A 63,292-nucleotide genomic window follows, 5' to 3' on the forward strand; every position below is an offset into this window, starting at 1 on the left:
TCTTGAATTGAGAAAAGTGCCACTTTATGGTTAATGAAGGTATTGTCTTGGGGCATAAAATTTCTGAAAGAGGTATTGAAGTTGATAAAGCTAAAGTTGATGCTATTGAAAAGATGCCATGTCCCACGGACATCAAAGTTATAAGAAGTTTCCTTGGTCATGCCAGTTTTTATAGGAGGTTCATAAAGGACTTCTCAAAAATTTCTAGGCCTCTGACTAACCTCTTACAAAAAGATGTTCCTTTTGTCTTTGATGATGATTGTGTAGAAGCATTTGAAATACTTAAGAAAGCCTTGATTTCTGCACCTATTGTTCAGCCACCTGATTGGAATCTACGCTTTGAAATTATGTGTGATGCTAGTGATTAAGCTGTAGGTGCTGTTCTAGGACAAAGAATTGATAAGAAATTAAATGTTATCCAATATGCTAGTAAAACTCTAGAAAGTGCCCAGAGAAATTATGCTACTACTAAAAATAATTTTTGGCAGTCGTATTTGCTTGTGATAAGTTCAGACCTTATATTGTTGATTCTAAAGTAACTGTTCACACTGATCATGCTGCTATTAAATACCTTATGGAAAAGAAAGATGCTAAACCTTGACTTATTAGGTGGGTTCTCTTGCTACAAGAATTTGATTTACATATTATTGATAGAAAGGGAGCTGAGAACCCCGTTGCAGACAACTTGTCTAGGTTAGAGAATATTCTTGATGACCCACTACCTATTGATGATAGCTTCCCTGATGAACAATTAACTTTCATAAATGCTTCTCGTACTGCTCCATGGTATGCTGATTATGCCAATTACATTGTTGCTAAATTTTTACCACCTAGTTTCACATACCAGCAAAAGAAAAAGTTTTTCTATGATTTAAGACATTACTTCTGGGATGACCCACACCTCTATAAAGAAGGAGTAGATGGGGTTATTAGACGTTGTGTACCTGAGCATGAACAGGAACAGATCCTACGCAAGTGTCACTCTGAGGTTTATGGAGGACACCACGCTGGAGATAGAACTGCACATAAGGTATTGCAATCCGGTTTTTATTGGCCTACTCTTTTCAAAGATGCCCGTAAGTTTGTCTCGTCTTGTGATGAATGTCAAAGAATTGGTAATATTAGTAGACGTCAAGAAATTCCGATGAACTATTCACTTGTTATTGAACCATTTGATGTTTGGGGTTTTGATTATATGGGACCGTTTCCTTCCTCTAATGGGTATACACATATTTTAGTTGTTGTTGATTACGTTACTAAGTGGGTAGAAGCTATTCCAACTAGTAGTGCTGATCATAACACCTCTATTAAGATGCTTAAGGAAGTTATTTTTCTGAGGTTTGGAGTCCCTAGATACTTAATGACTGATGGTGGTTCACATTTTATTCATGGTGCTTTTAAAATGCTTGCTAAGTACGATGTTAATCATAGAATTGCATCTCCATATCACCCACAGTCTAGTGGTCAAGTAGAACTTAGTAATAGAGAGCTCAAATTAATTTTGCAAAAGACTGTTAATAGATCTAGAAAGAATTGGTCCAAGAAACTTGATGATGCATTATGGGCCTATAGAACTGCATATAAAAATCCTATGGGTATGTCTCCTTATAAAATGGTTTATGGAAAAGCATGCCACTTACCTCTCGAACTCGAACATAAGGCATATTGGGCCATTAAAGAGCTCAATTATGATTTCAAACTTGCCGGTGAGAAGAGACTATTTGACATTAGCTCACTTGATGAATGGAGAACCCATGCCTATGAGAATGCCAAACTGTTTAAAGAAAAAGTTAAAATATTGCATGACAAAAGGATACAAAAGTGTGAGTTTAATGTAGGTGATTATGTGTTGCTATTCAACTCCCGTGTAAGATTTTTTTGCAGGAAAACTTCTCTCTAAATGGAAGGTCCTTACGTTATCGAGGAGGTCTATCGTTTCGGTGCCATAAAAACCAACAACTTCGAAGGCACAAATCTGAAGGTGGTGAATGGTCAAAGAATCAAACATTATATCTCAGGTAATCCTATAAATGTTGAAACTAATGTTATTGAAACCGTAACCCCGGAGGAATACATAAGGGACACCTTCCAGAACATTTCAGACTCCGAAAAGGAATAGGTACGTGGTACGGTAAGTAAACCGACTCCAAAACAGTTCTAATGGCAATTTTTCTCCATTTTGGAATATTTAAGAAAATAGGAAAATAAGAAGTAGTCCGAAAGGGACACGAGGCATCCACGAGGGTGGAGGGCGCGCCCTACCCCCCTGGGCGCGCCCCCTGCCTCGTGGGCACCTCGTGTGCTCTCCGGACTCCGTTTTCTTGCATGATACTTCTTTTGGTCGGTAAAAATTCATTATATAGTCTCCCGAAGGTTTTGACCCTCGTATCATGCGTATATCCTCTATTTTTGTTTCGAGCTGTTTCTGCCGCATATTAGAGCAAGATGTCTTCTCAAGAGTCAGTCGGGGAGAGCCGGGTGTCTAATCCGACACCGGGACCAAGAGCAAACAGTGATGCTGACCACTTTGGGCCATCAACGGAGGAGGAGATGGAGGCCGACTTGAAAAGGATAGATGCTATGGAGGAGGATCAAGAAGTTACTTCCCATTTCCAAGCTGGATTCATGATGGGGGAACTACAAAGCTCAACTATTCCAAACTCGGTCATCCCCTCCAATGTTAAATTTCTCTCTTATGAAAATATGAAAAAGAGTGTTACTTGTTCTCTCGCAGCTATGCAACATCCATGGGTGAAAGGAGCTTTAACCGTCACGGGTAAGCTCCATAAGGAAATAATGGACCTCAAGCAACAAGTCAATAAGCTCGAGGAAGAAAATCGTATCCTGAGGGGCATCATCGACAAGAATATCACATCACCACCTCCGAAGAAAGAGACATAATCACATGGGTATGGGCACTCCCCTTGGCAACCGCCAAGCTTGGAGGAGGTGCCCCGGTATCGTATCACCATCACACTCCTATCTTTACCGCTTTTCTTAGTTCGATCCTTTTGGTAATATCTTGATCTAGTAGAATAAAGTTTTAGTATGATTTAGTTTTGAGTTTTGCTTCATGATCCTTCTATGTAATCGAATCAATGAGCTATATATAATAAAGATTAGTGTTGAGTCAAGGGCTTGACTATCTTGCTATGATCTTGAGGGAATAAAAGAAAGAATAAAAAGAAATAAAGAGATCATATTGATTTTATGGAGAGTAATGACTTCACATATAAAGAGTGTGATGAATAAAAGTTGTTGAGAGTTGACAAACATAGTTTTGGTCATCGTTGCAATTAATAGGAAGTAATAAAGAAAGAGAGGTTTTCACATATAAATACACTATCTTAGACATCTTTTATGATTGTGAGCACTCATTAAAATATGACATGCTAAAGAGTTGATGTTGGACAAGGAAGACAACGTAATGGGTTATGTTTTCTTATATCCGACATAAAGTATATTGTCATGGATCATCCAACATGTTGAGCTTGCCTTTCCCCCTCATGCTAGCCAAATTCTTTGCACCAAGAAAAGATACTACTTGTGCTTCCAAATATCCTTAAACCTGGTTTTTCCATGAGAGTCCACCATACCTACCTATGGATTGGGTAAGATCCTTCAAGTAAGTTGTCATGTTGCATGCAATAAAAATTGCTCTCTAAATATGTATGATTTATTAGTGTGGAGAAAATAAGCTTTATACGATCTTGTGATGTGGAAGAAATAAAAGCGACGGACTGCATAATAAAGGTCCATATCACAAGTGGCAATATAAAGTGACGTTCTTTTGCACTAAAATTTCGTACATCCAACCATAAAAGCACATGATAACCTCTGCTTCCCTCTGCGAAGGGCCTATCTTTTACTTTTGTCTTATACCTTATACAAGAGTCATGGTGATCTTCACCTTTCCTTTTTGCATTTCATCCTTTGGCAAGCACACTGTGTTGGAAAGATCCTGATATATATATCCAATTGGATGTAAGTTAGCATGAATTATTATTGTTGACATTACCCTTGAGGTAAAAGGTTGGGAGGCAACACTATAAGCCCCTATCTTTCTCTGTGTCCGATTAAAACTCCATACCCATAAGTATTGCGTGACTGTTAGCAATTATGAAAGACTAAATGATAATTGAGTATGTGGACTTGCTGAAAAGCTCTTATATTGACTCTTTCCGATGTTATGATAAATTGCAATTGCTTCAATGACTGAGGTTATAGTTTGTTGGTTCTCAATGAAGTTTCTGATTCATACTTTACATTGTGAATAGATTGTTACTTGAGCATAAGAAATCATATGACAATTTATATATATGTTGCTGTTATAAAAATGATCATGATGCCCTCATGTCCGTATTTTATTTTATCGACACCTCTATCTCTAAACATGTGGACATATTTTTCGTTATCGGCTTCCGCTTTAGGACAAGCGAGGTCTAAGCTTGGGGGAGTTGATACGTCCATTTTGCAACATGCTTTTATATCGATATTTATTGCATTATAGGCTGTTATTACACGTTATGTCACAGTACTCATGCCTTTTCTCTCTTATTTTACAAGGTTTACATGAAGAGGGAGAATGCCGGCAGCTGGAATTCTGGGCTGGAGAAGGAGCAAATATTAGAGACCTATTCTGCACAGCTCCAAAAGTCCCAAACTTCACAGAGGCAGTTTTTGGAATTAATAAAAAATACTGTCATTGCCTGCTGAAGAAAAGGCCACTTGACTTTATCATACGCCTTTTCAAAATCCACTTTGAAGATAACCCCATCCAGTTTCTTTGAGTGGATCTCATGAAGCGTTTCATGCAAGACGACCACCCCTTCTAGTATGTGTCGCCCTGGCATGAACGCTGTCTGACTTGGTTGGACCACGTACTGAGCAATTTGTGTCAATCTATTGGTTCCAACCTTTGTGAAAATTTTGAAACTCACATTCAGCAGACAAATGGGCCGGAATTGCTCTATCCGAATTGCCTCATCTTTCTTTGGTAGTAGCGTTATCGTACCGAAGTTGAGATGAAACAACTCTAAATGACCGTTGAAAAAATCGTGAGACATAGGCATAAGATCATCTTTTATAATATGCCAACATTTCTTATAGAATTCAGCAGGAAACCCATATGGTCCCGGTGCTTTATTCGGTTTCATTTGTGAAATTGCCTAAAGAACCTCTTTTTCAGTAAACGGGGCAAAGAGAAAATCATTCTCCGCTGCCTGTAATTGAGGTATATCCTCAATCAAAGATTCATCTAGTGTCACCATGCTTGTATTTGGGGGTCCAAAAAGTTGCTTATAGTAATTAGAGATATATGCTTTCAAATTTTCATGCCCCACTATTCTCCCCTTGTCCTGTTCAAGCTGGATGATTTTCTTCTTCCTATGTTTGCCATTTGCAACCATATGAAAGAATTGTGTATTATCGTCCCCTTGGGAAACCTTAAGCGTTTTAGCACGCAGTGCCCACTTGAGCTCCTCCTCTCTCAAGAGAGCTCGTAGACCTTGCTCAGCCTCAGACTTGGATTTTTGCTCATTAACCGAAAGAAGAGTGGCTTCAGCCTTTAAATCCAGTGCCTCAATTAATTGAGTAAGACGCTCTTTTTCGTGTTTGTAAATCCCACTCTCATTTCTGGCCCAACCTCTCAAGAACTGTCAGAGATGTCTAATCTTGTTTTGCCATCTCTCAACATGCATCCTTCCACTAACCGGCTTAGCCCATTCGCGTGCAATGAGCTCCAAAAATCCTTCTCTCTCAAACGAACTTTGTTCGAAGGAGAAAGAGTTTTTATTTGCCACATGGGTAGCCTCACCCGAGTCTAAAAGCAGTGGTGCGTGATCTGAGATCGCTCTCTGCATCGCATGGACCGACACCAAAGGATATTTTTGTTCCCACTCCACACTAGCAAGCACCCTATCCAACTTTTCATAAGTCGGAATGGGTAACGAGTTGGCCCATGTAAATTGTCTACCAGTGAGTTCAATTTCTCTCAAATTAAGACTCTCGATAATCATGTTAAACATCATAGACCAACGTCCATCAAAATTGTCATTATTATTTTCATCTCTCCTCCTGATTATATTAAAATCCCCCCCCCCCCCCCCCAACGAGTATCAGCAGATTTTCATCTCCACAAAGCCACACTAAATCAGCTAAAAAATCTGGTTTGAATTCAGGTTGTGCTGCCCCATAAACGGCAACAAGAGACCACCGGAACCCGTCCAGTTTTGATCTCACCCTAAACTTAACCGAAAAGTCACCCTGAACCACATTAAGCACCTCAAGCGTCTCACACCGCACTCCTAGTAAAATCCCACCGGATCTTCCTCTAGGGGGTAAAATGTGCCAGTCAAAGTCGATACCATTGGAGAGACTTTGAAGAAACTGTGGTGTGAAATTATCTCGTCCTGTTTCCAACAGTGCAATAAAGTCCAAGTGATGTTCTATCGTTGTCTCTGCTAAGAACCTTTGTTTAGCCAAGTCAGCTAGACCTCTACTATTCCAAAAGAGTCCTTTCATAAGCAGATAAATGCAGTGCAGTGAGCTACCAAAGGGCCATCACATTAGCAATTCCTAACAGATAAATGTAGTTGCATTCCAAGTCTCTCAGGTCTAGTTCCTCTCGTAATGATGGTGAAAACATCTATATATTCATTAAGGAGTGATCACATCTTATTTATAAATGAGTTGCATAGGTTTGAGAGGCATTAGGGATTATTCTATGGCAGGGTAGTAGATGAAAGTGAGACCTTTGGAGCAATAAGGTCCTTTTTAATTCTCTCGTACGAGCCAGTTGGGCATATATGCCTACGTAATGCTATCAGTGCCCTACGGTACATTATCCTGTAGCGCTTAGGATAGAGCAGTCCCACGGATTACAAGGTTTCATATCTGAATGTATCTTCTTACATGCTCAAATTAGATGTACCCTCATGGAGACGAAAATGTAACTTAATTAGTTTCCTTGGCTCCAAAGATTTCTAAATTGTTACCTATCCACTTCCTCCGCCTTGTTTGTTGCCCTCCTTGTATTCTGGATCAAATTTTAACGGTATATTTGACTAGCAGAATATAAGTTACATGCCACAAAATTACATTGTTGAATTTGTATCCGAAGGAAGTTCTCAATGACACTATTTTTGCGCCATATAATTTATATTTTGCTAGTTAAATCTATGATAAAGTTTAGCTAAAAATATGAAAGGGGCTAATAAACCCGGACGGAGGAAGTACTGTAATTCCCACTGAATTGATTACTAATTACTACACTGCGATATTTGATTGGCAAAAGGCTAGATCAAGCGTTGGTACATTAACAGTTCAGCTGAGATACCATTTTTGTGAGCAACCAAAATGCTTCGCCCGCACAAGACACCACAACAAAGCCTCCTCTTTGTGCCTATATATGCTCACCGAGGGGGTGGTCCTGGAGCAGATCGTTGGGGCACTCGACTGCAAAATCGGCGTGCTCCCCCAATCCTACCTCGGCCTCCCCCTGTCTTGGGACAAGCTGCGGTTTGCCTACTTCCTCCCGATGATCGCGAAAGTGGACAAATATCTCGCGGAGTGGGCGGCTCGCCTCCTCACGCTGTCCTTGACGCCCCTCCCCACGTGTGCTATGGCTGCGCTCCTCCTCCCACACGCCGTCATCAAGGCACTGGATGCGCTTCGCCAGTCCTTCCTCTAGAACGTGGCTGAGCGAGCCACTGGTGCCCAGTGCCCGGTCGCATGGGAATGCGTGTGCTGGGCAAAAAAGGAAGCAGCCTTGGCGTGCGCGACGTCGCCACCCAGAACCAATGCCTCAGGCTGAAGATGCTTCACCACCTGCACACGTCGCCTAGGTCGATCGTGTTGGGCTACGTGGGTCTGGGACGACGCGGAAGGGCGCTCTCTCATGACCATGGTTTTGGTAACCGCTCCAGATATTCGGTTACCGCGTTTACCGCTCCCCCACGATAAACACTCATACCGAGCAAAAAATCCCGATTTTTTTGAAAATTTTGAATTCAAACGCTCACCTAATAGTTAAATAAGCTGCATCTGTGTTCTAAACAGAGAACTTATCATGGCCCAGTGGCAAAGCTGTTGTATCCCCAGACCCTAGTCGCGGGTGCGAGTGTGTCTACGCTCTGCTCTTTTTAACTTTTTGAGATGCAAAAGTTTTTATCTATCAAAAATTCCGGAGCACACGGGGGTCGAACTCGGGGCGCCTGAGCAAGGGATAGCTGCGGGTTGAGAGCCACTAAGGTAGAGCAACTTAAATGATTATTAATAGTTAAACACTATCTATATCCACTCAAAAAATTTGAATTCAAAATTTGGTTTTAAATTTCGTCCGAATGTTTTTCGATAATTCGTGGTTACCGAGAATCTCGGTGCCCCTCGAGAAAAAAACTTCACTTGGGATCCAAAACCTTGCTCATGACGCACATAGGGCTGGAATTGGAGGAGCACCGGCGTTCCCTTGGTAGAATGCTGCCTCTCTACCGTGCCCTTTCTACGGTCGTGTCGGTGATGGGCGCTCCTGCTCGTTCTGGTGGGATTGTTGGCTGCCCAGTGGCGTTGCTGCCACGGCATTTCAGGCCCTGTTCACACACGCAAGGGACGAGGAGGCTAGGGTCTGGCAGGTGCGCGCCTATGGCATCGCTCGTTTCCTTGTCCCACGGCTCACGAGCGCGGGGCACGAGGGAACTCGCGCCGCTCTCCGTGCTCATGGAGGCTGCCCACTTCAGGGGTGGCTGTGGCACCGATGAGCGGCTGCTTCACCATGACTCCATAAAAGCCGGCGGTCTGTCGTCTGGGCCTATTTACAAGATGGCGCGGTTCGGCGGTGTCATCGCGCCCTACGCCGACCTCATCTAGGGGGGCGCGGGTCCCGTCCCGCATGAAATTCTTCTGTTGGCTTCTTATTCAGCAGCACATCCATGCGCGAGATGTCCTTGTGCGCAAGTGCATCATTGATGCGGTGGATGTCGGGTGTCCCATCTGTCCTAAAGTGGCTGAGACAGCGGATCACATGCTCTTCAGCTGTCCCTTCGCCGAGAACTTCTGGCGGAGGGTGGGAGTGCCAATCGCCGGCGTCACTGTCGCCGAACTTCATCGACTTGTGGCATCCGCCGTTGACTCTCCCATGGAGTTCGTCCTCCTCTGCTGCTGGCAGCTGTGGAAACACTGAAACGCGGTGGTCTTCAAACGGCAACGATCCTCTTCCATCGTGTGCGCAGCTGCTGCAGGGAGGATGTGATGCTCTCGCGCGGGCATCTCTAGGTTCTGGACCGTCACCATGCCAACTCCTGGTTGCGTGCTCTTGCTAGTTCTCCCTGATGTCGGGGCTTGGCCGTCCCTCTCTCACTCTCTCTAGGTCTGTGGTGTTTCGGAGTTGTAACGTGTAACTATCTAGGATTTGAGCCTCCCCCCCCCCCCCCCCCCCCCCCGCCCGCCCGCCCCCACGTCGTCTCCTCCGAGGCGACTCGGGGGAAACCCTAACTGCCGCCGCCGCACCCCTCCTCCCCCTCCCCTTCCCCTCCGCCGCCGCCAGAGGTGTGCGCCGGCGTGCGCTCGACACCAATGAAGGTGGCGGCGGGGGATCTGGCGGCTCCACATAGCGTGGAGGGCCTCGGCATCCGGGGCGGCGGCCCCGGGCGGAGAGCGCCGGGTGGCCCGGGCGGCGGGCCATTCCGGCCGGAGCTGGTGAGGCGCCTCCCTCGGTCTCGCGGGGGACGAGGAGGCGTCGGTCCACGGTCGCCGGTGTGCGGCCTCCCCTGCGCGGTTGCGGCCGCCAGATGCATCTCATCCTCTCCGCCCCGATCTGCTCCTTCCATCGCCGGATCTGGGTCCTAGTGGCTTAGGCCGTTCTTCCCGGGCACCGGCAGCGCCGATCTCGTCGAGTAGGGTTGGATCCGGGGGAAACCCCTGGCCGGCGCAGCCACATCGCAGGCGACGCCATGGGCGTCGTACCCCTCCCTGGAGGCTGTGGTGAGGATCCTTCTTCCCCTCCTTCCGTTCCCTGCTAGGTGAAAGCCTAGGTCCCCTGATTCGGGCGGCGACGACACATCCGTGTCGTGTTCCTTCTTGGAGGCGCAGTCCGGGGATCGCAGGGGCGGCGAGAGAGTCGGGTTGTGGGTGTGATGGTGGCGGGTGGCAGCTTGGCTCGGCGCTTCACTGCCTTTTCTTCGGTGGCTCATCGCTGTTACCCTTGTTGCTGCGACTGTGGCCGACAGCTCTAGCCCTTCGGTGTGGCTTAACCGCGGACGACGACGGTGCTCGGAATGGTGTGTTCTGTGCTAGCAGGTCTGCTCCTAGTTCCTTCCTCATGCGCAGCTTGGACGTCTTCCTCTGGGTTCTAGGGTGAACCGAGCTGCCGCCTGCCGGTGCGGCATCCTTCAAGCCAGGATGAGAGGGCAGGGGCCCTTTGCAGTGGCAATTCCAGAGGAGTGTCTGTTCTGTCTTCGAGTTTGGCTACGATCACGAAGCTTGCGCGGTGGTGCATCCTCTCAAGTCTGTAGCTTGTCCGGTTGGTGTAGGTCGTCCTGTAGGGTGATGGCGGCAGCATGGCGTGCTTGCTATCGCTGCTGCCTTAGAGTCTGTTTCGCTTTGCTCCTTGTATCAGCCACTTGTTTCTCTTCTTGCTTTCTCTTGTAAGTTGGTGATCTTGTAATCCTGGCCGGTTGATAGCTTTGTTAATTCAAAGCCGGGCTCTTCTTGAGCCTTCGTTCTAAAAAAAACTATCTAGGATTTTTGCCCACTTCGATCAATATATTCAGGTGGGTTGAAAATTTAAAAAAAGTCTCCTCTTTGATTCTAGCAACCATACTCCAACCGGCACCGTGGTGTTGTGGAAGACAGGTGCATTCTGCTCTTCCCAGATTCCCCACGAGATAAGCAACATTAAGGAAACAAGCTCTCTTCGCAATTGCATCTTCTTGGACGCGTTGAGGGTCCACCACTCCTTCAGGGCATCCACGTCACCCAATCCGGAGGATGCACATCATGAAGACCAAGTCGAGTTTTAATCATGGCCCCAACTCTGACGGTGCAGCGACATTGGTAAAGAAGACTTGTCGCCGATTCTTGAACCTGCTTGTGAAAGGGGCTTAAGTTGTAGTTAGACCATCCTGATAGACTCTTGGATCGGTGTAGGCTAGTGATTTTGGTGAACCTACCTTCTCCTTGTCCAGATGAGGAACTCCCGGTGCCGGCCATGGTGACGGTGGCCGGTGATGGCAGAGACCAGAGAGTGGATGGCGGCGGTGGTGGAGCTTCCCATGAGCACCGCGCTAACCCTAGATCGGTAGGGATTGTAGGTGGGGATTGTGGCAGCGATTAACCTCGTAAGTCGTGCCCGGCCCCCACCTCTGTTTATATAGCGCGGGTCACAGGGGCCCACCAACCATGGTTTGGTTGGGCGCCCCCGATCAGGGCGCGAGTCAGGGGCCCGTTCGACCCGTTGGGTTCGAACGGGAGAGAGATCAACCTAACATTCTCCCCCTTGATCTCAACTTTACTTTTAACTTTATACTTTCTAGTTTATCTGTTTCATCACATATTGGTACATAGAGCATGTTTCATCGTCACGACTTAATTGCCGTTAGAATCATACAACTACAACATACGTTATGTTCATAAACAAATTCTGTTCCTTTTGGGCCTATCCAGGAATCATAAGGCTTTCCCTTAAACCCATGCCGGCTAAGTGTTCCTTGAACACATTGGGTGGTAAGCCTTTCGTTAGCGGATCCGCAAGCATATCTTTTGTCCTTATATGCTCGAGACTTATAGTTTGATCCTGGATTTTATCTTTCACAACATAATACCTTATCTCTATTGTTTTGGCAGCATTACTCGACTTGTTGTTGTGAGCGTAAAATACCACGGGCTGGTTGTCGCAGTACATCTTTAGTGATTTGTGAATACAATCTACCATTTTCAAGTCGGGTACAAATTTGTTTAGTCATATCGCCTGCCCCGTGGCTTCGAAGCATGCTACGAATTCTGCATACATCGTGGATGATACAACTATCGACTGTTTGGGCCCTGATCGTGGATGATACAACTATCGCCTGCCCCGCAAAATCTGCGTCTGAATACCCTTTTATCTCTAGGGAATCACTTCTCCTGTATATTAGCATGTAGTCCTTCGTGCCTTGCGCATAACGCAATGCTTTCTTTACCATCTTCCAGTGCTCTAGGCCTGGATTCTCTTGATATCTACCGAGTACCCCGGTGATAAAAGCTAAGTCAGGGCGAGTGCACACTTGTGCATACTGTAAGCTGCCAACTGCCGAAGCATATGGTACTGCTTTCATTTGATCGATCTCATACTGGTTCTTGGGACATTGGAATTTCCCAAAACTATCGCCCTTGACTATTGGAGCAGGTGTGGCTTTACTCGCATGCATATTATACCTTTTAAGAATCTTTTCTAAATATGCTTTCTGAGATAGTCCTAAGACTCCATTGTTCCTATCTCGGTGAATTTCTATGCCCAAAACATATGATGCTTCACCAAGCTCTGTTATGTCAAAATTTGAGGATAAGTATTTCTTTGTTTCTTGTAGTAGACTAACATCACTACTAGCAAGCAGGATATCATCCACATACAAGATTAGGAAAATATATTTCCCATTTTTAAACATTGCATAAATGCAATTATCCTCAATATTTTCTTTAAATCCAAAACTTTTAATCGTTTGATTAAACTTTAGATACCACTGCCGAGAGGCTTGTCTTAATCCATAAATGGATTTCTTCAGGCGGCATCCCATATTTTCCTTGCCTTCCATGATAAAACCCTTGGGTTGTTTCATGTAGACCTTTTCTTTTAAATCACCATTCAGAAATGCCGTCTTAACATCCATTTGATGTAACTCTAAATCAAAATGAGCAACTAATGCCATTATGATTCTGAAGGAATCCTTACATGAGACTGGAGAAAATGTCTCATTGTAATCTATCCCTTCTCTTTGTGTAAATCCTTTTGCCATGAGTCGTGCTTTATACTTTTCTATATTCCCTTTAGAGTCATACTTAATTTTGTAGACCCATTTACAGCCTACTGTTTTGGCTCCTTTGGGAATTTCCTCTAAGTCCCAAACATCTTTGGAACTCATCGATTTCATCTCGTCTTCCATTGCCTTCGTCCACTTTGATGAATGAGGGCTTCTCATGGCTTCTTCATATGAGGTGGGATCTTTTTCCATATGAACCATTTATGTGTTATAAACTTTAAAGTCAGTAGAAATAGCTGACTTTCTTGGTCTTGTAGACCTTCTAAGGGCCTCAGTTTCTGGCACATTTTGTGCCTCAACTTCTGGCACTTCTTCTAAAATTTGTTGTTGCACCTCCCTTTCATGCTCAACAACGGGTTCAGTCGGCTCCTGACGGACAGGTTCCGGGTCTTCCCCCATAGCTGTCATGGGTGGAGTTGCAACTGGTAGTGAGAAAAATGGCTCCTGAATCATCGGATTAGGTGCATGCACCCTCTTCTCCTCAATATCAATTTTCCGAGCTACCAAGCTCCCCCTCATCATTTTGTCCTCTAAGAAGACTGCATGTCTCGTTTCTACAAACTTTGTATATCTGTCAGGGCAGTAGAAACGAAAACCTTTTGATCTGTCTGGATAGCCAATGAAGTGGCAACTTACTGTTTTGGGATCTAACTTTGCAATGTTTGGATTAAACATTTTGGCCTCAGCTGGGCACCCCCACACCCTGAAGTGTTGCAGGGAGGGCATCCTTCCTGTCCATAGCTCGTACGGTGTTTTGGGCACCGACTTGCTTGGTACTCTATTGAGAATGTGAATGGCGGTTTTGAGCGCCTCCATCCATAATCCCAATGGCAAGTTGGAATAACTCATCATGCTGCGCACCATATCCATAAGTGTACAGTTGCGCCTTTCAGCTACTCCATTCTTTTCTCTCAGAGTGGGATACATTAAAAGCACATGAGTTATCATATCTTTCTCTTGCTAGAATTTCTCCCGCCATACGGGATTTTTGACATAATATTATGTCAGCTTTACCCCGTTACGCAGGTATTTTCCCAAACTTTTCCCGCCATGCAGGTTTTATCATAATCATCTTTTCCCGCCATGCGGTTAATTCCCTGTAAGGGAATATGAATGCCAGAATTGGCTCTTTTGACTGCATATTCAATCATCAAATTTAGGAATAAATCCGAATGCTCTTGTACACACATGCTTAATCCGACATTGGTCAAATTAAACACGCATGTTGCTTGTTTCCTATAAAATCATGTTAACTGAAAAATCTTTTCATAGAGAGTACATGAAAGACATTCATCAACCAAGACTCTCAATGATCTATCTCTTTTCTTTTGATGCCATTCTTTAGAGAGAACATACTCCCTCACGTTATGACCTTTCTTGGTCAACTTTCGTGTCACAAGTACCTAGTCATTTGCTTTCACGAATGAAAGCATGAAAAACTTTTAGTCTGAGAAAACTTAGCCAATAATCAACAATAATGGGCATAAAAATAACCCTACGTTGGTCTGGTTAAAAGAAATGCACATTAAACTTTTGAAACTTTCTTTTGTATTCTAAATCACTGTTGTGGCAGAATTAGAATAAACATCATCCTTCTACATTAATTCCATATCACCGTTGGGCGGAAATGGAAATAATGCATATAACTCATAAACAATGTGATGATAGTATTTGTATTAAACAACTTTGCTAAGAATTAATCATCATCATCAACTTTATTGTAGCGGGAACAAGAAATATAAATTTCTCTAGTTCAAGAGCATTTCTTGATCTTTATTCATTCTCTGAAAATTGGTCACCTTGATACAAAATTTATCAGAGATTTAAACTTTGAACATAAGACTCATAGAATTATAGCACTCTTATCATCAACATTGCTCAGAAAATAATAATACCATATTTTCTTTTGTCATAGCGGAAACTATATGCATCTTATTTCACCCATATGGGAAAAACATTGCTAAGAACATTTCTTCCAATTAAATTTTCCCGTTTGTTCCAATTTAATTGGAGGATAAAACTTTTATTTTGCAACGGAAGCTTTACAATATTCTATTCAAAAACAATTCTCTACTCTTTTACTCTCTAAGAAATTTTAACCGCTTGGTTCAAAAATGCATTAGAGAAGCAACAATTTAATCTTTTACTTTAGTTCTATTCACTTTTAAAAGAGCACTTTTATTTTAAATAATAAAACATGATCATGTTATTAACAACGTTGGTCATAAAAATAACATAATCATATTCATTTTAATAATTACTTTAACATGCTCTTAAAAACATAATTCTATCTAAACTTTTATTTTCTTTGTAAAAGAGCACTATTAATTATTTACGCAGCGGAAAAAAACATGAATAAAAATTCATGAACTTTTTACTCTTTACAGAAACTTTTTCTTTTACTAAAGAAAAATTCATGAACTTTATTATTTTCTTTGTACAAAATTCATGAACATTTCTTTTTCTGAAAATTTTCTATTCTTTAAAAAACAGAAAATAGCAGCAGCAAAGTCTAGCGCGCGCGGCCTCGTCCTTTCGGCCCGATGGCCCGGTAAAGCGCAGCGCAGCTGCTGTGGCCTGGACCACTCTCGGCCCAAAAGCCCACTCCGCGTGCCTCAGCCCGTGGCCAGCTCCCGCTGAGCATCCTGGCCGCCCGATGTAATCCGACGGCCACGCGCGCTTTGTGGTCGAACAAAAACGGTGGCTGGCGTGCTCGGGGGGAACCCTAATCCATTTCCCCCCACCCCCGCGCCCCTCTCTGCTCTCTCGCTCCATGATGGCGGAGCCAAGGAGCTTCGCTCCGGCCGCCGGCGTCGGCGTCGACTGCCATCGCGCCGCGCGCGCCTACTCTCCCTTCCCTTTCCCTTCTTCTTTCTTTTCCTCTGTCCTGTCGGGGAAAAAGGGCAGCGCCCTTGTCGGCCGCTCTGGCCGCCGGCGACGGCGGCGAGAGCCACCGCGCCCCGCTGTGCTCTCCTTTTCCCTTCCCCCTTCTCTCACCCATCCACCACCTCCTCCTTCGTGCAGAAAGAGAGAGAGACTCGAGAGGTCCTGCACCATCAGACGCATCGCCCCCGCTGACCCCTTTGCCGGCGTGCGCGAGCACCACGAGGGTGAACGCGCCGCCGTCAAACGGCTTGGTGGTGGTGCTCTTTGCCCCATGTGGGGTTGGTTCTTCTTCCGGACGGCTCGGCTTGCCGATGCCCGTCCGGATCGAGAGGAACGGCGCGGCCTTGCGGCGGCACTCTTTGCCGGCGTGGTCCGAGGCCCTGCTCCGGTGAACTTTTGGGTTTTTCTTTTGTTTGCTTTTCTCTGCCCTGCTAGGGTTCTTTGGGGAGAGATCTTTTTTTTCTCTGTTTATACTTTGCACCGAAAATCATAGCCTAGCATGGCCTGATACCATTGATAGACTCTTGGATCGGTGGAGGCTAGTGATTTTGGTGAACCTACCTTCTCCTTGTCCAGATGAGGAACTCCCGGTGCCGGCCATGGTGACGGTGGCCGGTGATGGCAGAGACCAGAGAGTGGATGGCGGCGGTGGTGGAGCTTCCCGTGAGCACCGCGCTAACCCTAGATCGGTAGGGATTGTAGGTGGGGATTGTGGCAGCGATTAACCTCGTAAGTCGTGCCCGCCCCCACCTCTGTTTATATAGCGCGGGTCACAGGGGCCCACCAAGCATGGTTTGGTTGGGCGCCCCCGATCAGGGCGCGAGTCAGGGGCCCGTTCTACCCGTTGGGTTCGAACGGGAGAGAGATCAATCTAACACATCCCTGGCGTTGGAGCCTGTCAGCCATCCATATCCTGTTGTTGAATAACTAGCCATGCAAAGAATTTGCATTTCGGGGGGAGGGGGGCAATTCATCCACACGTTCTGGAGCATGCCCATGTCAACCAAACCAAGGAATCATGCGCTATAGGCCGCCGCCGAGTAATGTCAACCAAACCAAGGAATTCGTGGATTGTGCGCTCTAGTTGATGTACTCCCTCCGTAAACTAATATAAGAGTATTTAGATCACTACTTTAGTAATCCAAACACTTTTATATTAGTTTACAAAGGGAGTATTATGTTGACTGTTTGCACAAAGAAAACCAGCGTGCAGTTTGCTGGATGGTATTGCTACTGGTTGGGATGGCAGGTTAATGTGCTCAACCAACATATCTCAGCCACAACAGGTGCACACGCTCATTTAATTTGCAGAAAGAAAAGTTCATTTCAGTCTTGAGATAATTTCAGGGAGGCAATCGAAATGTTAAAGGAAAAGCGCAGTCGGCAGGTGAGGCGCAGACCAGAATCTGATGCTAAATTAAATTAAGATGCAACAGAAACAATGACCAATGATGATGATTACAGTGATGATCTTGTCTGATGCAGATAATATTATAGCAATACCTGATACAGTTCTCGTCAAGCTAGGACAATAGATGAGTTAATTGCGAGGCACTACCACACTTCGGCACGTCGTAACGAATCACTACCATTAGTCACTTTTTTTTTGCCATGCAGTGCCAACTCTAAGCCTAAGTGTTGCAAAACGGTCTGACAGCCGTATAAGCGCGTATTGACCATGTATCTGACCTACCGGCCCTACGTGTCAGCTGCCACGGTGGCTTACCCGCGCGCACCCGCTCGGTAACTCTCGCACCCGTCTCGGTCGCTCCATGTAGCCGGGTCCGGTCGAACCCAACCGGAGCCAGCCGCACTCTGTCCCTCTCCTCGCCTCATCGCCGTCGTCTCTCCAGCCGCCGCCGCCGCCGCTCGCCGCGCAGACCGCCGCGTCCGCCACTGCTGCCGCGCCATGGTCTTCGAGGATGAGAGCAGCGACGACTTGTCCGGCCTGCAGATCTCCTCCTCCTCCGACGGGATGCATTATCAGGTCAGTGGTAGAGCTAGGGTTAGGGTTAGGTGATTTGGGGATTTGGGGATTTGATGATCTGGTTTTCTGATTTGAGGATTTGCTCCCTGTAGATTCCTGCTAGCATTGAAGACCAAGACTACAATGGCTTGGAGAAGGCACCAGAGGGGCTCTGTGTGGAGCATCGGCTGCCAACTGAGCTCCGTGTAGCTTTTGAATCATTTGAGACAGGCAGGAGGTTTCTAGTTTGTGCTCAGCCTGTAAGATTGATGCTCTCTCTCTATGTTCACTGTAATATAGTTACTAGTACTGATGATGAAGCACATTATTTACCACTTAGTAGTTTTGATGCTTCTAGTACTAATGCTCACTGCAATAGCTTAGTTGGCTATGTTCACTATAATATATTTATGGTTTAGTTATTTATTAGTAGTTCTGATGATTATTGTTTTGATGCTTATGTTCACTGTAATATGTATATGGGCAGCAGCTTAGTTGGCTATGTTCACTAGTACTGATGATGAAGCAAATTGTTAGTTGATTGAGGCAGTGTAGTTGCTAATTTTTAATTGAGGCAGTATAGGTTGCAGTTGAAGTAGCATTGTTTAGTTGGCCACATGTATAGGTTGTAGTTCTGCAGTTGTTAGTTCATTTTTTAAAAGTGCCCTTTCATAATGGTAATTCTTGAGAGAGTAACAATATAAGTGTTTGATATATTGCAGGAAGCTGTAAATTGTGGTTTCCTTGCTTGGGCTGACCCAGAGTGGCCTCCCACAATGCAAAATGCATTGTTGAAGCTTTGGGAAATGTTTGAAGACAGCAGGACTGCTAGGAGGAAGGATAACCTGGAAAGTTCACTTACTATCCACCACCTTAAAGAAGAGAAAAGGAATCTAGATGCCAACTATGACAAACTAGTTGAAGATGTCCATCAACTTCTCAGTGCCCAGGAGGACAGGGTGTTGGATTTCAGCTCTCTGCAAGCTAAGGAGAAGAGAGATGAGAGAGCTAGTGCATCAGTTGTGGCTGTCATGAAGAATGAGATGGAGAAGAAAGAGGCAGAGAACTTCAAGATGAAAGAGAAGTACAAAGTGTTGATGAACCTGGTAGAAGCTCAAGGCACTGTCATTAGGAACATGAAGATGAATCATTTGAAAGAGAAGGAAAAGCTAGCTGAAGGCAACAACAATTTAAAGATTCAGGTTGATGAGCTCACCAAGTCTTTGGAAAAAGTCACAGAAGAGAATGTGCAGCTGAACCTTCACATGTCTGATCTCAAGAAGGGACATAAGAATCTGATAAAACGCAGGGATGAGGTAAAGCTCCAGCTTGTTGTTCAGTTGAAGTCACTGGAGAAGAGCAAAGAGAAGTTGAAGTTGATCCATGACATCTTGAAGGAATGAGGTAGATGAAGATGATCTGGGTAGATGAAGCAGAGCATACCTATCATGATATAAGTTGCTTTGATAGAAGGCTTTGCTAATCTTTTGTGAAGGTGGTTTAGTTAAGTGTAATGTATGGATGTAGTAGTTGTGAACAATGTTGAACTCCACTATGCTATGGTCTTTAGGTAATGTTGTAAGAATCTAGTAATTATGGCTGTAAGAATCTATGGTTATGTTGAACTCCAGTATGCTATGTTATTTAGCTAATGCTCAAGTTATATCTCCTCTTGAACCTCGGATGAAGCCAAATGAACAAATATCTTGACACAAGTGCCAAATGAGCATTGAGCTGTTTCACAAATGCCAAATGAACAACACAAAAAGCCTTGAGTTGTTCACAAGTGCCAAATGGCCAAATATTTCAGATATTGCAGGCCTAATATGTTCACAGGAGCATCATAGGTCCACAAATGACCAGAAAATACATGGTTTGTAGCACAAATAACTTAGTTCACATCAGACTCAACTTAGTACTCCATTAGGACATACATCAGTTTTGTAGCACAAATAACTTAGTTCACATCTTCTCTCACTCAAGTAGCAACATTCTCTCACTCAAGTGTTACCACTGGCAGTAAAGAATGACATCAAGCGAGTATAATTCCCTGGGACACTTGAAGGAGCACCAGAAGTAGAAGGACCAGAAGATGAAGCTCCTGCAGCAAATCTTGGGGCAGTGAAACGCCTTGCAAATCTTGCACTTGCACTAGCTGACACTCTAGCAGATCTTGAAGTCGATCTTGCAGTAGCAGATCTTGCAGTAGCAGATCTTGCACTAGCAGATCTTGCAGAAGCAGTTCTTGCAGAAGCAGACCTTGCTGGTGGTTGCTGTGATCCTGATGGAGTATCTTCATTCCTTGATCTTACAGGTGCCTTGCAAACATTTACAAGGAAACATGCTAGTTAGTCACAAAGGTTTAGCACAAAAAACATAGAAGGAAAGAAGACCAATTAGCAAGTAAAATTCACAAGGGTTTACCACATGCTTGTTTTTCCTCAAAGCCAACTTTGGTCTCAACTGTTACTTGCAATTGGTGTACCTATGGCCTTGGAGCCCACAGTTGCTGCATGTTATAGTGGCCATTCTTGAACTGTCCTTTGGTTTTGGAACCTCAAATCTGCCCTTTATTCTCTTCTCTTTCCTTCTCCTCTTCTTCACATGAAATTTGGGTGGCTCTATGTCTGGTCCACTTGTCCTTGTCCAATCATGTTCACCAGGAACTGGATATATCATTGGTTCATATGCAGCAAGGTAAAAAGGTTTTTTGAAGAAATTGCAGACATAGTCATCTGGAAATCTTTTTGCCTTGTTAATTGCTGATATTGCATGGTTGCATGGTATGCCACCCAGGTCCCACTTTCTGCAGCCACATGTATAAGCTTCCAAGTTTACATCATGTGTTTGCTGCCCACTGGTCACTTGCCAAGATTTACACCAGCTTGAATAGGTTTGCAGAATCTGGCCCTTTCCTTTTCCTCCTCAAGCTTCTCAGCATAATGTGGTGTGATCTCCCACAGAGATGCCTTTCCTCTCTCTCTGTTTATATGCCACCTCACCATCTGCTTGTCCTTAATACCATCAATCATGGTCCTAATAGGTTTTTTCCTAAAATCTAGAATGTACTTGTTGAACACCTCATACAGGTTGTTAACAACCAAGTCTGTCTTGCAGTTAGTGGCAAAAGCATGCCTAGCCCATGTGTGCTTAGGTATTCCACTTAGCCACTTCCAAGCTTCCTCACTCTCATTTTTCAAGTCATTCATGGCAATGTTAAATTTGTGCTGGTTATAAGCATAGCTGGCATTATCCATGCATTTCTTAAGATCTTCCCCCCTAAACCCAGCATTCTGGAAATTTGCATAGAGGTGTCTAAGGCAAAATCTTTGATGACAGTTTGAAAAAACTTGGTTTATTGCATTTAGTAGCCCCTGTTCACATAGCATGCTAGACTTAGCTGCTGTACTACTACATCTAGAACATAACATGCTAATGCAGAAGAACATAAAAGCAAGAACATAACAGAAAGATGCATGGATACCTTCTGTCTATCAGACATGATAGTATAAGGCCCAAATTTGCCAACTTCTCCACCTAGACATATGTACAGTTGGTGTAGAAACCAACACCAGTTAGCTGTGTCCTCTTGTCCAACAACAACAAATGCAAGTGGGAAAATATTATTATTCTCATCTCTTCTAGTGGCAGCTAGGATTTGAGCACCAGTGGTGAGCTTAATAAAGCATCCATCAACACCTGTTGTTGCAACCAGAGAACAATTTAAACTTCTACAAAGCATTACTAAACTATATATTTAAGTATAAATAACTATAAAGAACCACTATATCAATTGAGAAAGAACTATAAAGCATTACTAACCAATGAATGGTCTGCATGCATTGAGAAATCCCTCCCTTGCTCCATTTATGCAGAAGAACATAACATGAAACCTTGGATGTGGTATTTTTGTAGTTGGTCTTGGAGTAACTGTTGCAACTAAAACTCTACTACCAGGGTTTGTATCCATGATGGTCTGAGCATAATCCCTTAGCCTGGGATAATGCTTCTTGTGCTCTCCTAGCACAACTTCCACGGCTAGGTTTTTGGCCCTATAGGCCATGTGCCTTGGCACATCAACACCATACTTCTCATTACAGTTGTCAATCAGAGTGTGTATGCTGGTGGTTGGATCAGACCTGAACAATGACTCATAGGTCTTTGCAAGCCCCTTGGCACTAATCCTAGATGTCTCAGTGCTGCTAGGGCAAGTGTGCTCCAGCCTTATTTTCTTAATAGCAAAAGTTTTCTCCCCTTTGATAACTGCAGCAACTATGCAAAACTGGCAGTGCTCTTGCTTACAACAGGCAATGATCCTTTGGTCTGAATTTCTGTGATACCTGAAGTCTCTGGCCTGTGTGATGTGCAAGCTCAACAAAGCATCTCTGAATTGCTGTTGATTCTTGAAGCACATGTACAGACATAACTGCTGATGTGGTTGCTCAAGTTTGTCATTGTACCAGATCCTTGGTTTCCTTTTCTTGGCCCTACTCTTCCTCCCTTTAGGTAGAACAAATGACAGTGGCTCATGTCCATCATCTTCATCCTCAAACAGCAACACATCATCTTCTTCATCTGATGAAGGAATGAAATCAGGTTGCACCTCCTCCAACACACTTCAATGTGTCCTAGTAGTAGGGCCTCTCCTAACTACCAGCTTCTTCCTCTTCTTTGCGGGTTTTTGCATTGGTGCCTCTTCTGTTGCAACAACACTGACCTCATCCTCCTTCTCCTGCTCCTCCTCCTCCTCCTCCATCTCAAACAAGTCCTCAACCTCAGTGTCATCCTCATAATGTAATTGTTTCTCATCTGAATCTTCATCTTCAACTTCTTGCTCTGCTAGTTTATTCCCCTCAATTATCTACGTGTCTTCAATTATCCTGTACTTTTCCATGCAGAAAGGATTGTTATCACTGTCATATGCAGCAGCCTCAGAGTCATCACTGTTATTATGTCCCTCCTCTAGCACTGTCTCTTCCTCCATTACAGCTTTGAGCTCTCCTTACTGAAATTTCCGCTCTCTTGTGTGCACTGACTATGAAAAACAACACCTTGTTGATCAACAGCAAGAACTGCAGGCTCACTGAGATCATACACAACAGGTGGTCTATACAATATAGTTGCTAAATTTTCTTCTCTCCTCTGACAGACATTGCTGTAGTTTGGTCTCACTAATCTTCTTCTATCTGACATACAAAAGGTGCTGTTGCCCTCACTAGCAAATTCAGAACTAAACTATGCTCATATTCCTTCTTAAGTTGCTGCAGTTTGATGTTTGTGTCAATTAACTCTAACCCTTGCTCTCTTTCCTCTCCTCTGCCTAAATTCTTCATGTGGTACAGTTCATCAGAGAAGGAATAACCTTGTGTGTGCATCAGTGCATATAAGTTCAGAAATGTCACATCTGAGCTGCATATCTTCCTATCCAGATTGTGTTGTGCATCGAAATGAATCCGAACATCCCAAACAACATCATCCAAACTACAATTGACAGCACAAATTTAGACTGTCATGAGCAACACTAACCCTAGCCCCCTGTTTTGCAATATACAGAAAGAAGCAGAGAAGAGAATGACTTACAGCACGCCGCCAGCAACTCCACTGGTCCACTAATGGCTACTGCTAGGATGGGCCACCCATATCTCTGCCATCTTCAGCCTATCCTCCATGGACAGTGCGGCCTCCTCCTCCCAATCCTCGTCTGCGCTGGAGTAGTATGAACTGGAGCCGTCGACGTCGTCCAGACCTAAGTGGTCATCGGGGCCGAGGCCAGGAAGGTCACCGTACCCGCCCGCGCCGTCGGCGCCGCCGGGAGTCGCCGCCGCCATCGCCTGAGAGGGGAGAGGGAGACGAGGGAGGGGGGGAGAGGAAACTGGGGTTCGTCCGGTCCGATTCGACCCGACCTAGCCACTTGGTGCGACCGACCCGGGCTGGATCAAGTGACCGAGCGGGTGCGAGTGGGTAGGCCACCGTGGCACCTGACAAATGGGCCCGGTCGGTCAGATACGTGGTCAATACGAGCTTATACGGCTGTCAGACCGTTTTGTAACACTTAGGCTTAGAGTTGGCACTGCATGGCAAAAAAAATGACTAGTGGTACTGATTCGTCACAACGTGCCGAAGTGTGGTAGTGCCTTGCAAGTAACTCACAATAGACGCACACGCTTATTATGAAATCTTAAATTGCTTTGGGGATAATTAAAGACGGCAGAGGCTGGTGGATCTCTCCGCTGGGCCTTAGCTGCCTCGGTCCATGTCGGCATGGTTTAGTTGCAGCAGCAGCAGAGGCAGTCGAGGCAGCATTTCCAGTGCTGCACTCGTACCACGTATTTTTTTTACTCTCGCCACCACCAAAGTAAAGTGGAAACACTGATTTGTAACTAACAAAGCTTGATGGGCCCATGCATCGGCCACGGTGTTTTGGTTTTGTCTGAGAAATTTGTCTTTCGTGGGCATGGAACACTAGACTTCGTACTAGTCGGCCACTAGAAATCATAGAAAAATCTCTCAGAACTCCCAAATGGATCAGTTTAGTTGCTACTATATGAGTCGGGGAAATTAAAATATCAGCCCCGTAGTAAATGGAAAAAATAGAGAGGGTTAAACTTTGGTCCTAAATTGTTTTCTCAATTTTGCACCAACCCGGACCCAGATTCTCTGTTCTTCTCTTGGTGGTTTGATTGTGAATCCTTACTTTCTTTTTGACTGAAGAGAGGATTCCTAGCTAGTCTAGCTAGTTGGGTGGTCAGTTCTGAGGGGCTGGAATAAATCCAACACCTATGGATGAGGACTATGAAGTCATGGGCCCATGACCATGATGGGTGTGTGTGTGTGCATGCGCTGGGTATGGTGGGAAGGAACAAGACCAATTAGCTGAGTAATAATATAGGACTCCAAATTAAAACTTGGAGGTGAAGCCCTGAACCCAGAGGTGGGTGTACGCCATCATAACACTATACTGACATCTCCAATAACTCGGCACGGCGTGATACATGTACGCTATCACGCCAGTACTTGTCTGTCCATTAGATGTGTATATGTGTACAGTGTAGTGCGCAATGTCTGCGAGCATATGGCACGACGGGCAATATGGCTCTATCATAAAAGGCAAGGATAGCAAATCAAATTGACTATATTAGAAGTAGTTCATGTGCTGAAATTGGAGACACGCATTGCTCCATAAGCCGATAAATGCAATGCGGTGAGCTACCGAAGCACCAATTAGATGAACAATTCCTAACATATAAATATAGTTGCATTCCAAGCCTCTCGGGTCCGGTTCCTCTAATAATGATGATGAGAACATACATACATTCAATAAGTAGTGATCGCGTCATATTTGAATGGGTTGCATAGGATTGAGAGGCATTAGGGATTATCCTACCACAAAGAGTAGATGAAAGTGAGAACTTTTTGAGCCACCTGGTCCTTTTATTTCCTCCATGGGAGCCAAATGGGCATTCTGTGTGGGTATTCATTCGTTAGTAGCCCCCAAGTCTACGAGTGTCTCATTTACAAGACTGGCTCTGCCCTCAACGGGAATGATCCCGACTGTCAGTCGGACCTGGAGTATGATTGAGTTACTCATAAAAAGCACTTTACGGACTCCAAAGAGAATACCTGAAAAGTTAAGTGTGAACAAGTAGCGGTAAGACACGGTGATATCCGACAATCTATATGGAAGAGGTTGGATAGCAGCCCTCATGTTAAATTTTGAGTGGAGAGCCAAGGCATTGGCTCCTGACTGTGCGGTGTTAATCACTATCCCGGAGGAACACATTTTATGCTGCTAACTCAGAACCGAGTCTATGAACTTCAGTATTTAGCTTTATGCTCAAAATAAACTTATGTTGTGGATACATAGAGTTTGTCCCCTATACTGGGTGTCGCTGAGTAATTTTGCAATCTCGTTGAGGCGGGCCGTCAACACGCAAATAGGTAGGACACATTTGCTCCGAGTAGTGCGACTTATGGCGCTTGGATTCATCGTGCAATCAGCTTGACTAATACTTTGCTTAGGACAAGCCTAGTAACAACTCATGATGTTATCTGGTCCAGTCGAACTCTTAGGAATATGTAGCCCAAACAAAGGGGGCCTCAATTAAAACCGGCTAAAAAAGATCTGGAGCATCGTGGCGGTGAGTGATGTCATGGCGAATGTTATGTGAATTATCACATCACCCCCCCACCACCCCACCCCCCACACACAATGAATGCCCAAAAGCGACCGGTCATTACCTATATCTTCTCGAATACTGTGCGACAGATGCTCTATGGCCGACTAACCACTCGCCCGGTGAACCGCCGGGTCGATGATGACACCTCGAGTTTCGCACATAAGTGCGCGGTGTTGCCATTTGGACTTCACGTTGTTCCCACGCATATAGCAGGATATCCGGGACGGTTGGATTTTCAGAACTTTAAATTGACGAGCAGGAGAGAGAGTGAATCCATTCTAATCCTCTATCTTCTCCTTCTAGCCATCCCAACTGTAATTGCAGCCCGCGCTTGTGACAACCCCAAATCACGTGAAACGTCTCAATCTTCCTGCCAAATCTCGTACCATGTCCTCCAAGACAAGGAAGCTCGAAATGGCAAAAGCTGTCGCTGCTCTTCCACTGACGCCTCCAGCGACTGGCGAAGAGGAGACTAACTGCGTCGATGGTGACAGGGCAAACGCTGGGCAGCTACATCACCAATGGGCTCCTCCCTACCCTTGGGTGCAGGATCCCGGATCCAGAGACCGAGCAGAAGCACAATCTGCATGACCGTGCTTCCTCTATTCTAGATGTTGTTGGGCCGCAAGTGCAGATGTTTGTAGGCAAACACCAATTCCCTCAAGTGGATAACCTTAAGGTTTATTGAACCAGCAGGAGTATTTGGACTACGATCAATGATCAACACCTGCACACACAATAACAATACTTGTCTTGGTCCCCAACGAAACCTGTGAGATTGTCAGTCTCAGTAGCCTTGCTAATTACAAAGGATTAATGCAACATGTATTCAGTAGCCTTGATATTTTTCTGAGGATTTCAGAGAGTTTTTTCTCTCTCTCAGCCTCTGCATCGACGGGTGCACACGGCCGAGAGATTTCTCAAACGACAAGACAAGCAGAGAAAAACCCAGAAAGAGGGAGAGGAAGCGAGTGGATCATGGAGTTATTGGTCTCACCATGCCTAGATGCAGCCCTTCTCCTCGTGGCGCCTCTGCACGTGGTCCATGTAGGACATCTCCTGCGCCGACGGAGCGTCATACATCTTGGCCGGCTTTGTAAAGGATGGCGTTACTATGGAAGAACAACTAGCAAGGGGTTCTTACTTTCTTTTCTGCTCTCCTCTCCTCTCCCGTGCTTGCGTTGTGGGATTGGTTGTTGTTTTATAGGCTGGGAAAGGTGAAAATGGACAAAACTGGCCCTTATCTAAAACTTGAACACAAAACGACCCCAATCTGAAAATATTTCACGAAATGGCCCCTTTTGCATGACGCCCGGGGCTAAGGCGCCATGCTAGATAGCATGACACCCCGGGCTAGGGCGTCATGCTATTTGGCATGGCGCCCTAGGCCAGGGCGCCATGTTACATGTCGCTACCATGGCGCCCTAGCCCGGGGCGTCATGCTCTCTAGCATGGCGCCCTAGCCCGGGTGTCATGCAAAAGAGGGCCATTTCATGAAATATTTTCAGATTTGGGTCATTTTGTGTTGAAGTTTTAGATAAGGGCGACTTTTGTTTATTTTCACCTGAGAAAGATAGCTGCACTTGCATAGACTTTGTTTTTCTCTGGGTGGTTTGGTTGTGATTGTGAATCCTGACTTTCTTTGTGTACAGAGGATTCCTGGTCTAGTCGAGTGTTCTGATCTGATGGGCTGGAATAAATCCACCACCTATCGATGAGAACCATAAGGTCATGGACCCAAGGAACAAGATTACAAAACTAGTTAGCCTCGATCTCCGCTACTACTAACTAATCGTGCCTGCAAAGTTAGCTACGGCCTCAGTGCGTGCACATCTTGTTCTTAGTGCAACTGTCACATCACGTTGTAGAAAAAGTTCCGTATATATACGACTGCAGATTGTATCTTGCCATGCATAGAGGCATCCCTTCTCCTGGTGGCGCCTCCGCGTGTGTTCGTAGTGTAGGACATGCCCTGCGTCGGGGGAGGGTTGTTATACATCTTGCCACCGGGCCGGGTTCCTCTTTCTCTTATCTTCTCTCCGGCTAGGTTTGTATCTCCCTAACTTGTGTATGTAAGTACGGCGACAACATTCTGATGCGTAGATCACAAGTGTATTAATAGGGGCAGGGAAGGCCCAACATTTGTCAATGCCCAATGCCACCAACAAGTGTACATCACATCTGAATGTAGTATCTTCTGACATAAATTAGAGGTACTAGTCGTCAACCCGTGCATTCGCACGGGCTAGTTATTTACATTCCAGCACTACATGTGAGTTTCCAATAAATGATGGAATAGTAGTACCAATAAACCATGTACACAAAAAAGCTCTTTTACATGAGAATGTATCACGCTGTCAACTATACCGCTACGTGTTACCAGCTATATAAATAATGAATTGGTTAAAGCAATATCACTTATTTGGTATTTTAAAAAATTATCATGTGATTTTTCACATTTTATATTTAAGTGGAAGGAAAACTTCAACAATATATGCCAACATGAACTTATGATAAAAAAAAGTAAATGAGAAACTCAAAGGTAAAGTAGATTGTAATGCCAAAACAGAAATACTTAATATCGAGACGAAGAGCATGCAGCAAGATTATGTAGTAATGATGCACCCATAAATCTTCCTTTTGTATCTTTCGCCTTGATTTTGTCAACACTAACATCTCATGATGAGATGGATTACTATTATACATACCCGACGATGGATGTGCACATGACACACCAAGTTATGTATTATCTATGTCAACTCAACACACGTTATAGTTCTCTAGCAGTCTTGCCATTCCTCCGATATTGCAGTGAATAGGGAACAAACTCTCATTGCACCATCATGGTGATATTCCACAACTAAAATAAAAAATAGCACTTGATTGGCAAATCAACCCAAGACAGCGAGGCACTACGATATAAAGATTTGCAGAAACTAAGGGTTAGAGATCAAAATAATAGGAACAAATAATGCAAACAGCCAAATACACTCGCTTATTGTCAGAAAGAGGAAACACATATATTGCATCATTTAAGATATATTTTATGCATACAATAAATAATATATTAAAATAGTTGTAAGATTATTGAAAGTAACCGTTCAACATGATAAGTGTGATATTGATACGTTTACGTAATAGCATTGACACATTCACCCAATATGTTCGTAGACCCTTTCCATTCGGGAAATCTGTACATGTGGTGGAGGCCAATACTTTGTTCAGCTTACAATAATGCCTGGATGCACTATTTATTTAGAATAAAGGAAATTGTAGACCAATTGAAAGAGTTTAGGGTGAGTTTGAAAATTTTGGAAATATATTCATCCATCATCTCATATAAATAGGGCGGAACAATCTGTTTGCATCAATAAATATTTATAAAGAAAGAATAATAGGTTATTTTGGCATTGTTGCAGAAGTGGACCTGGACATTATGCCAACCTTGTCAATAAAAAGAGGCTCATGTGGTCGTTCCAAAAATACAGATCATTTTGTGTACTACTAACAAATAACTTCAGTCAATTCTTAAAGTGCTGCATAATCTAGCATGTGTGTGTAGAACCAAAACATATCATTTCGTACAAAGTAGCACCATCTATATAGAGAAACATCTTATTTGTCTGCCCATTAATTAATTGAGCCCAAACTGAACTGTATAACACCTACAAATCTTACCCATCGAAGTATCTATGACAGGTCTGAAACTAATGAATGCACGTGATCAAGATCCCCTCAAAACGAAAACCTAGACTGTATGTGCTCATTACAGACCATGTCTGAAACTACAGGATGAATAACATAAAAAACCCACAAAATGAAAACCTACTACATTATTGATCCTTGCGTACCTTATAGGATGGACTGTTGTAAGCATTGGCTGGCTACCCATGGCAATGCAGGTGTGCTAACTTCGTATGCAAGTATTGAGTGGTATAAACGATGGGTAAACCATGGCTAATATGTGCACATCGGAGAGCGATTGTGGTATCTGTGAGGGAGTCCAAATCAGATAGGAGAGAGGGAGGAACTATGGCGTGTGGAACTCCCTGACGAAATGAGTCTGTGACAGAAGATTAAGCTGATGAGAAGTGGCAGCCAAGAAGGTGAGCACATAACGGTGGAGTCGTCATTCTTGAGTAGGCTCCAGATCTGAGAGAATGTTTTGCGGGCTAATGGAACTTTGACAACTGAACTGAAACATCAAGGAGAACATGTAAGAAATTTTTCAATGGAGGTATATAAGCATCCATATCATGAATCCCATCGAAGCACATATATCATAACTTATGATTCAAATCTTATCTACTGAAAAAACAGTAAAAATCAAAAATAGAGTAGGGAAGTTTACCTGTTCTATAGAAACTTTTGCGACTTGAATTGAAGCCACTACTGAAGGTATGGGAAAGGCGTTCCTATCTTTTGCAATGGAAGGGAAATCTGAGGAGGAGACATATAACCTGCGGAGACTCGTGACTGGAGAAGGACGACATCAATCACAGAAGCAGGAGACTGCTTAGAACAGGATTGGCGAGGGAGATGATGGAGAAAGAAGGCAGAGGAGGCCGTGCTAACCTGCGGCACCATCGACGGAGGTAAGAGGACGGATTAGGGCAGGGTGACGGGAGCAGGCAGACGAAGTGGCCATTGAGATCGTCCATGACGGATAAATCGATGGCCTCCACATGTGCGCATACTCTGAAGGAGAAGTGGAGAGGAGACGTGCGCCGATTAGGGCCAGGGAGAGGGCTGGGTGATAGCAGCAGACGGAGGAGGTTGCCAATAGAGATCTTCAATGACAGATAGATGGCAGCAGACGGAGGTGGAGAGGAGACGTGCGTGAGAGGCGGACAGGAGACGTCTGTGCGTGGGACTATCTTTTTTTTGCGGGTGGTGCGTGGGACTATCTAATGGCTAGAGATGATTCCTAGCATAATCTGATAGTTAAAAGTTTATTTCACATTATTTTTTCTCAGGTTTTGATTATAGATTAACCTAAAAAATAGGTAGATCTCCACAGATTTTCTCAGGTTTTGATTAGATTAACCTAAAAAAATTAGGTAGATCTACACCGTTATAATTAGGTCTCACAAGATTAACGGCTCCTAATTTCTAATTAATGTGATAATCTCTAGGGAGTCGGTAATTAGTATAGGTATATAGGTATAGATAGATAGATAGATCCTTGTGGAGAAAAAAGGGGATGGCATCATTAGTTTCCTTCGACCGTAAGGTTTCTAAAGTGTCACCTACCTACTGTAATTTCTATTGAATTGATTCACTACACTGCCATATTTAAACGGCAAAGCTCCGGTTTTTTTTTGCAAAGATGGAATATCCATCGGCCTCTATATCGAGTGATGCACACAACCTTTTATTTATTATTTCATATTTCATTATCCGATCACAATAAAGTTCAACAGAAAAACGGTCACACATGGCTGCCCCAAGGGCAAAGCTCCAAATGAAGAAACCGGCTTGAAGGTGGGCCTAGAGGATAATAACACTGGCACGTGAGCATAATAATACCAACAAATGAGTATATAAGCAGTAAATATATGGTTCATTCGTTTTAATATCCAAGGTTGATATGCGTACAATTGTATCAAATGCATGTGAGGATATGACATGGTAAAGATATCGTTCGACCATAAAAGGGCAAGATAGCAAATCAAATAGACTAGAAGAGAAGTGCCACATGTGCTGAAATTGGAGACAAGTGCAGCCTCACAAACTGATAAATGATTGCAATGAGCTAGCGAAGCACCTTAAGAGAAAAGGCTATTTAAAACCACCAATATAGTTGCAAGGCTATTCGAAGCACCTTCACATCAGCAATTCCAAACGGATAAATATAGTTCCATTGCAAGTCTCTTAGATCTCATTCCTCTAGTGATGGTGAATGAAGATCATCTATGTATATTCAATAACTTGACCATCACTTCTTATCTAAATGGGTTGGCATAGGCTTGGGAGGCATTGGGGGTTGTTGCACCACAATTTAGCAGCGACAATGAGCAGTCTTGTCCAGATAAGCTGTTGCACAGTATCTGGATGGGTATTCGATGTATTTTTCATTAACTCGGAGCTCTAGAGTCGTGGAATGCTACCTCGTCCTCAGTGCAATGGACATTCCTCTTGGAAGCCACAATTTTTTTTTTGTAAACATCATGTCCTTGATATCAGCTTGCAGTTTGCTGAACCGTCTACCTAGCTGCTGGGCCTGGTTGGCATGGCAGGTTAACCTGCTCAAGCTCAGCGAACATCAGCCACACCAGTGTGGAGTCATTAGTAGTTGCATATGTTCATCTCAATATTCAGATAATTTCGGGAGCCCAGCAAAAAAAGAAAGATATATAATTTCAGGTAAGAAAGAAGAAGAAACAGCACAGTGGTCCAGTGAGAACCAGAATCTGATCTCTTTTATTTCTTTTTTTTTCTTTTACAAAAAGAGCTCCTCTCCAATTTCCTTTACTAGAAACCAACGGCGGAGACTAGTCCCAGTCGGTGGCCTAGGGCGTGAGCTTTGTTTTCGTTCACTGTAGCATTTTTGCACTGTTTGCATGGGGTTTGCCTGGGTCTTACCACTGATCCTGGCGCTGCCACTACTAGAAACCAACGTTTTAAATAGCGGGCTATGGAAAATAGCGGCGGGTCTTCAAATCAGGTATAGCGGGCCATAGCAGGCAATAGCGGGACGTGATGTATTTGAGCCCGAACTCAAATGAGCTCGGGTGAACAGTAACCCCGAAAACAATTTTAAAAAGTTTTTAAAATTCTGAGTTTTTTTGTGTGCAAACATTGACAAAAGTTCTCAATGCTCACAAAATAGCATTCTTGGAAGTCGCAGCAAAGAAAAACAAAATTGATGCTCCAAAAATGTTATTTCCAAAAACATTTTGGAGTACTAATTTCATTTTTCTTGCCACGACTTGTATGAATGTTATTTTTGGATGAAATTTTGCAAGTAGTGAGAACTTTTGTCAATGTTTACACCCAAAAAAATTCAGAATTTTTTCAAATGTTTTTCATTTTTTTTCGATTTTACTGTTCATCCCGAGCTCAAATGAGCTCGGGAGCAGAACATGACTTTCGGCTATAGCGGGCTATTTGTGAGAACGACCATTTAGCGGCACCCTGCTGAAAAGGCTATAGTGTCCGCTATAGCCCGCTATTTAAAACTATGCTAGAAACCACATGTCTTCATTACAAACTACTGAAATTGGAAAAGGAAACCTGCAAACAATGCACGGTCTACATGAGCTGGAAAGGACAACTACCTATCAACAACACTAAAGTCCACAAGGATGAAGATGTGCACCACATTACACACTTCCAATAAGCCAAATGACAGACTCCACACATAGACCCTTATTCCCTGTGAATCCCACAAACCAGAACCTCCAGGGAAAACGAAAACGACTAGAGCACAATGAGCAAAGGCTACTATAAGTTTTATACGGTAAAAGTTTTCAGCTACGAGAATCTGATGCTAATTAAATTAAGGTGCAACACAAACCATGTTGAATAATTACCTATTGAGAAACAACACACATTTTCTGAATGATACGTAACTTGGATACTGTACAAAGCTCAAGAGATTCCGTACCGCCAGTACAGTGCCTACAGTTAAACCGAACCAGATTGTTAACTTTTGTACCAATGCCTACTTGTCTCCTCGAGAGAGGAGAGCTGGCGTGCTCCATTACTTCATCGTGTAGATAATCTGTACTGGAATTGTTGAATGCAGCAATCGGCCAGGTCTCAAGGTCACGAGCAACATCGTTACAACACTCAAGTGCCCAATCTGCTAGTAGTACTGATCTTGTTACCACTGCAAATGATCGGCAAGATCAAAATTTAATTGACAGTGATGTATACATACGAGGCGTGTATTAAGCTGCAACAACCATAAGCAGACATATATAACAACATCTTAATTTGTGAGAGCTAATGGGAAGAGCTTATCAAGTGTTTAGTCCAACTGTACCAGTGGCACAATAGCTTGCTTGGTGCATGTCTGGCTTGCCAAAGAGCATGTTGAAGCAAGAATGACGACTACGAGGACAAAAGAGCCAATGAAAAAGGATATTATCCTAAGTTGTACGTCAGGAGAATTAATTAACAGGACGAATGGTAACCCAATAATATTAAACCGAGGCAAAGAAGCAATTAATGGCAGTACACTAGCTAATTTAACTAAGACCAGTCAGGATTGTATGACCTAGCTCACATACTATCATCAGTTCTCTATCTACGGACAAATTGGATTTTGTAAAAAGAGAAATGCATAACATTTTACTGCATAAATGTGATGGGAAAAAAAAGGAGCCAATCATGGAGAAACAGCAGCTTAATAAGCTAGTAACTTTTGGTAAGACAAGACAGCACTCTGTCGGCTGAATCATGCAAGGTGTGTCCATATTTTTCCAAGTTGAGCTTTTACCATAAACTTCCTGTAGAAAGCTTTGTTCATACTCAGGGAATCACAACCATATGAAAATGTTTTATTCAAGCACAAATTCAACAATATTGTATCACACGGACTCCACATGTCGTCATATGTAAAATATGAAAAACATGGATGTCATAGATAATACATTATCCAACAGAGAGAGTACAGTGTACTGGCGTATCATAAAGGAGAGAAGTATGGAGCCTTGTTTGTACTACATTTGACATCTCTCCGAAAGAGTAAACTAGGGTGATTGGGGTGTGTGCTGGCTGCTCTCTCCACGGCAGTCTGTATGGCTCCAAAAATGCCATCGTCGGCATTTGTACTACATTTGACCGTACTGAGGCAGGGGAGGTTCTTGATTCCAAAGTCCAGAGAGCCAGCTGCTATGCGGAAAGAAAGCACGAGTTTTTCTAGCTTGGGCATGGATCCTGCCGCAAACATCAGATCTACCGGGTGAGGATTTGCCTCATAAATAAAAATCCTCAAGAATTGGAACCCAACTTCACCACTGACTCTGATTTTTTTGTTTGACATTGTTTCTTCCTCCAGATGCAGAATGAGCAGAGTGGGTAAGGCCCCAAGGATGCAGAGATCATCCTGCTTGACTTCATCCACTATAAGGTGTATCTCTTGGAGGTTTCTGAGGGAGCTCACCCATTTCGGAACCTGTGGGGCGCCTAACGAGAAGTTAATAAGTCTATCGAGGGTAAGCGGGCACAAAGGTTCTTGTAAGAGGCTGCTCCAATCCCAAATAGTTAGAGAGCGAAGGTCCTGGGTGCCTAGTTTACACAGGGAAGAGATGATAGATTTGATGCACTCCTCTTCAACCATATTTGCATCCTTAGTGTCAGAATACTCTTCGAAACCAAAGAAAAGAACCAGATTCCTCAAATTCTTTAGTTGGCCAAGGCCGGACAGGAAGCCAAATGGTTGGTTGGAGAACCTGACCTCTTCCAATGTCTCCAATGCTTGCATCTCCTCAATTCCATCAGGAAATTTAACACCATAGTCAACAAGAAGATGCGTCAATTTTTTGAGATTAACAATAGATGCAGGCAATTCCTCTACACAAGTGTGTCTTAGGTCCAACAACTCTAGGCAACCTAAACGCCCGATTTGTTCTGGGAGCTTCCTTATTTCTGTATTTTTGAGGTTCAGGTACCTTAGCTGGGGCAACCTCACTATATTCTCAAGATGATGTTCTTCCAATGATTGGCAATGGCTCAAGTGGAGAACACACAGATGTTTGAATTCCTCCAGAGAAGGGATTTCCACAAAACCTCCAAACACACCCAGTGATCGTACATGGGACAACACCAAACCTGCTGGCTGTATTGTTGAATTTCCTTGATTAATTCCTTGTAGAAAGAGTCGACGAACGACTTTGCTTTGTGTCCCAATTGTCAGAATTGGAACACCTAGTAAAGTAACGAAGTTCTCTTCTATGGACTTGGATATGATGAAATCAAGAATTGTGTCATGAACTTGGCAACTCTCTACCTCACCATATTCATTTGTCTTCCCCGGTTGAATCAAACCCCTATTAAGGAGCTCATTAAAACACCTTTCTCCTATCTCATGTGATGTATATCTGCCTTCTTTGTGAATGAATTCTTCACCTATCCACCTACTTATGATATCATTCTTCCCAATAAAAGAATCCTCCGGAAATATACTCACATATAAGAGACACGTCTTCAGATGAGGAGGCAGATCAAAATAACTAAGTGACAATATCTTCATCATTCCTTCAACGCTAGAATTTCTTTCAAGTGCACGGCCAATTGAATCTTTCACTTGGTTCCATAGGCCCTCTATTCTTTCTGTGTTAGCCAACAAACCAGATATATCGATGATCGCCAAAGGTAACCCATCACATTTTTTCAAGATTTGATCAGAAACTTCTTTAAGGTATGGAGGGCAATTTTCTTCGGAGTTAAATAATCTTCCGTGAAATAACTGTCTTGAATAAACAATATCAAGAGGCCTTATGTTATAAATATGGCCACTGAATGACGTCTGACATGAATTAGCGACATCTTTCATACGAGTAGTGGTGATTATTATGCCACAACTGGTCATGGGGAATGCGTACTTAATAACATCCCATGTTTCCTTCTTCCATATATCGTCAACAACAATAAAGTAGCTGCACATGGATTTATGAGATATTAGGATGACTTTTATACTCCTTTTTCCTATAGGGCTAAGAACGGAATTAGGAGGAATTAGAACAAAGGCACCTTACATTGTGGAATTTTATCAAAAAACAAATACACATTATATAAAGGAACGGAGAGAGTATAGAACAAGCACCAAAAGAAAAAGAAAAATGAAAGGAGCACTTGTTTTCTCGTTGACAATATTCAAAGGATAAATGAGAAAGCTGACACGGGTGTTAAAATGACATTAATTACAAACTCAATTTATGATAATAGAAGCTGATTTGATACATTAATTGCACAGAGCATAGAGATAATAACTATGATATTGCTCCTTTTTACTCTCAAGAGCGCAAGCTCTGATCTTCTTTTGAGCTACACTAAAAAATTAGAAGCTAACAAAAAATCACAAACGTTGTGTATGCCATAACATGTGAACCTGCAAAATTTTATCTAAAAATATGACCATTTATATCTTACACAAAAACAATGAAAATTTTGGTGTCATAAGGCAGGAATTTGTTTTGCAGGCCACAAATGGACATATTTTAAAAGAATGTTTGCAGGTTCACATGTTCTATCACACACGACATTCATGAACTTGTTTTATAACATTTTGAGAACTCTAGGGAACCTCAAAACGATATAAGAGCGTACACTATTAAGACGGGAAAATTATTTTATATTACCTTTTTTTATTTGCGAAAAGCCACCAATTTTAGCATTGGCACATTATCCAAAATACAACATTGCCCTCTATATTCTAATATATTAACTGAACTTAAAATTTACAAATTATGAAAGCATTTTTTGGACTAATGCACAAATGAATTTCAAGTTTGTAATCTAAATAATTTAAAAGATATTTTGGTAGTCAGAGTTTTGAAAGTTGACTCTATCTATATGTAAAACAACTTCTAGAGACCAGAGAGAATATATGTTGAAAAGATGCATGGATCAAGACATGACGATCGAAAAATCGTATGTGTCATAGGGTGACTCGAAATGGAGTGCCCCATGTTTTGGATATAATGAAAAAGGCATATTAATACTCAACTGGGGCTCATGGGAATTATAATACAAACGACAGCTTATGGGAGACTATGTATCCCCATATCAGTGTTTTTTAGTATATATGTTCAGGAGATGCATGATCAGGACATGATGATCAAATAGTGTCACTGACCTGAACCAAGAATCCCTGTGCGTGCATGCAAATGCAAAGATCACGTGATTAAAAATTGAGTGGCTATGTCATGGAAATCATTCAATTAAGGGAAGGGTTCTTAGGATTGGTTGTTGATATAATCACAAGGTCTCACCATTCTATCTTACTTGTTGTTTGAACATCAACAATACAAACATCTAACCATTACATTTTCTTGCAGAATATTCAAAATTAAAATATAATTATACCAAGAAAACTGTTCTGGTGACTATTTTACATATATAATTTTCATGAGACATATCTAGATAACTTATTGTATACATTTGAGGGCGAGAAGCAAAAAGGAGTAGAGATAGTACCTCTTGTCTGCAAGGAAGTTGGAGATAATGGCGAGGAGTTGTTGTACACTCCCTGCTTCTGTGTCAGTATAAGGTTTCCCGCTAACTTCACCATAAATAGTTCTGAGAATATTCATGATGTCTGGATTGCGTGACACTGACACGAAAGCCCGACACTTGAGTTTGCCTTTGAGCTCTTGATACACTTGGTTTGCAAGAGTTGTCTTGCCCATTCCTGCAGATCCAACGACAGAGACCATCTTCACTTGTTGATATTGTGTTGATGCACATCCGTCCTCTTCAGTCAAGAGTTTGATTAGCGTTGCCTTCGGTTCATCAATTCCGACGAGCATTGAGGCATGCTCAAAGATTGCAAGAGCTCTAGGGTCAACGGTCACATTGACGGTTTTGGACAAGGCATCACGAGTTGTGTACCTTGCAGTCCTCTCGCCCACCTCAATGATACGTTTCTTCAAATCTTGGATCTCGTTTGCAATCCGATGGCGAGTCTTCATCTTCCCCAACAAGTTCTTGATCCTCTCCGTGAAGCTACCTGGCTTTGTGTCGTTGTCATCTACATGTTTCATGAAGTCATCGATGGAGTCCTCCATGCCGTAGGACAGCTCGCGCACCTCATTCATCCAAACTTTATCCTGCACATCAGGATCCTCCTCCTCTGACATGTTCAGGAGAAAGGCATGCATTGCGGTAAGCTCATCGGTCAGAAACTTGATCTCGCCGCGCACCCCCTTGAGACGCTTGTACTCGTCGCCCATCAGAGAGGCCAGCTTCCCCAGGACGGGTTTCAGGGTCCCCGTCGCCACACTCACCAGAGCACCCTCCATGGCCCCCGTGCTCGCCCTGGCAATTCTGCGTGGAGGTCAGGTCGTCCAATGAACTGACAACGAACAGCTAAATTTGCGTCGTCAATCGACGCTCTGAAAAGAAGGATTAATGAAGCAGCACCTTAGATCCAACTCGCTTGTTTCACAGTGTCAGTCGGACGCAATCTTCTAAAATAAAGAATTAAAGGTGGTCTGCAATTTATAAATATCAAGATAGAATTGCAAAAAACTTAAATCCACATATGACATACATACCTGTTACAGTAGCTTTTCGAATGGTTGCTCCCAGCTTGCAGCTTGCAAAAACTAAATGGACACCCCTCACGAATGTGCAGCTACAGCCTGCAGATCCACTTATACTGACTTGCGACTGCTTGATTTCAGAAAGGATCTGGGTAAGGAGATCGGGATTTGGGGACTAGATTGGGAGGGGACTCGAGCAATTGCTCAGGGGGTCAGGGGAGTAGCAGGGGACTAGTGGAGTGGAATGGGGGAGGAGCAGTTGAGAGGAGGAGGAAGACCTGGGAAGTGGCAGCAGTCACCATGGGGAGCGACCTGTCCTGAGGAACGGGGATGGGTCAACGAAGCACTGCTCCTCCCTCGTCACGCGCTGATCCTCCTTTTTTGTTTGATGAGTGGATGCGCTGATCCTCCTATGAACCAACGTAGCGCTCTACCCTCACTACATCCAACATCTAACCTGGGCCACAAAAATGGGCCGTGCATCATATAAACATTTTTTGTGGCCACAGCTGCGCCCGTGGGTAGCGCAGGTCGGGAGCTCGAGAGCAACTAGTTGACGAGCGCTCTTTCGGAAGCCTCACAATGATCACTTGCGGGTGTGGCGCGCTCTCAGTCGCTGTCACGTGTCGCGCTTTGGATGCTCCCTCCGGATTTGTTTGTTTATTTTTCCGCACGCGTTTTTTTCGATTTTTTGGTTTTTCTCCTTAGCTTTCATGAGAGGCATGATTTTGCTTTCGTGAGAGGCACGGTTTTGCATCTCAGAAACCGAAAAAAATGTGTTTTCTATATTTTTTTTCGTGAGAAATGAAAAATGTGTTTTCTGTTTGAGAGGCATGCATGGCTGTGCCTTTTTCGGAAATGAAAAAAACCATGCTCCCGGTTCGGTTTTTCACCCTTTTTCATGAAAAAAAGTTCATCAAAACCTATCCACATGGGATCTAATTTTGAAGATCTCGATGCGAGAAATCTAACAGTGAAAACCTTTTGAAATTTGGACGCACAGTTTAAGAGATAAAATGTTTTGAATATACGAATCTATGAAAAAGGAAAAAACTCTCAAATTACGACAGGTGGCACAAATGCAGCACACCGCTTGTCATAATCTAAAATGTGAGAGTAATCTTTGTAAGGAGTACTCCTTAATTAGCTATTTCGCCGGAGCTCCTACTCGGCGCTTTCAGCGACAATTAGCGCTCCTGGCGCTGACGCGCGCAGCCTAGCGGGCCGGCTCAGCACGCACCTCAAAAATCAGACGCCAAAAGATCTTTTTTTTCCGGGAATCAATATGCGAGACGTGAGATTGGAACCCGTATGTTTAACCGTGGTAGTCTCAGCACAACAACCACTGCACCACTTAGTTGTACACATTCCGAAAGCAACGCTATGTAATGCCTCTTTTCGTATAACATTAACATACACGTATTATGTACCCATGTAAACCATTTGAAAAAGACATCGTACTTAAACAAAATCATATTTTTGCAATAAAAAAGTGACTAGCATGGTAGAAAGTTTGAAAGAGTTCACTGAATTTGAAGAAAGTTCATCAATTTAAAAAAATTCATCAAAATTTGAAGACAATCATGGAACTAAAAAAACGGTTCATGAATTTAAAAAAAGTTCAATAATTATGAAAAATGTTTATCGATTTTGAAGAAAAGTGCACTAATTTGAGAAAAGTTCATCGATTTTGAAAGAAAATTCATCTATATTGAAGATAAGTACACTAATTTGAAAAAGTTCATTGATTTTGGAAAAAAGCTCGTCTATTTTGGAATAAAGTTCATGTTTTTTTTAGAGTTCATTGATTTTATAAAAATTCACCGATTTTGTAATTGGTTTTACCAATTTGGAAAAAAAATCATCGATATTAAAAAAAGTTCTTACATTTAAAATTTTTAACCAATTTTATAAGAGTTCATGAATTTGGAAAACAATTTTTTAATTTTAAAACCAAATTCAAAAAGTTCAAGTATTTGCAAAAGAAAAATAAAATGTAAAAAGAAAATGGAAAACCTAAAAAATTCCAAAAAAAAAAAGATAAAAACCAGATTGGGATGCTTCCAAAACCAGGGGCTTCGTGAACTGGAGAAATAATAGAACCTGGAAAACAAAGTTTGTAGTTAGAGGTGGTAATCTATCCGAGTGGTTGAAGCGCCCTATGTGAATAGTGAGGTGCCAAGTTCGATTCGATCAGAGCATCTACAGTTGGGCGTCCCTAACCCTCCTTAAACACTCGGGCGGACCGCCTAGTCATTGACCGGTCATGATTTTTCGACCTAGATAGACGCCTCAAACGGGCCTCAAACACTCGGCCTAACCGGCACCCCTCATATGCAGCCCAAATATGGGGTGGATATGGGGGTGCTAAGGCACACCCGCCACGTAGGACTGACGAAGGGGTCCCGGCCAGAAATGCCCTGAAACTCGACGGTCCGAAGCTCGTCTCCTTCGTCGGGCAGGTCACGCCGCGTGGCCCAGCTACGGCAGGTCGTGTAGTGCCTAGCCCGGCTATTTAAGTCAATCGACGGCACCAAAACCCTTCCATTCATCCACATTTTCCTCCGCCTGTCCGCCGTTGCTGCGACTTTCCACTCCAGCCGTTTGCCTAGTAGCCATACCCCCACGCCGCCGGGTGAGGAGCGAGCGACTTCTGATGCCGGAGCGCTGGCTCGAGCTCCTGAGCAAATCCGGGCTAGGCGCGAAGCCGGGGCTACCTCCGGATACAGTGGTTCTGGAGGAGGACTTGGAGGAGGTGGTGGTGGAGGATGAGGAGGACGAGGAGGAGGAGGATGCGGGGGACGCTGGCGACGCAGATCTACATGCGGAGCAACAGGCCATCCTCGATTCCCTCCGGTCGGAGTCGGCCGCGGAGGCCAACCGCCGTCATCGGTAGGAGATGGTGGAGCAGCAGGCCACGGAGGAGGCGGAGATGCTCGCCTACATGGATGAGGTCGAGCGGGAGGAGGATGAGCCGGAGCTCCTATCCACCCATCCAGCCGGCGCCTGGCAACGTTGCCGTGGACATCTCCGACGGCGAAGAGTAGTTAGGGTAGTACATAGTATGTAGCACATATGATTTCTTTTGCATGCTTTGTATGGATTTAGGGGTTGAAATATGAGAGAGGCAGATGCAGAGTGGCTAATATGAGGCGTGACCTGTCACTATTCGCGGACGCGTCCGATCGTGTCAGCTGGCATTTGAGGGGCCGAATTTGTAAAGTCCGGTTGTAGATGCTCTCATGACACACCCTTTTCTCTTGTTTTGACAAAAAAAATAAATGTGCCTGCCCAAGGGGGAAGGATACTGGGCGCTGGTTTGCAGAACGTACATTAAAAGGGCGCTTAAGCGCACCAAGTAGGGAATGTCGTACCAACTCCAACGGGTGATCCCAAATCGGAGCAAACAAACATATTTCTAGACCCGCGCACTCGCATCCCATAATTTCATTCATTTTGTGTTCGTCTCACCCCATTTTCAGATCAAATTTGGGCCGGATTTCCATCCGAAACGGACACAAAGGGACACTTTCTGCACCCTCTGAGTCCACCTGGGTCCGGGCCAGACCCGCTTGCTACAGTGGCGGAGCCAGGAATTTGCTCCTGGGTATTCTTGTAATTTTATTTGCCAAAGCAATACTAAACCTTTTATCTATACACACATGAGAAATGTACATGCTTAATTGCCATGGAAGTATGACAATTAGTCATTTGTGAATTCCTCAGCATAAAACTTTCTAGCAAGCCTAACCAACTTCTCTTGATCATGGACTGAATGCTATCATACAAGTAAGTAGTTCAGTTTTACCTTGCCTTTGAAGATTTGTCCCATAATTCAAATATGCTAACATTCTTCTTCTTCCTCTACATCACAATCACATAAAAAAGTAGAAATCAGTGGCAGTGACAATGCAATGTGGCATGGATTGACAGACATTGGAGAAACAATTACAATTTACAAGCAATCAATGGCTTCTACTCCTAGCAATCAGTGGCAGTGCCAATGTACAAAAAAATTACAAGCAAGAGAAATTACATTGGTGGCTGGTACCTGTAGACTGTAGTGTAGATGGATGGCGGATGACTGGACCACTGTCCGCTGGATGCAGTACTGCCTGATGGAGGTGGTGCCTGACTGCGACGGAGGCCGGACTACCGGAGGTGGAGCCGTCGGCCGTGGAGGGCGCGTGCAGGGGAGGCTGGCACTACAAGAAATATGTCAACTTACGACCATCACTATTGGTCACTGAAAGGTCATTGTTTTTCATTTCTGACATTTTTTTGACCAAAAACAGATGGTCAAAAGCTGACGATCGTAAACTAAAATTAACGACCTTCTCTGTGAGAAGGTCGTGGAAGGCAACGACCGAAACAAAAGGTCGCTGATTCTATGACCTTCTGTTTTGGTCGCTAGCTCTCTGCCCAGGCCATGTCAGATCCGACGTGGCAAAATGGCGACCAAATGAAAAGGTCGTTGATAAGAATCAGCCCGGTCCATTTCGGTGTCTATATGGGCCAAGCCCATTAATCCAACCTATTTATTGTTTTTTTTTGTTTCAAGTTTGGTAGGCGACATGGGCCAAGCCCAATAGAATTTTATGTTTTGGGCCACAACCTTTTATTGTCCACATTTTTTGGGCCACGCCTTTTTCCAGCCCATTTGCCAGTTTTTTTGTTTCTTTTCCATTTTAAAGTAGGTCTCGCTAGTTAAATGGGAACCAATTACCAGGTTTGCTGTTTGGGTACCACAGGTCAGTTCTATATTTATGCAAATAGATAATTTGATTCAAAAAGAGCCAATAAGGCATAATATTTCATACAACAGCCAAGCATAGTACAATTCGGGTATTCAGCTATAAAATACAACTAAATATACACATAACTAGCTTCACACATAACTATATCCAGTGAGCTAAAACGCATTGTTGGGTGTGGTTTTTCTTCCGGATTCTTCTTCCTAGAGCTTATGTACACCCAACTTTTGAAGAATGAAAGCCAACATCTAAAAATAATAAATTATGAAAAGTTAGAAACATAATCAAGTGAATCCGGGAATATAAAATTCTCATAACGATGAAAATTTGCTACAGAACTTTAGACTTAACATGAAACCATGCATATAACATTCTCATAACAGTGAAAACTGAGATATATTTTGCAAATGATCAAGTACCAGCACAGTGCAAGTTAACACAACAGATGAACAGTACAACAGGTAAGGGAGCAGCAAGAAACAAGCCGTATGCATTACAGGTAGTCAAACAGTTCAGGGAACAGGAAACATGCATGCATGCAATTGAAGTACGTACTAGTAGTACAACACAATGCCAGGTTGGAGCAAATCATGCTTAAGCAAACAATGGCAGCAGCATGGCATAACCAAATAATAATGTGAGCAAATAACTGGATATGAGTCGCACTTCATCACAGCAAAGAATGTGCTAGAATACTTGAGCTTCAGACGGGAAGGAAGGATTAGACAGATGATACCTGGACAGAATACTTGAGCGCGATGTCGGGGACGGTGACACCGCGACGGAGGGCGCGCGAGAGCGCGAATCGGGCGAGGGAGGCGGCGCGCCAGAAGGCCCTGGTGGCCGGGTCGCCGAGGACGCGGCGCACGCCCCAGGGCGCGCGGAAGGCGGCCTCCAGCACGACGCGGTCGAAGGCGACGTTGCGCCAAAGGCGGCAGACGTAGGCCGCACGCGCGACATCCGCGGGCGGGAGCCGGTGCAGGGCCGTCACAGATCCCAGGTCCTCAACACTCCAACAGCAGCAATCCAGTGCCTTCTCCTACTCGTTCTTTTTCTCCTGGGCTTGCTCCTTCTTCTCCTAGGCGTGCTCCTTCTTCTCCTACAATAGCAGCAACAACAGGTTAATGACAACAGCAGTTTGACAACAGCAGCAGGTCAATTAGAACAACATCAACTCCTGGGAATGCTTTGATTTAGTCCATTTCTTTGATCAACAACTTATCCTAAGGACGACATGCTATCGAACTTTGGAAAATATAGTATGGATATGACAGCAACAACAACAAGTCCTACACTAAACTAAGCAATCATGATTTCTAACAACAACAATCATCATCGGCAAGTCCTAACTTAACAGCAGCAAAGAGAAGAGAAGAGAGGAAAATAGAAGAAAAGAGATGAGAAGTTTCTGTTAATGAAAAAGAATTACTCATCTTTTCAAATGAATCAAATGAGTAGCTCTACACTGGAGCTCCACCACATCCTCTCGGGTGTAGGATCTCGTATACAGCATAGTCACCACCAATAGATAGATGCATGAAGAAAACTGAATTACTATAATAGAATACTTCATGGAGAAGTTGGATATGATGCATCGAGCAAGCAACTAATTTAGTAAGCAGTGCTCCAAGGTATTCCACATTTCAGGTGCAGCTTGCAAGCCAGCACGGAGAAAAATCTGCATCTTCTCATTGTCAGCTACAACAAAGGGTGCAAACAAGAAACATGCTGAAACTTGACTGTTAAGAAAGCCATTGATCAAGTGGTCCAATCAATTCCCTAGTTCAACAAGTAGTTATATGAGGCATCAAGATTGCTAAATATCAAGAAGACCACTTAATGAACAGAATTTAGCAGAGACCATTTGGCGGATCAGCTGGCAAATATTTCAGAAACAGAGCAAAACGGCTTGCTAATTTTGGCATCAACACAAGTACTGTAGTAGCCATGAAGCATGAGGAGGTGGTACTACAACACCTCAAACAGCAGCCAGATGGCGGTGGCGCCCGCGAGCACCCCGGCAGAGATCTTGTTCCTCCACAGGAAGAGGTCGGCAGCTGCAAAGCATAGCACATAGCACATAAACATTAATTGGTTTTTTTTCTGACATTTTTGTTCTATCAAATAAGCAATTGTACTCACTAAATTTTGTTTCGGTCAAATAACCATCTATTGCTGCACCCTAAAAAACAAGAGGAACCACCCTAAAAAAGCAAGAGGAAACACTGGTGATACCAGTAGCATAAGCATAATACAACACTGTATATATATATATATATATATATATATATATATATATATATATATATATATATATATATATATATGTGTGTGTGTGTGTGTGTGTGTGTGTGTGTGTGTGTGTGTGTGTGTGTGTGTGTGTGTGTGTGTGTGTGTAATTGCAGGTTCAGAAGGAAGATATAAGCAATCAAGCAATGTTACAATCTATTCAAAATGTCAATCTATGCAAAATGTTAATTTCTCTCGCTAATTTTCTTTAGACAAAAAAATCATTTTCCATTTTCCGAGTGCCCAAGATGAGTTTTTTTTTGTGAACGACCTACCAAATAATTGTTGCAAAATTGGACCAAATCAATTTTCTAAAACACTAGGCCATATTTAATGTACAATTGACCAAATGGTTGGGTGTCATAAGCTTTGATCCACCTCTCGTGAAAAAGACAAATTTCTGCCGATTCAGCTGGAAGCGCGTCAAATTTGAACTATAGCTGCCTCATAGTTTGCTCTTTATTTTTCCCAAAAATCATTTTAGGTACAAAGGTATCTATTTAATCAGAGAAACACCAAATTTTTTCCAAGATTCAACCACTAGCTAGGAAAGGTCAAGTCCGCCGTTTTGACCGCATTTTGAAACGGGCATAAAAGATTAAAAAAAATTGGAAAACCTTTGCATTGTGTCATTATATGTGGCCAAGTTACCAGGAAAAATAATAAACTTGTAATACGATAATTATTTTAAAAAAGTGTTCTCAGAAACGAGCTATTATGTGTGGAGATCAATGGCTTTCAAGCCAAATGATCAATCTTATGGCCACATTAATGGCATAGTTTGTTCAAATGATCTCATATTATGCACAAGGGTGCATATTGGAATGGAAAGCAATGTTGCCTAAGGAAGTTTTTATTTTCTTTGGACGAAAAAACCATTTTCCATTTTCTGAGTGCCCAAAATGAGTTTTTTTTGAAGGACCTACCATATATTTGTTGAAAAATTGGACAATGGTTGGGTGTAAAAAAATTTGATCCACCTCTCGTGAAAAAGACAAATTTCCACTGATTCAATAGGAAATGGGTCAAATTTGAACTGCAGCTGCCTTATAGTTTGCTCTTTATTTTTCCAAAAATCATTTCTAGTTACATAAGTATCTATTTAATCTAAAATACATGGTTTGGTGGCGATACATCGAGGTTTGGACGGTGGCCGAGGGCCCCAACTCTAGAGCGCGTAAACTCGCATGCCCGCCGCGTGGTCACCGCGTGACCGTGGCGTTTCCATGCGTTCTGGGTGGCCTAGGCATGTCTAGTGGGCTGGTCACTCCCCAGGTAGGTGCTAGGAAGAAAATTACAACATAAGATTCTCATGAGGAGCCCGAACTATGCTCAAACATGAATTAGCAGCCAAGTGTTTGATTAGCGGTACGGGAAATGCACATGGCCAATGGGAGTGAGTTTTGGCTGAGGATGATCATCTACTAAGAAGACTGTCTTCACAAATTTTCAGCTCAAAAGGAGGAGCCTAGGTGGTACTTAATTTGCAAAGTACCACACTGGACAAAAACATGAATGTTGAAGTTGGGCTCAAAATAACGAATGGATTGAGCTGGAATTTGGTGGAGGATGGTTATTTGGGCATAGGAAAGCACTGTAGAAAATTGATACCATTTGGACATGCCAAAGTGGTACTTCCTTCACATTGCTCTTCTCTGGACAGAAACTTCGGAAAATTAGCGAGAGAAATTGGATAAATGAAATGAGCTCAAATTTGGTGTAGGTAAGTTACATAGGTATGGTCATCCCCCGGTAAATTTTCAGATAATTTGGGTAAGCCTAGCTAGTACTTACTTCACAAAGCTTCTCTCGAGATAGAAACTTTGGAAATTTTCTGAGAAACATTTACCAGGAAAATGGAGCTGAATATTATCACGTGGCAATGATTTGGGTATGAAAGAGTGCCCAAAAAGTTTGAGGGTAATAGGAGGGGTCTAGATAACACTTTCTTTACAATTGCCAATCTGGCCATAAAATATAAATTGAACCTGGGCTCACATAGATGATTTGACTGAGATGCAATTTGGAGGAGGGTGACAATTTTGGCATATGAAGGAACTGTATAAATTTCATGTCATTTGGATATATAAAAATTGTACTTCCTTCAGAATGCTTCTAGGTGGACAAAAACTTTGGAAATTTGCCGAGGAAGATTTACTGGGAAAATGGAGCTGAATTTTGTCATGAGGCAATGATTTGGGTAGGAAAGAGTGCCCAAAAATTTTGAGGGCAATAAAGAATATATAAATAGCACTTCACAAAGTGTTGTTGTGAACAGAATAGGAAAATGAATATTTTTGAATTAATTTTGAACTAGGCAAGGAAGGATGTTTACATATTTGAAGAATATATGACCCAAAGAATTTATGAGATTTTTTTGGGAATTTTGAGAATGACAGAAATATAGGTTGCTTCACAACCTAGGGCAAAAATTGACACATGGACATGACACATAGGCAAAACTGATGAGGTGGTGCCTAGTCATAGCAATCCACCACAATTTACAAGGTTATGACCATCTATATTGGTCGTGATCAGCTAGAAATAAGGCAGCGGACTAGTGCTGTCTGCTTTATGACTATTTCGTGTAAGGAAATTACGACCTTTCTGACCAAAATGGTCGATATAGTTTAGGGTTTGGAACCCCCCGAACAGCTTTTGACTAATTGGTCTCAAATGGTCGTAGATTTATGACCAATTGTTCCAGGGTCACTGACAGAAGGTCACAAGTTGACATATTTCTTGTAGTGCGGAGACGGACTGTTGGAGGAGAAGGCCGGAGCCCGGAGGTGAGCTGGGGAGGAGAGGGAGAGGGTCGGCCGTCACCCGTCGAACTGGAATCGCTAGCCGCCGCTGCCATCAACTAAAGCTAGGTTGGGGATTTGGGGTTTGGGAATCGTGGGAGGAAGAATCAGTGCGACCTGCTGCTTCTCGACTACCTCACCTCCAGACGACATGTCTGGTTTGGTGCGTGGCTTTGGATGGGCTTCAGAGTTCAGACTTGAGTTTGCGGGCTTCAGAAAGTATATAACATGTGTACTCAATTTTTTATGGGCTGAAATCTTGGGTATTCCGTGGAATTCCCAGGAAGACCCCAGCGCCGCCACTGACTTGCCACCCACCCACCTCCCATTGCTCTCTATCTCCCTTTTTCTCTCTCTCTCCCCCCACCAACCACCCATACATGCTGCTTCTGGAGCGTGTTCGACGCTGTGTCGGGCACCGACTCTTCGGACGCCGCCGCCCCTGCTTGGCCCACTCTGCACGCACCGCGGTCGCTTTAGCTCGGACACTGACGGCCTCTCCCCGCTCGTGCACCTCACAGGAGCGGGTCCCAGCTGGCTTTTTCGATCGATGATAAAGAAAAGAAATAAGGGATCCTGCGGCTCAAGTCTCTGAGCTGAACTAGAGACTCTCGCTCGGGTGTATCTGTTCGGGGCCCGAGGGGAGTTGGAGTTGAGGCTCTGAGTAGGTGACATTGGGCTCCATCCGGGTGGTGGCCATGGGTGGTGGGGTTCCTCTATCTGCAAGTGCGGTGGGTGAATGTGGTGGTCGAGGCATCACTCCAATGTTGGGCAGCACGACGTCAAGGGCCACGGACATGGCGTCGTGTGAGGGTGCTCGGTGACCGTCGGGAGTCACGGAGTTGTGTCACCACCGGTCCACCAGGACTGACTAGAGACACATGGATGGGCCCCCAACGGTAGTGGCGTCATCCCAGACACCGTGCCTGATGCCGGGCTAGTCGTGAAACGAGCGGTCTTTTACTTTTCCTTCTGTGGTTGGTACTTCATGTTGTTGGCGGTGGGTGTGTCTCGGACATGGATGCTAGGGCGGCAGGTCCAGATGGCGGTCCGCATGGTTGGCTCTCTGAAGGGCCTCATGACGGTGGTGGTGTCTTCCATCTTGGTTGTGTGGGCGACGAGAGGGGTAGCGATTGGTGGCTCGGGCGCGTTCTCTGTTTGGCGTCGCCCAGATCTGGATCTGGGGGGGGGGGGGTCTGAGCATGTCGTGCTTGCCCTAGGGGCATCATGGTGACACGGATGAGGTGCCGAGCGAAAGGTTTGCGCATTTTCACCGGCGACAGCGACGCTCGGGGGCACTGCTATCTTCTTGAAGGCGTCGTTGTGGATCTACTGTATGCGCCAGAGTTCCGGGTGAAGACCCTAGTCCAATGTGGCTAGGAAGCGATGATGCTTTGCACCGTGTTCCCTCTTGACGGCGTTGTCGAGGAGGTTAGGTGTCCTAGGGAGTAGCGTCGCGTTGTGCTCATATTGTCTTGTTTTCTCTGTCGGTAGTGTAGTCACCTACATTGTACATTGTCCGAGTATCCTAAGATCTACTTTGTAAGAGAGGTACCTCACCACTTTGTATCGATTGGCCATGTACTATGTCTTTGGTTCGGTGCTTTATATATAAAGCGGGACGAGAGCCTGTTTCGAGAACGTGGATTCTTTGAGGGCTAAATTATTTTGGGAGGGAGTTGGAAGAAGGACCACCACATGGTTTGTTGGAGGTCTTTGAGGGACGCAAATGGTTGGTGGACTTTGTCCATTGAATAGAATTTGAGGAATGTCTCTTTGATGTTTTGAAGAAGAAGAAAATAGAACCCTGACCTTTGAATCGATTGATGCACGCAACCTTATATTAATTCAAAGTTTTAGGATCCAAACATCTCAGAGGATAACATGTACAAACCAGGTATAGGGTGAGGCCAGAAAAAATCAAATGATAATAGGATTACATGACGCCTCAAGCTTTACCAATGCTATTGGCATCTAATTAATTGTCTAGACTGCCATTCATATCGATTAGACATAACTCATGCTATCTCCCATTGGGAGCACCCAGAGACCAGAGTCCACGGATGCCCGTGCCTCCACACGCCATAGATAGAAGCACATAAAAACTGAGTTGAGCATAGGAATGCTCAAATTTAATTGGTAGAGGTGAGGCTTGAACCTGTGCCGGCTAGCACACTAACCTGTGATGCTAACCGGCAAGACACCAGGCCTTTCTCAAACTGAAACTTTCCTCCTGTTTAAAACACACTCCTTACCACAAGCTCATTTTGCCCAAACTAAAGCGCATACCCTCCCATGACTTTGCGCCCGTTGGCGGTTTGCGGAAGGCAAACCAATCGGGTTTGTTGAGCCGTCTGCTAGCAGCTAGTATGGCAGGCTATAATCTGATCAACTTGTTAAACATTGTAACGTGACTTCATATTGTAACGTGACTTGTTGTCACGCCTCCTCCTTTCCCTCTCCTACAAGTCTTGTCTAGGAATAGGTAGAGATGTCTTCTATTTAAGATTTTATCTCTTGTTCTGTTTCTTTCTCACGTCATGTAACAGCCTCCGAGAGGTTTGTCTCGTCACAATCAATATATACGCAGCGGGCTCTCCTCTGGAGGGTTGAGACGCTTCGACAATAGTTTACATGGTATAGAGAGCATGTCTTTTCCATCGCATCTAGCTCATCTACCTCCATCGATCATCCCCATCCACCTCCATCGATCAACTCCACCGCAACCATGTCCTCCTCCGGCCTAAACTACAACATCTCCGAGCCTCTCACCAAGACGAACTATGTCCTTTGGCGAGCTCAAGCCCGATCCCAAATGAGTAAATGGAACCGGCGGTCCGAGAACTTGCGTTGCGGGTGCACTTAAGTCACGGTACTTGCAAACCGGAAAAACCCGTCATAGAACTTGCATTACGGGTGTAGATAGGTCACACAGGTCATCTGAACCGGCCAGCTGCCCGCTTTTCACCCTCTAACGGTCAAGCGCGATAAATTTGTTCACGACTTTAAAAATATGTGTGATTCGTGACTTTAAAAAAATGTTCGTGAACGATAAATTTGAAAACTATTTGTTCACGACTTTAAAAAAATGTTTGCGAACGTTTCAAAAAATATATTCGTGATCCGCGACTTAAAAAAAATGTTCGCGAACGATAAATTAAAAATATTTATTAAAATTATTTGTGATTAGTGACTTTTAAAAAATTTCCAGGAACGAAAATTTTGAAAATGTTTTTGAACGATAAATTTAAAAATGTTCGTGAATGATTAATTTGAAAACTATTTATTCACGGCATTAAAAAAAGGTCGAGAACGATAAATTTGAAAAATATTTTTGATTCGTGAACATTTTTCTGAAGTTGTGAACATTAAAAAAATTGTGATTCACGACTTTAAAAAAAGTTCGCGAACGATAAATTAAAAAATATTTATGATTCGTGACTTTAAAAAAATGTCCACGAAAAACAATTTGAAAATGCTTGCGAATGATAAATTCGAAAATGTGGTGAATGATTAATTTGAAAACTATTTGTCCACGACTTTCAAAAAATTTGAGAATGAAAATTTAAAAAATATTTTTGGTTCGCGAACATTTTTTTAAGTTGTGAACATTAAAAAAATTGTTTGTGATTCGCGACTTTAAAAAAAGTTCGCGAACGTTAAATTAAAAAATATTTGTGATTCGTGACTTTTAATAAATGTCCACGAATGAAAATTTTGAAAATGTTTGCGAACAATAAATTTGAAAATGTTCATGAACGATTAATTTGAAAAATATTTGTTCACGACTTTAAAAAATGTTCGCGAATGATAAATTTGAAAAATATTTGTGATTTGCGAACATTTGTTTTAAGTGGTGAACATTTAAAAAAATGTTTGTGATTCGCGACTTTAAAAAAAAGTTCTCGGACGATAAAAAAAAATTTATTAAAAATATTTGTGATTCGTGACTTTAAAAAAATGTCCAGGAACGAAAATTTTGAAATGTGACCTATCTGCACCCGCAACACAAGTTCCATGACGGGTTTTTCTCGAAAATAGGACAGCTGGCCGGTTCAGATGGCATATGTGACCTATCTGCACCCGCAATGCAAGTTCTATGACGCGTTTTCCAGTTTACAAGTACCGTGACTTAAGTGCACCCGCAGCGCAAGTTCTCGGACCGCCAGTGCCATTTACTCATCCCAAATACTTGGCGCCGACCTGTATGGCTGCGTCGACAAAACCATAGCGGCGCCTCCCAAGACCATCATCGCCAAGGATAAAGATGGCAAGGATCAGGAGATGCCGAACCCTGCCTATGCCCCTAGCTAGTCCAGGATCAACAAATCGTTGCCTACGTTCTCCGAAACCTCTCCAAGGAGGTCCTCGTCCAGGCGGCTTCGCTGGAGACCTTGTTGGAAATATGCCCTAGAGGCAATAATAAAATGGTTATTATTATATTTCCTTGTTCATGATAATTGTCTATTGTTCATGCTATAATTGTGTTATCCGGAAACCGTAATACATGTGTGAATACATAGACCACAACATGTCCCTAGTGAGCCTCTAGTTGACTAGCTCGTTGATCAATAGATGGTTACGGTTTCCTGACTATGGACATTGGATGTCATTGATAACGGGATCACATCATTAGGAGAATGATGTGATGGACAAGACCCAATCCTAAGCATAGCACAAGATCGTGTAGTTCATCTGCTAGAGCTTTTCCAAATGTCAAGTATCATTTCCTTAGACCATGAGATTGTGCAACTCCCGGATACCATAGGAGTGCTTTGGGTGTGCCAAACGTCACAACGTAACTGGGTGGCTATAAAGGTGCACTACGGTTATCTCCGAAAGTGTCTGTTGGGTTGGCACGAATCGAGACTGGGATTTGTCACTCCGTATGACGGAGAGGTATCTCTGGGCCCACTCGGTAATGCATCATCATAATGAGCTCAATGTGACCAAGTGTTTGGTCACGGGATCATGCATTACGGTACGAGTAAAGTGACTTGCCGGTAACGAGATTGAACAAGGTATTGGGATACCGACGATCGAATCTCGGGCAAGTAACGTACCGATTGACAAAGGGAATTGTATACGGGATTGATTGAATCCTCGACATCGTGGTTCATCCGATGAGATCATCATGGAACATGTGGGAGCCAACATGGGTATCCAGATCCCGCTGTTGGTTATTGACCGGAGAGTCGTCTCGGTCATGTCTGCATGTCTCCCGAACCCGTAGGGTCTACACACTTAAGGTTCGGTGACACTAGAGTTGTAGAGATATTAGTATGCGGTTAACCGAAAGTTGTTCGGAGTCCCGGATGAGATCCCGGACGTCACGAGGAGTTCCGGAATGGTCCGGAGGTAAAGATTTATATATGGGAAGTCCTATTTTGGCCACCGGAAAATGTTCGGGATTTTTCGGTATTGTACCGGGAAGGTTCTAGAAGGTTCCGAAGTGGGGCCCACCTGCATGGGGGGACCCACATGAACGTGGGTAGTGGGGGCAAGGCCCCACACCTCTGGTCAAGGCGCACCAAGATCCCACCTTAGAAGGAATAAGATCATATCCCGAAGGGATAAGATCAAGATCCCTAAAAAAGGGGGATAACAATCGGTGGGGAAGGGAAATGATGGGATTTCTTTCCCCACCTTTGCCAACGCCCCAATGGACTTGGAGGGCAAGAAACCAGCCCCCTCCACCCCTATATATAGTGGGGAGGCGCATGGGAGCAGCACCCCAAGCCCTGGCGCCTCCCTCCCTCCCGTGACACCTCTTCCTCCCCGCTTGCGCTTGGCGAAGCCCTGCCGGGATCCCGCTACTTCCACCACCACGCCGTCGTGCTGCTGGATCTCCATCAACTTCTCCTCCCCCCTTGCTGGATCAAGAAGGAGGAGACGTCCCCGCTCCGTACGTGTGTTGAACGCGGAGGTGCCGTCCTTTCGGCGCTAGGATCATCGGTGATTTGGATCACGACGAGTACGACTCCATCAACCCCGTTCTCTTGAACGCTTCCGCGCGCGATCTACAAGGGTATGTAGATGCACTCTTTTCCCTCTCGTTGCTAGAAGACTCCATAGATTGTTCTTGGTGATGCGTAGAATTTTTTTTAATTTCTGCTACGATCCCCAACAGTGGCATCATGAGCCAGGTTTATGCGTAGATTCTATGCACGAGTAGAACACAAAGTAGTTGTGGGCGACGATTTGTTCAATTTGTTTACCGTTACTACTCTTATCTTGATTCGGCGGCATTGTGGGATGAAGCGGCCCGGACCGACCTTACACGTACTCTTACGTGAGACAGGTTCCACCGACTGACATGCACTTGATGCATAAGGTGGCTAGCGGGTGTCTGTCTCTCCCAGTTTAGTCGGATCGGATTCGATGAAAAGGGTCCTTATGAAGGGTAAATAGCAATTGGCATATCACCGTTGTGGCTTTTGCGTAGGTAAGAAACGTTCTTGCTAGAAACCCATAGCAGCCACGTAAAACATGCAACAACAATTAGAGGACGTCTAACTTGTTTTTGCAGGGTATGCTATGTGATGTGATATGGCCAAAAGGATGTGATGAATGATATATGTGATGTATGAGATTGATCATGTTCTTGTAGTAGGAATCACGACTTGCATGTCGATGAGTATGACAACCGGCAGGAGCCATAGGAGTTGTCTTAATTTATTGTGTGACCTGCGTGTCAATGAAAACGCCATGTAATTACTTTACTTTATTGCTAACCGTTAGCCATAGTAGTAGAAGTAATAGTTGGCGAGACAACTTCATGAAGACACGATGATGGAGATCATGGTGTCATGCCGGTGACGAAGGTGATCATGCCGTGCCTCGAAGATGGAGATCAAAAGGCGCATGATGATATTGGCCATATCATGTCACTTTATGATTTGCATGTGATGTCTGTCATGTTTACATCTTATTTTCTTAGAATGACGGTAGCATAAATAAGATGATCCCTCACTAAAATTTCAAGAAATGTGTTCCCCCTAACTGTGCACCGTTGCGAAGGTTCGTTGTTTCGAAGCACCACGTGATGATCGGGTGTGATAGATTCTAACGTTCGCATACAACGGGTGTTGACGAGCCTAGCATGTACAGACATGGCCTCGGAACACATGCGAAACAGTTAGGTTGACTTGACGAGCCTAGCATGTACAGACATGGCCTCGGAACACAAGAGATCGAAAGGTCGAACATGAGTCGTATAGTAGATGCGATCAACATGGAGATGTTCACCGTTGATGACTAGTCCGTCTCACGTGATGATCGGACATGGCCTAGTCAATTCGGATCATGTATCACTTAGATGACTAGAGGGATGTCTATCTAAGTGGGAGTTCTTTAAATAATTTGATTAATTGAACTCATTGTCATGAACATAGTCTAAATTGTCTTTGCAAATTAAGTTGCAGATCTATAGCTCGTGCTTCAGCTCCCTGTTTTAATACGTTCCTAGAGAAAGACTAAGTTGAAAGTTATTGTGAGCAATTGTGTGGACTAGGGCCGTAGTCTGAGGATTGTCCTCACTGCTACACAGAAGGCTTCTGTCCTTGATGCACCGCTCGGTGTGCCAACCCCTCTAGCGTCGTTTGTGGATGTTGTGAACATATGGCAGACACGTTCTGATGACTACTTGATAGTTTAGTGCGCTATCCTTTACGGCTTAGAGTCGGGGCTCCAAAAGCGTTTTGAACGCCATGGAACATATGAGATATTCCAAGAGCTGAAATTGGTATTTCAGGCTCATGCCCATTTTGAGAGGTTTGAGACCTCTGACAAGATCTTTGCCTACAAGATGGAGGAGAATAGCTCAGCCAGTGAGCATGTGCTCAGAATGTCTGGGTACTTCAATCGCTTGAATCAAGTGGGAGTTAATCTTCCAGATAAGAGATTGATTGACAAAGTTCTCCAGTCGCTATCACCAAGCTACTAGAACTTCGTGATGAACTATAACATGCAGGGGATGGAGATGATCCCGGAGCAGTTCGCGGTAGGCCGCGGAAGTAGAAATGAAGAAGGAGCATCAAGTGTTGATGGTTAACAAGACCACTAGTTTCAAAGAAGGGAAAGAGCAAGTAGGGAAACTTCATGAATGGCAAGCCAGTTGCCGCTCCAATGAAGAAACCCAAGAACCCAAACCCGAGACGAAGTGCTTCTATTAGGGGAACTGTCACTGGTAGCGGAACTGCCTCAAATACTTGGTAGATAAGAAGGCTGGCAACTTCAACAAAAATATATTTGATATATGTGTTATTGATGTGTACCTTACTAGTACTCCTAGCACATGGGTATTAGATACCGGTTTAGTTGCTAAGATTGGTAACTCGAAACAAAAGCTACGGAATAAACGGAGACTAGCTAGGGGCGAGGTGACGATGCGTGCTGGAAGTGTTTCCAAGGTTGATATGATCACCATCGCACGCTCCCTCTACCTTCGAGATTAGTGTTAAACCTAGATAAATGTTGTTTGCATTGGTGTCTGCGTTGAGCATGAACATGATTAGATCATGTTTATTGCAATACGGTTATCCATTTAAGTCAGAGAATAATGGTTATTCTGTTTACATGAATAACACCTTCTATGGTCATGCACCCCATGTGAATGGTTTATTGAATCTCGATCGTGGTGATACACATGTTCATAACATTGATGCCAAAAGATGTAGAGTTGATAATGATAGTACCACTTTTGTGGCACTGCCGCTTAAGGTCATATTGGTGTAAAGCGCATGAAGAACCTCCATGCCGATGGAGTTTTGGAGTCACTTGATTTCGAATCACTTGACACATGCGAGCCATGCCTCATTGGCAAGATGACTAAAACCTCGTTTTCTGGAACAATGGAATGGGCAAGTGACTTGTTGGAAATCATACATGCTGATGTGTGCGATCCGATGAGTGTTGACGCGTGCGGTGGATATCGTTATTTTCTCACCTTCACCAATGAATTGAGTAGATATGGGCATATTTACTTAATGAAGCATAAGTCTGAAACGTTTGAAAAGTTCAAGCAATTTCAGAGTGAAGTTGAGAATCATCATAACAAGAAGATCAAGTTCCTGCGATCTGATCAAGGGAAAAGTATCTGAGTTGTGAGTTTGGCAATCACTAAAGACAAGGTGGAATCGTTTCACAGTTGACGCCACCTGGAATACCATAGCGTAATGGTGTATCCGAGCGTCGTAGTCGCACCCTATTGGTTATGGTGCGATCTCTGATATCTCTTACCGATCTACCGCTATCGTTTTGGGGTTATGCATTAGAGAGAGCTACATTCACTTTAAATAGGGCACCATCGAAGTCCGTGGAGACGACACCGTATGAACTATGGTTTGGCAAGAAACCTAAGTTGTTGTTTCTTAAGGTTTGGGGCTACGATGCTTATGTCGATAGGCTTCGGCCAGGAAAGCTTGAACCCAAAGCGGAAAATTGTGTCTTCATAGAATACCCAAACAAGACGATTGGGTATACCTTCTATCGCAGATCTGAGGGCAAATTGTTTGTCGCTATGAACAGGTCCTTTGTCGAGAAAGAGTTTCTCTCGAAAGAATTGAGTGGGAGGAAGATAGAACTTGATGAGGTTGTTGAACCTTCACTTCAATCAGAGAGTAGCGCATCACAGAAAGATGTTTCTGTGGCACTTGCCTTAGTTGAAGAGAAAGCTAATGATGATGATCATGGAGCTTCAGATCAAGTTACTATCAAACCTCGTAGGTCGACAAGGATGTATACAACTTCTGAGTGATCACCCTGTCTTAAAGGTCATGTTATTGGACAATGATGAACCTATGAGCTATGGAGAAGCGATGGTGGGCCCAGATTCCAACAAATGGCTAGGAGCCATGAAATCCGAGATAGGATCCATGTATGAGAACAAAGTATGGACTTTGGTGGACTTGCCCAATGATCGGCAAGCCATTAAGAATAAATGGATCTTTAAGAAGAAGACAGACGCTGATGGTAATGTAACCATTTATGAAGCTCGACTTGTCTCAAAGAAGTTTCCGACAAGTTCAAGGAGTTGACTGTGATGAGACTCTCTCAATCATAGCGATGCTAAAGTCTGTTAGAATTATGTTAGCAGTTGCTGAATTTTCATTTACGAAATCTGGCAGATGGATGTCAAAACAAAAGTTTCCTTGACAGTTTCCGTGAGGAAAGGCTGTATGTGATACAACCAGAAAGTTTTTGTCGATCCTAAGGATGCTAAAAGGTATGCAAGCTCCAGCTATCCCTCTATGGACTGGAGCAAGCATCTCGGAGTTGGAACATACGCTTTGATGAGGTGATCAAAGTTTTTGGGTTTATACAAAGTTTGCATGAAACTTGTATTTAAAAGAAAGTGAGTGGGAGCACTACAACATTTCTGATAAGTATATGTGGATGACATATTCTTGATCGGAAATGATGTAGAATTTCTGGAAAACAAAAAGGGTTGTTTGAATGGAGTTTTTCAAAGGAAAACCTTGGTAAAACTGCTTACATATTGGGTATCAAGATCTATAGAGATAGATCAAGACGCCTGATATGACTTTCACAGAACACATACCTTGACATGATCTTGAAGGAGTTCAAGGTGGATCAGTCAAAGAAGGAGTTCTTGCCTGAGTTGTAAGGTGTGAAGTTAAGACTTAAAGCTCGACCATGGCAGAAGAAAGAGAAAGGACAAAGGTCGTCCCCTATGCCTTAGCCATAGGCTCTATACGATATGCCATGCTGTGTACCGCGATGTGCCTTTCCATGTGTCTGGCAAGGGGGTATAAGAATGATCCAGGAGTGGATCATTGGACAGCGGTCAAAATTGTCCTTGGGAATAAGGAAATGTTTTCTCGATTGTGGAGGTGATGAAGAATTCGGCGTAAAGGGTTACGTCGATGCAAGATTTAACACCAAGCCGGATGACTCTGAGTAGCAAACCGGATACGTATAATGGAGCAACCATTTGGAATAGCTCCAAGTGGAGCATAGTAGCAACATCTACAATATGAAATAGAGATTTGAGAAGTACACACGGATCTGAATGTTGCAGACCCGTTGACTAAAACCTCTCTCACAAGCAGAACATGATCAAACCCTAGAACTCATTGAGTCTTAATCACATGATGATGTGAACTAGATTATTGACTCTAGTAAACTCTTTGGGTGTAGTCACATGGCGATGTGGACTATGAGTGTTAATCACATGGCGATGTGAACTAGATTATTGACTCTAGTGCAAGTGGGAGACTGTTCGAAATATGCCCTAGAGGCAATAATAAAATGGTTATTATTATATTTCCTTGTTCATGATAATTGTATATTGTTCATGCTATAATTGTGTTATCCGGAAACCGTAATACATGTGTGAATACATAGACCACAACATGTCCCTAGTGAGCCTCTAGTTGACTAGCTCGTTGATCAATAGATGGTTACGGTTTCCTGACTATGGACATTGGATGTCATTGATAACGGGATCACATCATTAGGAGAATGATGTGATGGACAAGACCCAATCCTAAGCATAGCACAAGATCATGTAGTTCATCTGCTAGAGCTTTTCCAAATGTCAAGTATCATTTCCTTAGACCATGAGATTGTGCAACTCCCGGATACCATAGGAGTGCTTTGGGTGTGCCAAACGTCACAACGTAACTGGGTGGCTATAAAGGTGCACTACGGGTATCTCCGAAAGTGTCTGTTGGGTTGGCACGAATCGAGACTGGGATTTGTCACTCCGTATGACGGAGAGGTATCTCTGGGCCCACTCGGTAATGCATCATCATAATGAGCTCAATGTGACCAAGTGTTTGGTCACGGGATCATGTATTACGGTACAAGTAAAGTGACTTGCCGGTAACGAGATTGAACAAGGTATTGGGATACCGACGATCGAATCTCGGACAAGTAACGTACCGATTGACAAAGGGAATTGTATACGGGATTGATTGAATCCTCGACATCGTGGTTCATCCGATGAGATCATCGTGGAACATTTGGGAGCCAACATGGGTATCCAGATCCCGCTGTTGGTTATTGACCGGAGAGTCGTCTCGGTCATGTCTGCATGTCTCCCGAACCCGTAGGGTCTACACACTTAAGGTTCGGTGACGCTAGAGTTGTAGAGATATTAGTATGCGGTTAATAGAAAGTTGTTCGGAGTCCCGGATGAGATCCCGGACGTCACGAGGAGTTCCGGAATGGTCCGGAGGTAAAGATTTATATATGGGAAGTCCTATTTTGGCCACCGGAAAATGTTCGGGATTTTTCGGTATTGTACCGGGAAGGTTCTAGAAGGTTCTGAAGTGGGGCCCACCTGCATGGGGGGACCCACATGAACGTGGGTAGTGGGGGCAAGGCCCCACACCCCTGGTCAAGGCGCACCAAGATCCCACCTTAGAAGGAATAAGATCATATCCCGAAGGGATAAGATCAAGATCCCTAAAAAAGGGGGATAACAATCGGTGGGGAAGGGAAATGATGGGATTTCTTTCCCCACCTTTGCCAACGCCCCAATGGACTTGGAGGGCAAGAAACCAGCCCCCTCCACCCCTATATATAGTGGGGAGGCGCATGGGAGCAGCACCCCAAGCCCTGGCGCCTCCCTCCCTCCCGTGACACCTCTTCCTCCCCGCTTGCGCTTGGCGAAGCCCTGCCGGGATACCGCTACTTCCACCACCACGCCGTCGTGCTGCTGGATCTCCATCAACTTCTCCTCCCCCCTTGCTGGATCAAGAAGGAGGAGACGTCCCCGCTCCGTACGTGTGTTGAACGCGGAGGTGCCGTCCGTTCGGCGCTAGGATCATCGGTGATTTGGATCACGACGAGTACGACTCCATCAACCCCGTTCTCTTGAACGCTTCCGCGCGCGATCTACAAGGGTATGTAGATGCACTCTTTTCCCTCTCGTTGCTAGAAGACTCCATAGATTGTTCTTGGTGATGCATAGAATTTTTTTTAATTTCTGCTACGATCCCCAACAGACCTCACGTGCAATATGGACGGCGCTCTCCACATGTTTGCTGCGGTCTCCCTCTCTCGTGTCAACAATCTTCGTGCTACCCTCATCAATGCCCAAAAAGGGCACACAATCTGCCTCAACATACTTCGGCTATATGTGTTCCCTCTCCGACGAGCTCGCGGCGGCGGGCAGACCTCTCGGGGAGCCGGAACTCATCTCGTTCATCGTCGCCGGCCTCCAGATGGATTATCAACCACTTATCTCCGCGCTTGATGTCTGCACCGAGCCCATCACGGTCGATCTCCTTTTCTGTCTGGTGGCCAATTTTGATCAGCGGGTCAAACTGTACCACCGCAACAGCGGAGGCGGGTTCAAGTCCTCAGCGAACTCTGCCTCCCGAGGTAGGCAGGGAGGCAGAGGTGGCTATCGCAACCAGAAGAGCGGCTCTAGCAATGGATCTCGTTGTGGCCCTGGCAGCGGCGGGCATTCTGATGGTGGCGGTGGCCCTACTGGTGGTGGCAGCGGCTACCAAGGGAGTGGTGGTGGCGCCGGCTACCACAACAATGGTGGTGGCAGAGGCTACAATGGCGGCTATCACCACAACAATGGTGGTGGCGGCTATCAGGGTGGTGGTGGCAGCTGCTACTATCACTCCAACAACAACAGCAACAACAATCAATGACTCCCCTCCAACAACAATTGGCGCTCCTTCCAAGGCTATGAGGGCTATGAAGGCAAGTGCCAAATATGTAAGAAAACAAACCATATTGCTAAGGACTGTGATTGGCGCTACGCCGATGACAACTCCCAGAAAAAGAAAATTGCAGCTTCAGCAGAAGGATCATATGGTGTCGATACCAATTGGTACCTGGACACGGGTGCAACAAACCACATTACTGGAGAGTTGGAGAAGCTGACCATGCATGAAAAATAATGTGGCCACAATCAGATCTACACCGCCGCTAATGGTGCAGGTATGGATATTAATCGTATTGGTTAATCAATCATCAAAACCCCACATAAAGATCTTGTCCTAAAAGAAATCTTGCATGTTCCTAATGCTTCCAAAACTCTTCTTTCAATTCATCGCATTACTCTTGATAATAATGTCTTTCTAGAATTTCACCCCTAATTTTTTTGATCAAGGACCATGCAACGAAGAGAGTTCTCCATAAGGGTGTCTATATTCAAGGGCTATATGCGTTGCTTCCTCAATACAGCAAGTTTAATAAACAAGTCT

General features: G+C 43.9%; 2 protein-coding genes across 7 annotated transcripts; one reads left to right on the forward strand and one right to left on the reverse strand.

Annotated features, from left to right (window-relative positions):
• The first annotated feature begins 17,805 nt into the window (after positions 1-17,805).
• LOC109732931 (uncharacterized) lies at positions 17,806-19,265 on the forward strand. The gene is made up of 3 exons (XM_020292135.1): positions 17,806-17,883; positions 17,976-18,122; positions 18,585-19,265. Exons 1-3 carry the CDS (start codon positions 17,806-17,808, stop codon positions 19,263-19,265), a joined length of 906 nt encoding a protein of 301 aa, XP_020147724.1.
• Positions 19,266-33,562: 14,297 nt separating this feature from the next.
• Positions 33,563-39,665, reverse strand: LOC109732940 (disease resistance protein RGA5). 6 transcript variants are annotated; one of them, XM_040396661.3, is made up of 4 exons: positions 39,266-39,653; positions 39,132-39,178; positions 38,187-39,026; positions 33,563-36,646 (listed from the first exon to the last, which is right to left on the reverse strand). In XM_040396661.3, the coding sequence occupies exons 3-4, from the start codon at positions 39,008-39,010 to the stop codon at positions 34,675-34,677; spliced, it is 2,796 nt and encodes a 931-aa protein (XP_040252595.1). In that variant the 5' UTR covers positions 39,011-39,026; positions 39,132-39,178; positions 39,266-39,653; the 3' UTR covers positions 33,563-34,674. The 6 variants fall into 6 exon arrangements, with proteins under 6 accessions (XP_040252595.1, XP_045087753.1, XP_045087754.1 ...); XM_045231818.2 differs by having other exon boundaries at positions 38,187-39,035; XM_045231819.2 differs by having other exon boundaries at positions 38,187-39,035; positions 39,132-39,175; positions 39,266-39,630.
• Positions 39,666-63,292: the final 23,627 nt, after the last annotated feature.

The sequence above is a fragment of the Aegilops tauschii genome, chromosome 7 (assembly GCF_002575655.3).
Source record: "Aegilops tauschii subsp. strangulata cultivar AL8/78 chromosome 7, Aet v6.0, whole genome shotgun sequence".
Taxonomy (NCBI): domain Eukaryota; kingdom Viridiplantae; phylum Streptophyta; class Magnoliopsida; order Poales; family Poaceae; genus Aegilops; species Aegilops tauschii.

Excerpts from the sequence above, each read along its gene's own strand:
- LOC109732931 (XM_020292135.1), top strand. The coding sequence starts at position 17,806 with ATGGTCTTCGAGGATGAGAGCAGCGACGACTTGTCCGGCCTGCAGATC. Across the intron at positions 17,884-17,975 it reads CCGACGGGATGCATTATCAG|ATTCCTGCTAGCATTGAAGA; the intron begins GTCAGTGGTAGA and ends TGCTCCCTGTAG. Across the intron at positions 18,123-18,584 it reads TTCTAGTTTGTGCTCAGCCT|GAAGCTGTAAATTGTGGTTT; the intron begins GTAAGATTGATG and ends GATATATTGCAG.
- LOC109732940 (XM_073505808.1), bottom strand. The coding sequence starts at position 39,010 with ATGGAGGGTGCTCTGGTGAGTGTGGCGACGGGGACCCTGAAACCCGTC. Across the intron at positions 36,647-38,186 it reads AACTTCCTTGCAGACAAGAG|CTACTTTATTGTTGTTGACG; the intron begins GTACTATCTCTA and ends ATCCATGTGCAG.